Below are 72,089 nucleotides of genomic sequence, written 5' to 3'. Positions count from 1 at the left end.
TTGTTTAAAAAAAAAAAAAAAAAAAAAAAAGAAGGAAAGAAAGAAAACGAAAGCTGTTGCGTAGAGCCATGATAGGTGCGGAGGATGTTGCACTATTGGCGACACCTCTGTTGGATCAACAATTGCGACCCAAACTGGGTTGAATGAGCAGGCGCATTGTTATGGTGAGTTTGGTATACGTTTCCTCGCAGGACATTCCAAAATTTTTGTTCCTGATTTTCAAAGATGACTCAATCGAACTTGCAGTAACAACATATATTCAACGCTGCCCCTCGTCGATTAAATAGTACAGCGAGACATGACTTTGTTCAAGCAAGGAGCAACTAATAAAGACATCACTCGTAGGCTATATTACTGGACATTGTGTTCCCTACCCTAGAAATACAATTGATGTTTATAATTTTTAAGTCAAGTTGCTTTCATTTTAATAAAATTTTAATGAAGATGGGCTACAAAAATCATTATGCAGTCTAAATAATCTGATAATCTGAATATGGTATGGAAATATCAACAGACAAATAAAAGTCATGGTCTTCAAAGACGCTAATCTAATAATAAGCAAAATAGTAATAAACAAATAAATAATAGAGCAAGTAAATACATTCAAATATTTAGGATGCATATGAAATATGTTATATCAGCTTCATTTTCATATGAAGCTGATATAGAACCAAAGATATCAAACTTTTTAAAAGTAATAACAGGCATTATAAATAAACTTTTTAAACCCAATTAAACTGTTATTTGAAATAGAGAAAAATGGAAAGAATACGTACTGAAAATGAATAGAAGTAGAATGCTTAACAAATTCTAAATTATAACCCAAAAGGTACTCGATGTAGTGGAAGACCCTAAAAAGATGGAAGTGAGTCCGGAACAGGCCACTTGGTCTATAAGCCTGGAAAGGAAGAAGAAGAAGATCTATAGTAAATGATTCCAATTGCAGATGGAATATTACTGCCTTAATTGAGCACTGAAGTGACACAAAAGAAGACCAGGGCTGGTTTAATCTATGAAACGCAGTTTCCAACATATTTAACCTTTAGCCAGCCCACAATAGTAATCATATATTTTCACAACCGTTTTTGGGGTATGACGCTATAAAAAACACACATAAAAATGCATAATATAAATAAATTATATCTCCAAGCTACTTTAGTGATAATAAGCTATAAAAAAACGTGTGTGTGTGTGTGTGTGTGTGTGTGTGTGTGTGTGTTACACTGATAATATACCTCTTTATTCGGTATCTGAAAACATTCTATCCTTAAATGCATTACGAACCAAATACACCAAACTTTATGTGAGCCATTTATACACTCTTGGTTGCAAGCTTGATCCCAGGATTTTCTCTAATGTCTATGATCGCTAACGAGATTTTTTTTATCGCAATGCCACTTCTTGAAGCTCACCAATATCCTTCAGATCTGGCAATCACCCAACTGTATCTCCTTTTACCCTTCTGGCAAATACCCAATGGTATTTTAGACCTTTTTTTTAACTTGATTTTTATTTTTTATGTGCCATTTCTTTGCTATAAAACCTCTCAAAATTTCATAATTATTATCACAAAGATATAAAATTCTTCAGTGTACCTAACTGAGCTATAAAATGTAATCAAGTACGAATTAACCCAGCAATTGATGCTATGCCATAAATATGTGAGACATTCAAGATTCAGTCTTTTATGAGGGCACTTTTCTTAATAACTGCTAATAAGAAAATTAAATTAAAGTTTCGGTAACTTAATTACTTTATAAGAGTATTTTAAGGAGTTTATTTTCTTTATTTTTATGCTTTTATCTACCGCCAGTAGCACCGGGTTTTCTAATTAATAATATTTTGTTTTATGCACACTATCTTCCTTTGATTTATATAAATATAACTTCATGAATAGTAAAGTGAAATACGCAGTATTTATCAACATATTTTTTTAAATTTAACTTTTTATAGAATAGTTTAGAGCACATTATTTTCTACAATAAAACTGTAGCACCACCTAACGGTCAATCGATAATGAAAAGTAGCCTCGGCCAAATTTAACGAGCTATCACCACGACCAGTTTTAATGAGTCTAAAATAACTCATTAAAATAGAAGGAACGGAAAGATGATAAAGCGATTGGAGCCATCTGCATATTAAAAGTTCTTACTTTCTCCCGTTAACTACAGCGAACAAATACAAATTCTAATGACAATAATATTGAGAGATATTAATGGCGTTGAACTTCAAAGAGCTATTGAAGTCAAAGCAAGAGTGCTTTGTGAATACATCCACTAATTTATATGAGAAATAAAAATGCTATTTAACTCGAACTCCAATTACAGTAATAAAACATTCCTAATTAGAATAAAATGAAGTTAACAGCGATGCATCTTCAATATTTCAATGCCAGTAGTGTGTCCATTTTCTTGGTCTGCCAACTCATCTATTTTTTAAGCCTAATTTAGCTATTCTTTTGGTGCTATTCTATGAAAAATGTTTATTACATTTTAATAAATCCGTTGTAATTTTCATTTTCATTTTTTATTAATTATTTTTCTCAGCGTTTTCATTTCAAGTACAGTATTTATGTTTGTATTTTTAGGTTGCTGCTATAGGCCTAGGGGTGAAAAACTAGATTTAGATGACATGCGTCAGCAGATCAGTTCAATGAGTAAGGACACAAGTAATCATTTATGGGTGAGTTTATTAATAGGATATGGGAAGGAGGAAGAGCTGTCTCGTGGAACAAGGGAATTGAAATTTATAAAGTTCCCAAGAATGTTTTTTTTTTCAGGCAACACGTTCTTGAGGGAACTCAAGATCTTTATGGATCTTGTTTATGAAAGCTATCTTTGAATTCCTGCGTTTTGTGAAAGTTTATCATCAGGATGAAGGTACAGTAGAAGTAAAGCGTGGATATGATCCTTGAAGTAGACGAACCAAAAGTGCTTGGGATATTAAAAATCTCGATGTGAATTTTTCTATTGGATTAGGTGGGATTTCCTCGCGTGTGTTGCTCGAGTGTGCAAAGGAACTGGCCCAGCCATTGTCTATAGTCTTTTTAAATTAAGTCTCAACTCGGGTGTGGTTCCAAAGAGGTGGAAGGAGGGGATGTAGTTCCATTGCATCAAGGTGAGTCAAAAACAGAAGTTGAAAACCACAGACTTGTTACTATCTCAGGTTGGTTGTTAAGGTTTTGGAAAAGTTGGTTAAAACCAGAATTCAAAATTGGGGGTGGAAAAGAATCTAATACTTTTTTTTAGAGATTAGCATGGCTTTGTTAAGGAGAGGTCATGCTTTAGCAATTTACTTTGTGTATAATAAAGTACTGCTAGAGTTGGATAAAGATGCCTAAAATATTATATTGTTGGGTTTTCTCAAAAGCATTTGACAGAATACCGCATGCATGCGAATCTATTAATTGAGCTGTAACAAATTTGATGGATACAGGTTTGGTGAGATGGATAAGAGGGTGGTTGTCAGACAGGCATCAGAGAGTCGTTTATGGCGGAGGGAGTCAAAGGTCAAAAAAGTGACCAGTGATGTTCCACAAGGCTCTGTTCTTGGTCCATTGTTGTTTGATCTGTATATTAATCATATTGGAGACAATTGACAGAGGGATGTGCAGTTGTTTGCTGATGATGCTAAGAGTTGGGAAGAGCTATAGTACATAAAGCTGATGTAGCGATCTTGCAGATTGATTTGAGTCGGCTATCATTGTGGTCAGAAGATAATGGTTTTTCTTTTAATGTGGCAAAATGTAAAGTTATTCACTTTGGATTGAAAAAGCAGTCTGTGTATTCTATTGATGAGGCCAGGGATCTAGGAGTTATGGTTGATAGGAAACGGAAGTTCAGAGGTCATAATTACAATAAATTGCAAAACAGTTCAAAATATCATTTGGATGCTCAAAAATACGTTGACTGGTAAGGACAGAGAAGTCATTATTCCACTTTATGAGACTCTGATATGTCCTCATCTGGACTATTGTGCTCAGATTTGGTGACCTCGGAGATGTAAGGTGGTTGAGAGGATTCAGAGGCGAATAACTAAGATGGTTGCGAGCTTGTGGAATGTGCCGTACACGATAGACTGAAGATTTGTGGGTTACAAAAACTGGCAGAAGAGAGAGAGAGAGAGAGAGAGAGAGGGGGGGGGGTAACTTGATAGAAACATTCAAGCTGATAAAAGGGTTTTATAGAATGGAAGTAGGAGAACTTTTGCAGTATATGGCAGATGGTGACACAACAACAGGTCATCATTGGAAGTTAGATAAAGCTTCAGTTAGCAAGATTGTGAGTTGAAGATTTTTTCTAAAAGGTTGGTGAATGAGTGGAATGAGCTGCTTGAGGTGGTTATCAGCTTTTCGTTGGTGAATCAGTTTAAGGAGAGGTATGATAGGCATTGTTTTAATAATGGTTAGTTTCTTACTCCGATAGTGACTTATGAGAGGTATAATAGGTGTATTGTGAACGATGCCTCCGCGATGTCTTTGGACTCCATGGAGATACCCGTTAACAACAACAATAATAATGTCTGTTTTTTTTTTTAATTCTACTATTACTTCGCCCATTATTATGTTAAATAAAAATGACTTAAAGAATCAATTGCCTTCTCTGATCCCTTTCTTTACAGGAATTGCTGCTGATATCTTATTACACATTTATTTTTGGTGTATGTTTATTTATTTGTTGCCTCAGTATCAAACGTATTTCAATGAAGATTGAAGTTTTTTTCTTCTTCTGAATGAATGGATGGGGTTTATTGAACTCTAAGCTCTGGTCATGGCAGGGTAATAGCAATAGCCGAGCCTTAGTTAAAACTTCATTGGCTACCCTGTATTATGTGCGGGGTTACCTCTCCGAAAACTCGCGAGATCCCCCAACAGTGAGCGACCGTAAGGATCATATAGAACTCAGCGGTAGTTCCACTCAGTAACAGACTCACCCGGTCTCCGAGAAGAACTCTCAGCGTTGGCGCTACCCCGTGGCAAGCTCATCCTACCACAGAGCAGAGCCGCTCAGATCTCATCTGAGGGTAACAGCAATAGCCGAGCCTCAGTTAACTACATGGGCTACAGCACTGCCATCTGTTACCCTTTGGATTTATTAACCTTTCCTTCTGAAAACTTTTTTTTGGGGGGTGGGGGTAGATGGAATGAGTCCTTGACTCTTTATCCCTTCATCTGATTGAAGAAAATGTGGAGATGGGGGTGTTGTTTAGCTATAAGCTCTGGTCATGGCTGGGTAACGTCAATAGCCAAGCCTCAGTTAAACTTCATTGGCTGCAGCATTGCCATCCGTTACCCTGGAGCCCATTGTGAATTCTTTTGAAAACTTTTTTTTTTAATTAAGTTCTTAAAAGAACTGGGCGATGGACTGAGTCCTTGACTCTTTATCCCGTCATCTGAATGAAGAAAATCTGTGTGGATGGAGTGTTATTGAGCTAAAAAGCTCTAGTCATGGCTGGGTAACGGCAATAGCCGAGCCTCAGTTAAAACTTCATTAGCTACACCATTGCCATTTGTTACCCTGGAAGCCCTAAAAAGGACTTACCACTGTTTTTTTTTTTTTTTTTTTTTTAATTAAAAACTTCATTTTGTTATTTATTAAGATAATAGCTAATTAAAATTTTGGTATGTGAGTATAAACATATTAACTTATGTAAATTGTGTTTTTATGTGTATATTTGATCAATTTTTCAGTTTTTATTACGCTTAAAATTTCTTTATATATTTTATTATTCAACCAGATTAGCTGTGCGATATATTAGGAAAGTCTAGAACTGGCGCTGGGTAGACAACATTTTTTCCAGACAAGAAATTAAAAACCACCAATTCTCAAATTTTCATTATATAAATTTCATCCAATTCGTTTTCCCAAAATACGAAAAATTAAACTTAAATAAAAATATTAATTGATCTTGCTATATTATCAAAAAACGTACAACTTGCGACAGACCTCATTTTAGATCTGAACATATCACAGTACTTAACAACAATATATGAACTAAATTACAGAAATATAAAAATATATTTGTTTATTTCGTTGCAAAAAAAAAATGTAATTAAAACGTAAATCGTAAATCATGAGCTTTATATTAAATACAAACTTTTTTTTTTTTTTTTTTTTTTTTTTTTTACAAGCTAAACATTGTCCTTGACATGATCACCCACAAATACTTCCCTCCAGCACTTTTGGCGAAGGTCATCCGAGTCTCCTTCGACTTCTACTGATGAAGGTCACTGACCCTTCAGTTAGGTCTATTTTTGAGAAGTGCAAGTCAAGGAGATCTTACGTACTTTGTAGGAGAGTATGTGTCGTAAACACCTAACAATAGATAAATATATAACTATTCAGACGTGAAAGATGATACAGGTAACATAATAATGACTCAACGGCCACTTAAATTGCCAATGAGAATGTCCTGGCAACCTCTATAAGAAACATTCAACAGCAAAGTAGTGATGTTCTTTTGTGTCTCAGTATGTCTGAGAATGCATACTAATTAAATTAAAATTTGCATATTTGGCTTTGTTCAGTTACGCTAACGTCATTTGAATTTTGAAGGTTCTGAAATGTGATCAGTTAGCAAACCCACGCACGAACTGAAATCAAAAGAATTTTAGAAGTGAAGCTCTTAGAAAGAGTGAAAGAAAATTAACATTTAACTGGAAGAATTGTGGGTTGCAATTCTAAGTGGGTGAAGGACAAGAAAAGGTTAAATGAATAGAAATACGAACCCATTTAATTTTTAATTGAACCGTAAACAATAACACCTTGAAATTTCTTTTGTAGTCATGAATTTACAGATTTATAAATGGTGTTGGAAAACTCATATCATTAAAAATATATTTATTTTTAATTTTAAAAGTATGATTGATTTTTGGAATTATATTACATATATATTTTAAATTTATTGTTGAATTATATATCGCAGAAATATCTGATCTGAAAATATTAGTGAAATCAATAATAAATCAATATTTGGACAACCTCTATAAGAATTGTCACTTCTAAATTGCTGATGATTTTTTATTGCTTTTAATGAGATGTCTCTAATAACTTTTAAACTTCCGTTATAATTCTCTTTATTTTGATCATATTGCGGGGATTTGTTTGATAACATATTGATATTTTCTAAATATTAATAAAAGTTTTCTGTTGATTTTCGTAGTAATATAAAAAAGCTAAAATAAAGTAAGAAGCAAATAAAAAGCTATCTTTCTCCAGTATATGTCTGTCCGCCTAACATTCTACTTTTCGGGTGGGGGAGGGGGCAAGATTTTTCGCGATACCACAATTTGATTATCGGACCACTGTTTGTCTCCCAGTGTGTGTGGATGGTCGTCCTATCATGTAAACATTTCCAAAAGTTTCCTGGCTTTCTTTAAAACCTTTACACTACTTGAAAATATCTTGATTCTTTTTTTTTTAAATTTTTATTAGATAAAATATATTTGTTACATTTTCAAGCCTTATTATCACTTTTAATGGCGGTTTATCGTAATTATTGTGTTTTACAGGTCTGTAAAGGTTGGTCTCGGCTCCCCAAGCTTTCGAGAACCCTTATTCCGGTTGAAAAAAAAAAAGAATAATAATAATAAAAAAAAAAAACAGTCAGCCAGACTTAAAATCTTACTGCGAGAGATTGCTGCCAAGTCTCCTTAGACTGTTTTCCATTTTGACACATTCTTTGCTACAGTCTCCCGGCTCGTAACTGCTGTCAATTTATTTTATTAATTACTTTTTTTGTAAAGCATGAGCATGACTATCATAGTACATTATATCCATTTACCATATGTGATGTAACCGCTACCTTTTATATGCTTTTATTATTTTACTGTGCCTATCACTTTATTGACAGATTAAAAAAAAAAAATAGATTATTTAGTAAGATCATATGTGCTGATGGCAATCAAATATGCGTAGATAGATGCAAGCCAGTATTGCTAATAAACTATATTAACCAATATTTAATATCCCGTATTTTTCAGTGAGAATAAGAGTATGAAACGCATTTTATAGAATTCCGAAATCTCAGAATGTTTTTACCAAAAAAAAAAAAAAAAGAAAAGAAAAGAAAAGAAAAACTAAAATTACTTTTATTTAAAATGACAAACAGTATACTGTATATAAAATATAATATACTCTTTCGTTACGTTTTAGAATAACTTTTAAATCATTATTCTGAGCGATAATAATATTAAACATTTACTTTTTTAATTAATCTATTATAAATATTTTTGACTTGTGTTTTTATGCAAGCATAAAGTTTGTACCTTTTAGCTCCAATCATTTTCTTAGATATTTTTGTAATCGTTTGCTTTATTTTCTTTCGCGCATGAGCAGAATGAATGCTTCTTTGTCGTTGCCTTGGAAATAGGCAAACGACTTTTCACTTTGTGGTCTGCTTACAAAGAATTGTCAAAATGATAACAAATTAAATTGGCCGCTTATTTTCATGAAATAAACGTGATTAAATTGCAACGATTGAATCTTATTTTTTAATCGTATTAAACCAATAAGAACCCATCTCCTGACGTTTGTTATTTTTAAACATTTCCAATTTTTTCCTTGTTAACACACGCCAACTTTAATAATATCAAATAGTGTTACGAAACCCTAAATACACCTTTAGGGCTACTTCATGCAGAAAAAAAAAATCTTGTTATACATATCGAAACTGGGTTTTCTCTCACACTGTGACAGCTTGCTTATTTTGAAGTTATTAAGAAGCCTTAGGCAGGTGATGCACAACAAACATGCAGACGGTTCACATTTAATACTTTTTTTTTTATTATTGATTAAAGAAAAAAAAACAGTAAACGAAACAAAATTGAAACAAAATCTCGACGGTGTTTTATTCGCATTAGATGCTAGCAAAGGATGAAAGTATCCTTCCTTGGTCTAACCTCAGTGTAAAATTAGCCTCCTCACTGCTGTGGGGTCCTTAATCAGATCCCAGAGCACGTGTATCTGACAGGAATGCGTTTTTGCGATAGTAAAGTGTACCAAAGCGAGTTTTTAGACTTCTTGGAAGCAGGCCACGTTCAGCGGGTAATAATGATTATCGGATCACGTGATCCAAAGACTTAGCTCTTTTCTAGTGCGATTGTAAAACTTGCTTCTGTGTAGTGTTTCGAGCACTTTTAGCAGTTGCAAATTCCATAAATTAGTTCTGTAAATCTGAGTTTGCTGAATCAAATACATAATAAATATAAAATGTAATAAATATAAAATTTAGACGACGTATACCAGCCATATAGTTAAATCATCAAAAAACTGCGATTTTTGAGATAAAAATGCTGTTAGAATTAGTTTTCATTATTTTTTACAAATTATTTATTTCTTGTAGTAGCTTTCTCTACAGTATATCGATATTTTTAACCAGTAACTGCGTAATGAAACGATAAACCTTATTTTCATATAATATTAAAATATAATCATTCGGAATATTATTTTAAAACTGTTGCGAAAATGCTAAGCTGAAAAATAGCATGTTCAGTTTATATTTAATTTCTTATATATTTTTTAAAAAAAATGTATAAAATCAAACAAAAATAAAAATTCTATTTAAAATTAAATATTTAATTTTATGCATTTCAGAAAAAAATGTATAAAATTAAATAAAAATGAAAATTCTATTCAAAATTAAATATTTTATTAAAAAAAGTATAAAATTAAATCTTTATAAGGACTGGCTTAAAGGGGTGAAGCAAGAATGCTTTTCATCTTCCCCGTTATCTGTACAGGACAGTGTAGAGATAAGGTGTTATTGAGCTATTGAAGCTCTGATCATGGCAGGAGGGTAACAGCAATAGCCGAGTCTCAGTTAGAACTTCATTGGCTACAGCATTCCCATCCATTACCCTCCAAGGGTATTAATCACCGCATCTCACGGTCGATTTTCCGTATAAAATTAGTTCTTAAAAGAACTGGGCGATGGACTGAGTCCTTGACTCTTTATCCCGTCATCTGAATGAAGATAAATCTGTGTGGATGGAGTGTTATTGAGCTAAAAGCTCTAGTCATGGCTGGGTAACGGCAATAGCCGAGCCTCAGTTAAAACTTCATTGGCTACAGCATTGCCATTTGTTACCCTGGAAGTCCTAAAAAGACTTTTTCAGTCCGCTCTCATTACCAAACCTCCCATATAAAATATAAAATTAAATAAAAATGAATTCTATTCGAAATTTCATGATCTCGTTTTCTTTATGGTGTTAGAATAACTTCTCAAAAAGAATTTTGTTGATTTGTCTTAAAAAGTAAATCTTTTCATAAAAGACTATTATTATCATTATTATTGTTATTTATATATAATATATATTATTCACAGACTGATTTGGAGGAAAATTGTAGATAGGAAGTTAGTAATGATGTAATTTTTTCCATGTAGTACTATCATATCCTGTACACCCTTTGAGGGTGCATGGAAGGAATTTGATGATGATGATGATGACATATTATTCATACATATTATTCACATATAAATCTCAACATACGTCTAACAAAACGCAATTGTAATCAACGGCACCAAAACACAGATGTTAATAGTACACAACCGAGAATCATGAGCCCCGCACCACTATCGATACACTCACACATACTGCTGCATTAACAACAAAAGACCTGCCAATGTTCCGAAATCAAACCTGTAACACTTTCAAAATACCTTGGTCTTTACATAGATTGCCACCTTAAATGGACAAAACATATAGAATACCTACACACCAAACTCCGCATCATCGCAGCGAAACTCTTCCAAGTAAAATACATTATTTCATCTAACATAAAAAAAAAAACTCCTATAACACGGTATCTGCGAATCTCTACTCAGATATAACAGTCTATGCAAGCACATCAAACAATCACCTAATAAAATTAGAAATATTAGAGAGGAAAATTGTGTCAACAGTGATTTTGACATCTTATACACAACAGCCAATATCCGACCAGCACACGGTGATACACAGAATCCTGAGCATTAAAAATATGAAACACTAAATAATATTACTAAGGAATTACTTCAACATCACCTATCGAAATAACAGACATATATCGTATAACACGACCCACAACAACTCTCTACATCCATACACCCTTCACCAATTCGTACGGTTCCTTTCTGAGATCACATCAGATACCCACGCGACTCAAAAACCTACCAAGAAACTTAAAACACGTAGATAACTACAGAACATTAAATCACGAACTATGGAAAATATACCAACAAAGTTAATATACCATTAACACTAATATACACATCACAAATCACCAGCATCCAATGCCTACATCCCAAGCATAAACAGTAACAACAACATAAATAGTTCAGGCTGAATCCCACTCTCTTCATAAAAGCTAACCCAAGCTTCGAAGTAGGTGGGATTAATCGCCTCATTCATCCACACGTAATCCTCACAATCAAAGACTGCAAATGATGTAACAAAATAGTCAGTACGGTGTATAATAATAATGAAAAAAAAAAGTCTGTAATAAACATATGTATGTATGTAATTTATCTGAGACATTATCATTATTATTATCATCATCCATTATTCAAAAATTCCGTATAATCTTCATTGTTAATATTAGAAGAACACGTGTTGTAAATATAGATGCAAAAAACGTATTATTATCAAAATTTTAATTGAAATTCAATGTAGAAAATGAATCACATATGCAGTATTGAATTTAGTAAAAGTTACAAGCTGGAATGTCACTAAAGACGATTATCGTAATTGTGTGAATATTTTAGAAATCAATCAAAAAATTATTATTATTATTATTATTATTATTATTTAGGTTGATTGCGTGTTTTTGTTTTGAAATGCATTTGAATTCCTGTATGTTTCAAAAGCTATAATAATCAAAAAATACATAACTCTTGGAATAAAATGGATTTATTTTACTTATAAAGGTACATTGCTTTAACACATATAAATGGAACAAATACAACTAGCTTTCTAACTGGAAATTTCAAACTTTATGCTCCAAATCATTCCTCGAAGAATAATTCAGGGATTTTATTAACCAATAAAACAATTTTACTGCCGAAGTATTTATCGAGATCCATCTTGCAATCTATTTTCTTATATTAGAAATATTATAAGAATGTTCAGTATAAATTATACTGAACATGAAATAATGTTCAGTATAAATTACACTGAACTTTCATGTTCAGTATAAATTACACTGAACTTTTATGTTCAGTATAAATTATACTGAACATGAAATAATGTTCAGTATAAATTACACTGAACTTTCATGTTCAGTATAAATTATACTGAACATGAAATTCATGTTCAGTATAATTTATATAAAGACATTTGCGTGTAAGAATAAACGCATTCTTTTTGTCATCATATATACTATTGGTAAATTAAAGCAGGATATTTTCCAAACAACACGGATGTAAATTCCAGTACTGGCCCCAGTTTGTAAGGAAAGGAGATTTAAGTACTCGTAAAAGGCACAACTCGTTTATTCTTTCTCAGTATTATCTATTTACTACGTGCTAAGACAAAAAAGTGAAAAATATTTCTTTAGCACGATCTCATTCCTTTGATTTTGAGCTTTTACTATATCCTAATATTTTCTTGAGATTTATAAATGTCATAAAATACTCTTCAACGATGATTTCATATCTTCAGTTATCAACAATAACACAGATAAAGATTAATTGGATGATCATGGTGGGTCCTCAACCGAACCTACAAAAACATGAAATGCGAGAAAATAGAAACTGTACAAGCGATTAAAATACCATCATACAAATTCGCTCTCTCTGTTTACGCACACACACTCACGCACACACGCGCTCGGATAAGAACTAGTACGTTAATAAGAGTGTTTCAAATACAGGGCTAATGATTAAAGATGACATATTGGCTAAATACAGGTGGAAATGGCTGATATAAGCGATTATGAAATGATAATTATGAACAACTAGATTAAATATTAGAATTTTCTTCCACAAAATACACTTTTAAATAACACACGGGGTTAAATATTCTTACTAACACAATAAACAGATCAATAAAAGACAACTTTCAAGAACATTCTTCAATTTACACACGTCATGTCATATCTCCAACAGTAATCCAATACGAAATTCATTTTAAAAATCAATGCGAGGTCATTTGTCTATTAAGCCTAATTTTCAAATGAACATTTGGATAACATGCTTTTCTTCGATTGTACATTAGCTTAGGAAATCTTTTAAAAAAACCGTTATTACAATTCGTTAAAGTGGTCCTTACGAAGTCCATAACATTCAACAATAACGTTAAAACTTTGATATAGAGAAATAACAGTCAACAATTTTTTTAATTGGTCAGAAATATGTGAGATTCAAAACACAGCATCTCATTTACATCTCTGGGTCAATACATGTAGTTTATTCACACCGGATTTCGGAAAAAAAAAACAAATAAAAAAAAAAACATTTGCTTCAGCTCCTTCTACCTCCAGGCATGGAGCATTTGCAATATCCCCACATTTCTCTGTCAAGTCTGTGTTGGTATGCCGGTCAGCCTTAAATAGATGTGGTTCTGTCAGCCACTACCTCCTTGTCATTCAGCCCATGGAAGCTCTGGAGTCTTGCTCTTTCTATGGCCTCCTTGTTTGGTGGGGGAGCAGTAAACACATGTTCGTACAATAACGCTGCCAGCACTCCTCCAATGATCGGACCAACCCAGTAAACCTGTAAGGAATGAGCATTAGAAACAGATCAACATTTTTGCAATCTAATAAAATCAAGTTGGGATGCCCATAAAAGGTAGGGAGAATTCGGAAGAATTTTTAAAAGAAAATACATGAAGATATGTTAAAATTTAGCATTTATCGTTAAGGAGTGTAAAATTTATTAAACTTTTTATTAAGGTAAGGAATGGGATTTTATAAAGCTCTGAAATTTACTCCCACATTTTCGAGGGGTTGCCTCGGTATTGAAACGGACTATTCAAAAAAATAAAATGCTTAATAAAAGCTCCATATGCTACTATTAATTCACTCGCATGCTAAAGGCAAGCTAAGGATTTTTTATTATATTTATTAATTATTATTAATAAATAAAAACTTATAATTTATATTATTTTTTTCAGTAAGCAGGATGATGGTCATGTCGGCCATGAAATTCATGTTCAGTATAATTTATATAAAGACATTTGCGTGTAAGAATAAACGCAGTATTTTTGTCATCATATATAATATTTAGACAAACAGGTCTAAACGTGTCTTTAGGCAATGTCTAAAGACAACGTGTCTTTAGACACAATGAGTACAGCCCAATGGCCTGTACTCATTGTGTCTCGTATATAATCAAGAGTAGGCTTGTCGGCCATTGTTATCTAATGCCATTCATCATTTTTTTTATAGAACAAAACGAATCTAATCATTGTTTACAATTTACAAAACGTAATTAAAAATATTTTTTATTATTAGTTTTATTTTTTTATTTCTTGAAAATTTACTCTCGTGAAAAAAAAAAGCAGACTTACCCAGTGGTCAGTCCATATTGACGCCATAACAGCTGGACCAAGAGACCTAGCTGGATTCATCCCTGCACCAGTGTAGTTAATCTGCGATAAAATATATACGCAAATATAAATAGATTGCACTAAGGCATTGATAAATCAGTTATTTTACTAATTGTAATCTACATAATAACTGAAGCTGTTGGATGTAGGACATGGAACTGTAAAGAGGCGTGCATTTTACATTTAATATGCTTATTTTACATCCTTAATAACCGTCCTTCTAAATTGTGTTTAGCATCGCTAAATCGACGTCATTGTCCGCATTACCGAAACTATTCTGGACGCATAATTTCATTCCTTTGCTCTCTCTCTCTCTCTCTCTCTTTGTCCGTATATTGGCGCTATGAACATCTCCGTGATTAAAGCGAATAAACACAGAGAGAGAGAGAGAGAGAGAGAGAGAGAGAGAGAGAGAGAGAGAGAGAGAGAGAGAGAGAGAGAGACGACACACAGTATAGATGCTGTTATTCTCGTCTCTCGACTACTCGGGTGCACTCCGTGCGAGCGAGGTCACTTGAACTGAAATTGTCCTTAGTAAAAATATTCCAAATCTCAACGACTCCAGTTTTGTCTTCAGACAATTTTCATGTCAGATGAAAAAGTAGTGTGCGTAACACCATGAGATTCGTTTATATATATATATATATATATATATATATATATATATATATTATTTTTTTACATACTGTAAACATAATAAGAGACAGGACCTTGCGTGATGTTCCTACATCTTTCGGAATCTTCTCAGAGAAAATTTATTTGTTTACCCTAAATTGCTAATATTTTTTATGAATTTTTATAAAATAAAATGTAACGCGTTATATTGACTTTCTTTTACTTCAAAAGTTTTAAAACGAATGACAATTATTTTAAAATTTAAAAGATGTTAGAACATTTGAATATAAAAAAATAAATATAAGTTTTCGTAGACAAATTTCTATCAGTATATGTTGTAGCCAATGAATTCCCTTGGATTCTGAGAAAAAAGTCCTTTTTAGGACTCCCAGGGTTAAAAATGGCAATGCTGTAGCCAATGAAGTTTTAACTAAGGCTCCGCTATTGCCGTTACCCAGCCATGACTAGAGCTTTTAGCTCAATAACATCCCATCCACACAGATTTTCTTCATTCAGATGACGGGATAAAGAGTCAAGGACTCAGTTCATCTCCCAGGTCTTTTAAGAACTTTAAGAATTCTATCAGTATATGGGATGGATGATAGATCGACCGTGAGATGCGGTGATTAATACCCTTGGAGGGTAATGGATGGCAATGCTGTAGCCAATGAAGAAGATTTAACTGAGGTTCGGCTATTGCTGTTACCCTCCTGCCATGATCGGAGCTTTAATAGCTCAATAACACCTTATCCCTACACTATCCTCTACAGATAAGGGGAAGATGAAAGCATTCTTACTTTGCCCCTTTAAGCCAGTTCTTATAAGGATAAGGTCTATCAGTATATAACCTGAACTTCAATCATATTTATAAAATCCACCGCCACTTCAGATACGTGCTAAAACGGTATGATACCTGTACCAGCCAACTCTTACCTACTTCTCCAGCCGAAATCTACGACATCATACAGAATTTAAAGAATAAAAAAGCTCCTAAATGTGACGGCATTCCTAATAAAGCTATTAAACTGCTATCCTGAAAGGCCATCGTACATCTTATAACAATAATAAATGCCATGCTTAGATTTAAATGCTTTCCCTATGCTTGGAAGTTGGCAGATGTGGTCCCTATTTATAAGGTAAGCCTGGTAAGGATCCACAGCTTCCACAAAGTTATCGCCCTATCAGTCTGATTTCCAATTTGGGTAAAATCGCTGAAAAAGTCATCCTCTCGAAAATTCAAGCTTCAGTAACAAGCTAAATATCCTACTTATAGAGCAGTTTGGTTTTCGCAAACTCCACAGCACTACTCAACAGATCCATAGACTAGTTGAATACATTACCACCAGCTTCAACTGGCATCAATACACCGGAGCAGTCTTCCTTGACTTAGAAAAGGCCTTCGACAAATTATGTCATTTTGGACTGGTTTTAGTCAGTCTGATTTTAGCCAGCATTCCATTGGATCTGATCCACCTCATTAAGTCCTTTCTTTCTGGAAGACGCATGCAAGTTAAACTAAATGGGGCGGTGTCTACCCAGCGGCGGATCTTTGAGGCACTCGATACGTTTCTCGATTTACATGGCAGACATCCCGCATAATCCGATGTCATTTATCATTGCCCTCTATGCCGACGATACAGCAATACTGGCCAGATCTCTTAAACGGCATCATGTTACAAAGAAACTACAAGATAACCTTCTGAAACTGGAACTGGTTCTCCACTTGGAGACTGAAAGTAAACCCTCAAAAAAGCAGTGCTCTGCTGTTCACAAAAAATTCAACATCTCCCAAAGAAGACATCTTTCTATTTGACATCAAATTCCCTGGAAAGCAGAAGCCAAATAATTCGGTGTACTGCTAGACAGAAAACTAACCTTCCACCCACATACAAAATCCTTATGTGCAAAGGCATCAAAAGTCATTGCTCAGCTCTATCCTCTTATCAATAGGAACAGCAAACTAGATATTAAAATCAAATTGCTCCTCTATCAGTTGATGATTCGTCCCATTATCACTTATGCGTCCCCTGCCTGGAGCCATACTTCAAGCTCAAATATCCTTAAACTGCAAAGAAATGCTTACGCGTGATCTTAAATGCACCAGGGTAAATTAGAAATGTTCAACTTCATCGAGACACAAATATTCCTTATATCTGCTCTTTCTTGCAATCTGTTGCAGTAAAGTACTTCTCAAAATTGTCCTCACATCCAAATGAATTAGTCCACTAAGCAGCAAATTATGATGAATCGGAATTATAAAAATATGGACGACCAAAGGCCATTCTAGTTTCCTTTCACGATTTATAACTTGCCCAACTCGGGCTGAGCATGTAGCTCAAAAATTTCTCCCTACACAGTAACCTATCAGATAGCAGGGATTAAAAGCATTATGCTTCACCCTTATAGACAGTAACGTTCTGCTATCAGTATAAAGACAGATTCATGCAAGTAAAAATAAATGAAACCGTTTCAACCAGACGCAAGATCCTGGCAGTGTGCCGCAGGGTTCTCGTCTGGCTCCCCTGCTGTTTTCTATCTACATAGCTGATATTCCTCAAAATCCAAGTTCAACAATCACATCATTATATGCGGATGATATCTTTTTATTAGCAAGATCTCTCAGTCCCAGACTAGCTAGCAAAAAAGACTCCAAAACAGTATTCATACATTGGAGAAATGGCTGATGGACTGGAGGATCCAAACAAGAGTTCAGTCATCCTGTTCACCAAAAAGAAGTTTCAGATCAAGGAAGATATACACCTGCTAGGTGTCAAGATCCCATGGCAGAGCGAAGTCAAATACCTCGGTGTTATGCTTGACAAAAAAACCCCAATTCACCAATCATATAAAATACATAAGCTCGAGGACATCCAAAGCAATCGCTCAGCTCCATCCCATGATCAACAGAAGTAAACTGGATACCCGGAAGAAACTACTCATATACAAGATGGTAATACGCCCAGTCATCACTTACGCATCTCCTGCATGGAGCCCCACTTCGAACAAAAATATTCAAAAACTGCAGAGAATACAGAACAAATGCTGGAGAATGATTCTGGATGCCCCATGGTTCATTAGAAACTCCCAGATTCACAAAGAAGTCAACATTCCCTACATCAGATCTCTCCTTCATGACCTAGCGGAAAAGTTCTTCATCAAGACAATTAATCATCCAACCCCGCTGATCAAGCAAGCTTCAAACTACAGTGAAGCAGAATTCTACAAACACAAAAGACCCAAGTCAATTCTATGCTCAGCTGGACACAGCTAATCTCACTGCCCTTCCAGGGCGAGCTTAACGTTCAATAACTCTCCACTCAAAGAACTCCGCCTCAGACAAAGGGGAATATGAAAAGCATTTATGATTCACCTAACAAATCAGCAATGTTCTGGGTTCTGTTCTATCAGTATACTTTTAATGTGTGCTGTGTTAAAAGGAATCTTAGTAAACTGATTTTAAGAGTATGTTGCTAGTGTTTGTTAGATATTCGATTCAGAAGAGCGTTTTCAAATGCATTTAAATATATTCAGAGTAATAGAAGGGAATTGTACACAGGTTATTTGAGAAGAATCGTAGATGAAAATGGACCTATAATTTCTCATTGTTTTGATTTCTCTATTACAATGCTAACTAATAGTACCAGTCAACCCAAACATTCCCAGACAGTAATTAGTTCAACATTTCTTATGAATCTGAACGATGAGACGTTACTAAGTAATTACTATGATATGTGTGTGTTACCCACAACTTTTGGCACATGGTTCAAGGCTATATTAAAGATTTATCATTATCATTATTAGGCATAAGTGACTACCAAAATAATAGATTTGATGTTGGCTTATAACTTTTCGATCATTTCAAGAAAGTCAGGGTAGAATTGGTCTTTCGATTTACCTACAGATAAGCATCAGGTGACGATGATCAAAAGAAAATTAAGGGTACAGGAGAGATCCATTTTCATGACAAAAAAAAACAGTTTCTTTCTTAATATAAGACGACATCTGGTTGTTAAATTTCCAAGTGATACCGATGATGATGATGATGATACCATTATAAATGGCAGCAAAGGCACCAGTTTATTTTTTTTTTTATAATAAAATATTCCTAATCCGAATATTCAAAGTATTTTAATGTCACACTAAGAATACTATGGTTGGACGTTTCTTTCGGAATTTTTAACAGTTACAAGATATCACCGTGAAGCTTATAATTGAAAGTTTGCTATGATACATTTCATCGGTTTGTATAATTTTTAAATCATCATCATGCGTATCAAAGATTTAGACCTAGCATGGCCTGTTCCGGCCTTAGAAGTCATCGTTGAATCGTTTAAGAGGACGTCCTGGTTTTCTTTTTTCCTAATGGCTTGTACTTTAAGGCTTGTTTTGGTAATCTTTCTGTTTTCGTTCTTTGAACGTGTTCTATCCATTTATGTTTATATTTTTTAATTTTTTCTATTACTGGTTCTTGGTTTAATTCTTTCATAATTTCTTCGTTTCTTTTGTGATCAAATAGGGTATACTTTGCAGTTTTTCTCATAAACTTTATTTCTGCTGTTGTTAGTCTTTGTTTGTCCAGATTTCGCTTCCATACATTAAGACTGGTAGGGCTAATGTATTGTATACTTTTAGTCTGGTTTGTTTTTGAACTAGGTTTGGTTCCTACAGTAAACGTAAACACTCTCCTCTTTGCCGACGACCAAATAATAATTACAAATTCTGAAGATAACTTACAGAAAGCAATTTTAGATCTACATGAAATAGCCAAAGATTATGGTATGATAATATCAACAGAAAAATAAAAAACGATGGCCTTTAAAGGACAAGATCCAGCATGAACTAAAATAGTAATAGATAACAAGATCTTAGAACAGGTGAATTCGTTTAACTACCTAGGATGTATGATCACTTATGAAAATGAAAAAGATATAAACGTAAAAATTGCAAAATATTTAAAACTAACAGGTGTAATTAACTCTATATTTATAATTTTTAAATCATTCGTCGATGGTCATTTTTAATGCAGTTTTTAGCCTGCAAAAATATTGTAACGTTGCCGGTTGCAAAACGGAAAATATCCTGAGTGTCGGTATACTCTTCACTTGAAAACTAATACAGCATCTTTTCGTTTATATACGAACACTATTTATACTTCGAAATCGCATGCAAGAATCAGACTACATAGCTTGACCACGATGGCTACAGTAGGGAGCACTGTAGTTACTTAACAGCCAAATCGTGACATATTTCTCGATCCATCAAGAATAGGACTCACATGTTTTGGAGAAGACCACTTAAGTAATTACAACTGAAATTTAACAGATTCATTCGAAAACGTCCTGTAAGTAAAATTAAGCTAATCTACAAAAACATGACACTCCAAAGCATATAAGCTAATTGTATTAAATATTATGGTACTGAATTTATTGAGAAAAGAGAAAAGGTTGTTTGTTCTCATAAATCTGAGCAAGGAACAAAGAAAGGCCCCTATCCTGTTGTATCAATCTGATTGTAAGTTTATTTCGCGTTCATATGCACATCCCATCTTCAGAAAATGTAAAGACTTGATAGAGGGCTGAATGTTCCAGAATTTTCGCTACTCTTCAAGAGGATTTTTCCATCCGTTTAAAAAGTTTTGGAGCTGGATGACTTTCTGGAGATTTGGTCCCTTGGAATCAGTGATCTGAGTCTTCTGTTTTGAATATCAAATTTCCTTTCATATTCTCATAGAAATCACGAGATTTTGCGTGATCTGAACTTTTCCAAGATTTCTTTGTTGGTTTGAAAACTCTGTTTAAAGAAAAATAGCAAATTCATTACATGCAAATCGTCCTCGCTTGATTTGTATATTATAAAAATCGTATTTTAAAAATGGTGTATTTTTAAATCTACCAATTAATTAATAAATCCCTCAATTTATTAAAATTATTGTATAGATTATATTTAAAAATATAACTTACTTTAAAATTCTTTTTAAAGTAAGTTATATTCGGGCTACCCTAGCTTCTAAGATGGCTCAACGGTTCTAAGAAGCAGATCATCTGTATTAACCTCAAATAGATGTGAGATAACTGATTTTTCAGAAATTTCTATTATTTTAACTAGACCAGTATAATTAACCGTGAAGTCCTGGCAAACATTTTCAAAAAAGCCTTAATAAGGACTTATTTTGAATATACGCAAAATTATGCAGGCATTGGCCACAGTATCGAGAACATCATACGATGTGTCATTCCATGAAGATGGATACTGTGGGCTTATCATACCGGTCTAATTAGAGTATCAATAAAGACTTGAGTAGATAATTAATGAGGGACCCTGTGATTGCATGTGTTGCCCGTAGCAATTAGAGCTATTGACTCTTTCAAATAAGAATCCTTGAAAGAAGTTCGAAATCTCTATTTTTTTTTTTTTTTTCAAGAATAAATATGCAGTCAGCTGTTGGCGACAACTTTAAACTTATAAGCTTATTTTATTATTATTATTATTATTATTATTATTTTAATATTATTTCTATAGTATATTATTTTATATTATTTATTTTATGTTATATTATTTTAAGCTTATTATATAAGCAGAAAATACGATCTCTATAAATAAAATAAAAGTAACTATATGTCCAATAAAAATAAATATTATATAAAGAATTTTAAAGTAAGTTATATTTTTAAATATAATATATGCAATAATTTTAATAAATTGAGGGGTTTATTAATTAATTAATAGATTTAGAAATACACCATTTTTAAAATACAATTTTTATAATATACAAATCAAGCGAAGGCGATTTGCATGTAATGAGTTTGCTATTTATTTAAGCGAATGGTAGCGTGTATTGTTACAAACAAAATGACTATTTTTGGTGTGCTAAAAATAAAAATATATGGAATTAAGTAAATATTAAGCCACGCCACTTGATACATTTTATTTTATGGAATTTTAATTTCTAAACAAAAATGACACGAAACAAAGTTTTTCTTTCTTATTATTCCTGACGCTTTTGTCACACATCTCTCACTTGCCGACGGGTACCGTCAGTGCACATGATCGCTTGAAATAGGCAGCTGTAGACGGGGAAATAACGAGGAACTGCACTGTTAAGAATGACAGGTTGCATGCAGGAGGTGCCAGGTCTCGAGACTCCTGCCGGGTGAATAACAAGACGTGTTCATGGGATATGGCTGAAAGGTAAAAATTCGCGGCTCGTGTTTGCTTAAGATGATTTTGGGTTATTAGTGACACTCCACGGCACAAGAATGTTTTATCTTTGGTTGCCAGGGTTACAATGAGCATGCGTCAGATGAGCACGTTTTTCTACTCCACTCTCTTCAATGTCACAGCTGGCTGAAAGTCGTCCTTGTTGCCCCGAACGATAAAATATTTGAACTTCTTGCGTTGTTCTTATTCTGGGAAAAGAAAACTAAAAAGTAATTGAGGGAATGAATTTATTTGTAACTTTACGAGCGTTATACTTTGAAAGAATATTTCGAAAAAAAAATGGCTGTAAAAACGTTTTAAAATAGAAACAAAGCCTATTTATTTAAGTTTACGCATGGTATGGCTATATATGGACAGCAGTGTATGCCCAAAAAAACACTTTTACAGGGAGGAATAACAGTAATTCAACTTCTCTCGTTCTATGTATGCATGTGTATCTTTACCATATTTACACCTCTTAGACAAAAAAAAAGTGCGGGTTATTTTTCCACTGATTAAACACCCGGGATATCGCACCTACAATAAACCGTTTGTCGAACACCGAATGATCCTTTGCTTTTCCCATTGTGATCAACACTATTGACGATTACTGACTAGCAGCCTTCTTAAATAATTGCGTAGAACACGTGGTGATGCACGTGACCTAGTATTTTGCAAATACACTGCGTAAGTAACGTTTACGTACATCTGCATAAAGGTTTTTAATTCAGTGACAGGTGTGTGTGTGTGTATGTATTTAAGCATATAATAAAGCTGGTAGCTGTTTTGGACAGACTGGCTGTTCTGCATTGATTAGAATTAAAGAACATCAAGACTATATTAGATTTTTTCTATCAGCTTTCATATTTTCAGAGAAGATTGCAAATTAGGTCATGCTGATGATTAACCTATTTTAAAATAGCAGTTTAGAATTCTGCGTGAGCATGGTCTATGGTTACCAAGAGACTTTATTGAACTGCTTCGAAGCAGTACCTTTCAAGACAGACCAAGCGGACTGTCTCTTTTGTAATTGACTTTTTGTTAGTCTAAAATAGCATTTCAAAATAGCCATTTTGAACTTCATGGTTCTCTTCAGAGGCCAGGTAGAAATCCATAAGTCTCACAAATTATTCAAACCAATTTTTCAATACTTAGTGAGTCATTGATATTTATCTTGATTATAATTTACGTTTTAAATCGATATTTCTGTTTTTTCCCTTTTTATTTTGCTCCCTATTTTGATAAAAATATGGTATACGTTTTAAAATTATTTGTAAAAGTAAAAGAGAGGCGTGCAAGACGAAATAGAAAAATCCACTTGGTGCAACCTCCTAGTTTGGGAAATATCCGAAAATCAATCCAAAGCAAATGTCTTTTTTTTTTTTTTTTTTTAATACTGATGTTACCGTGGCCTTCTAGTAGCATAATTTAACCACATTATTTATAAATAGATCTCCTCTATTTTCATACATCTGTCCTGCGATGGGTTTGCCCAAAATAGCAAACTAAATGCAATATATGCATCATTAAAACAAGGTCGATCCTCAGTGGTGGGTGATTGTTGGAGAGACTTGGGGGGGGGGGCGAATTCTGTCAAAAACATTACGACCACAGAAGAAAAAAATGGCCTGGGTTCAGAATGGTTTCGGCAATGAACATTTATAAAAATATTTAATTCATAGGATCCCTCCCACTTTATATTTTGACCTACAAGAAAGAAACAAACAAACATGATTGATGAGAAGCCTGCTTTTTTGTTTTTTGAAAAGGAGTTCAAAAACAAACGAGAATCATTATTGATTTCTTCTTTATGAAATGAAATCGTGTGAAGGATGCATATTATCGAAATACTGCTCTTGGTATCTTGATAATTAACGTGAAAGATGTGCTTTAGGGTATTTATATTTATTTACGATTTGTTCTAGTATTTGTTATCAATATAATAGATATTTATTTATTTATAATTATTAGACATGGATTCCGCTATGCTATCAATATACAACCATATTATCTTCACAGAGCATAATACCCCCCCTTGCATTTTGCCCCTTTTTTGTCAACTTAAAAGAAATTGAAGGAGATGAAAAAAAAAAAAAAGATTTGATCGAGAGAGCAAAGTAACTGTGACTTCAGCGATACTACTTTAGCTGGCTTCCTATAAACTTGCCTAACAATGGTCGCATGCTCACAACCAATCAGAATTATAGGAGTTTGACATAATACCACAACAGTGCCTTGAGTGGCTAAGTGGGTTAAAGATAAAGAATCGACCTGTTGACGTTTTTCGTGAACAGCTGCAGGTCTAGTGTTTGGGGAAGACAGAATAAATATTATATAAAGAATTTTAAAGTAAGTTATATTTTAAATATGATATTAACAATAATTTTTATAAACTAAAAGGTTTATTAATTATTTAATAGATTTAAAACCACACCATTTTCATAATATGATTTTTATAATATACAAATGAAGCGAAGGAGGTGTTTTATATAAGTGAATGACAATATATTTGGGTACGAAATACTTGTCGAAATATGCTAAAAATATATGGAATTAAGTAAATATAAATATTCAGTTACCTAAAGACAATCACTTGCGACATTTTATGGAATTGTTCCAAAGAATAGAAACAGAATGAAAGAAGAAGAAAAGTTAATTCCATAAATTTGAAGCTGACCAGTAGTTGGTCGTGTGTTTCCATGCTTAGAGGAATGGTCTGTGGGGGGAAGTATATTGGAGGACTGAAGTGGCTTTTTTCCCAGCCACTCCAATAAACAGAGCGGTGGTCTCACTGAGCCATGAAATCATCCTCCACCTAAAGACAATCACAAATACGTATAGCGGAGAGCGGATATCCTAACCACTCGGCCAACCAGGCTGACAAACAGTTAACAAGGTGGTCGAGTACACTCAAATAGGAAATGAGAGAGATTATTTTTAGGACAATATCTGGATAGGGAAAGCTAGTAACATAAAAGAATAGATGTGTCCAGCCCTAACAAGGGACCAGAAAGGAGAGCCAGATTTTTTGCATTTGGCCCTTTCGAAGATTGTCCGAAAGATTGTTCCATTTGGTCCGTTGTAGGTTCAATGGACGTAAGATTGAGATTAGTTAAGAACAAAAGAAAAAGTAATGTCGACAAGGTTTGGATCAGAATTACCAGTAGGATAGTCGGAATCTACAGCATATTTGAAGATAATTTTTCTAGTTAAGAAGAGTGTTGAGAGAATAACGAGGATCTTCCGCTGTTCTGGTTGGTAGATGGACAGTTGATTTGATTCGTTACTAACAGCAAAATATTTCGACATCTCTTTTTTTTTTTTAATTTTAATCAGAGAGGTTCGAGAAGGAAAGCAAGCTTGGATTATGAACGTTGACATCTCCAAGGATTCGGATAATAAAACTATAGAAAATCAACTTTCAGAGATAAATATTGGAATTAGGAGACGTAAAGGTATAAAACGAACTCAACAAAGTGTGGCAACCAAATTTTGAATTCGACTAGCTCATAAGGAAAGTGGTGATTAATGGTTTGTTTGTCTTTGGAAACCAATTTCCTGCCATACCCTCAAAAAGAACAAGTAATGGCTTCTCACTTAATTATAAGAATATTATTATTATTACATGACACCTCCAGAGAGTCCAAAGACTCATCAAGGGAGGGTACCTTCTCTACAACTCTCTGTCTCCACCAACTACAAATAACCGCAACTACACCAACGCCATCTACCGCCCACTATCACTGGTATTTCTACAAATAATCACAAACATCCATACCCACAGAGGGATTCGAACCCGCAGCCTTTTGGATGGAGAGTGGATACACTAACCACTTGGCCAACCAAGCCGGCTTAAGCATATCCATGAATCATTTGCACTGCATGGGGAAGAGAGCGGTCCGTGCTTTTGGAGTTCAAACAAACATTGCAAAGCAGCTTTTAGATCTTCAATAAACAGGGCGATGTAAGTCATCTACTAGCTAGGGAGTCCCCATGTTATTTCGTCTAACTTTGTTAATTTGCGTCTGATTTTCGTTTCTATCTAATCATAATAATAATGAACAGTTTATTCAAAAGCTTTCATGTGGCATTGTGCGTGTGTGTTGTGTAATTAACAAAATAATGAATGTAATATATTAAATTATATAAAATAAAAATAAACATACAAATATTATTATATACGGTATGGTGCCATTCATAATTCGCACAAAATACTGAAAAAGGAAAAAAAAAAAAAAAAAAAAAACCAATCCCAATCTCGTCAGCATTTTAATTCTAGTCTAATACGATATTGCAAAGAGTGGGAGTTAAAAACGTTTTTATTGGGAGTCTTAGGGGCTCTTTGCAAAAGATAAACATGTCATCTCTTTCACCGAGGAAGTGTGGGTAAAAACCAGTAGGGATTTCGCCTACTTGGTAAATAAATATCCGAAAAATGAAAGACGAGATATCTAAAACAAACATGTTAATCCGTAACTGTGTCATTCAATCAATTCGACTCTTCTGGGAAACCGTATTTAACACTCGCGAGACAGCTCTTGGCCGCGTCTTGCTGACATCGACTGTTTCGTCTAGTTGGCAAACTGCCTAACAGCAGTACGGAGATCTTAATTTGGAGATAACAAACTGTTGCTAACTGTGAGGGGCATATTACTCTTAAGGCAGAAAACTCCGATTCGAATATTCATTTGTATTGAGATTAATTTAAGCATTTAAAGCTAATCCTTCTTTGGATTATAAGGTATTTAATGCTATCGGACATATCCTCCACTCAAGGAACACATATCCCCCTCTCCACAAATGCATTGGCATAAAAAATCTGCGTGCAAGCAGAAGCCGTGCTTGTTCCAACCGCCAGTTGATAAATTCCCTTAGGTGAGACGGGTCTGAAGCTAGTGGCACCACGCCTGTGCCCTTTTAGCCGATGCCTACGACTAAGTTCAGTTATATTTGAGGTGGGCAATGATCAGCTAGGTCACGATTACTTCCTTAGCTATGAGTAGCCAGGTCAAGACGTGTTACCTGTTCAAGAACGCCAATACTAGTTGCCTTCCTCTGAGAACGCTCAGACGATGGTGCCAGAAAGGTCATTGACTTCACAAACGTTCGCCTACCTTATAGTTAAGTAAAGGTTCTTAGGTCACTTTTGTTCTGTCTTAATTTGGAGGTTACCTCTATTAGGTTCTTTCAGGAGGTCTGTATAAAGGCTGATCGCACCGTCAACATGCCCGCAACAGTTATTTTTTTTTATGGCAAAGTAGAAGCCGGTTTGGGACCGAAAAAAATGCGTTTAAATATATAATTACGTTTAATGTAAAGCCGCAACTTGGTCTAAGCAGTTTAAATGGGGTTGGGTATCGTTCCAAGAACCATCATGCGGCTCAACAGATAAAGTCAACTGATGGGTCATAAAGATATCGGCGGGTTGCGTTTCCCTAGGGAGAAGATGCTGGCGAAAGTAAATAAAATGATACCCCGCAGTGAGAAACAATAAACTGTTCCACAAGGCCATGCGGGTAATAAAATGTAGAGTTATGCAAGCACGTTGATGAGAAAAGAGGTGCGAGGAGGAAGGACAGCCCGTATGAGCACCCTGAACGAAGGGGAAAGCACATTCCCCATCGTCTCAATATAAACATATGTACAGCCTACGTTTATATATTACAAATGATAAACATTTATGTTTTTCACTTATTAAATCGATCAAGGTTTATAATATAAAAGTTTCACTTACTGCCCACAGATGGCACATGCCGATGGACAACCCGATAGCGACCGGTGCAGACCCCTTAACATCTAGCCTGTTCGAATCGCAGACGGCGAACACGGTGAACACAAGGATGAACGTGATGAAAAACTCCACTGCGAGACCCTGGACGACGGTGAGATTGAAGTGTAGAAAGGTGGCTCCCAGTGTTGAATGATGCTCGTCAGGGGTCACTGCTTTCAGTACGGCAGCCCCAGCGATGCCTCCGACACTCTGAATCGCGATGTACAGCAATCCTCGGATAACGGAGCACTTTCCCGTTACTAGCATCCCGCAAGTGACGGCCGGGTTGACGTGACCTCCGCTGACGTGGCCGATGCCTTGCACGATGGTCGCTACGGTGAAGGCAAATGTCAAGCTGATCTGGACGATGGTGGGCACGAAGTTTTCGGTCCAGCCGTTCGTGCACGAGCCACAGGTGACGAGCACCAGCAAAGCTGTACCCAGAAACTCTGCGATGAGCGCTTTCCATAGGGCGCTGCCTGCGGACAACTCATCGATGCCAAACGCGGCACGGAAACGACGAACGCGACCCATTTTTACGAGCACTTGTTGTTGTTGTTGTTGTGTGCACGTCGGAGCTGCGAATGTCTGGAAGTGTTGAGGGACTGTCGGCACAATGCATATATAAAGGTCTCTAGGCCGACACAGGTAGGCGGTAGTGACGAAGGCATCTGCAACCAATCGGAGAGACTGTCGGTTATCGTAACTGGCAAAGGAAGTGCCGTCATCGGTGTTCGAAGAGGAAGTGACGTCACGTACTGGCTCATTCCCGAGAATGTGATGATCAACAAACGCTGGACGCCACGAGGGAAAGGAATCTCAGAAAGCAGCGGTCATCATCATCATCATCATCATCATCATCACATGCTTCGCATGTCATCTTTTTCTCCTAAGGATACTCCTCCCACACACGCACACATACACAGAAGCGCGCACGCCAAGAGAAAGAACTCTCACACAGGAAACGATTAGCGAGCTGTCAGTACTGAGTGCTCAGAACTTTATGCCTTTCTTTGATGAGAATTTCTTTTGGGTATCATCGGAAAATTGTATTTTCTCTTCACATTCTTCACGAACTCTTTTATGTGTGTGTGGGGGTGGGTGGATGGGTGTGGGTGGGTGCTGCTTTTCTCTATCCCTAAAAAAGCGCAATTGATTCATAGAATAAATGGATCAAACACTTGAAATAATTTATTAGAATTTCTCGTAGATCTTCAAAGAATTCTAAATAAAGTTATTATAGAGCTAAAGTCCAACAGTAACGCATAAAACAATTATTAGCGCATCAAATAAAGTAATGGGACATATTTCTATAGATTTTTTTTATAAAGAAAACAGCACCATAATCTTTGGAAATATTCGAATACTTCCAAATCGATTGAATTAGCGAACCTAATATATTCGAAGACATCTAGTGTAGAGCATGAATTTCAAGTAATAAAACAATATTAAATATATCTTAATTAAATAAGGATGCTGATTGGAATAAATTGTCAACACAAAGAGAGATTACCAGTGTTAGAAAAATGACTACCAGTTTTGCCAATTTTAACTGCAGGAAAATAAAAATTACAAGCAGTTTATTTTCGTACCATTTCCCAGTTTCAAACGCGAGCTTCTGCATTAAGTTACTTGTTATGTAAACAGTACTTTTTACGTAAATATTTATATAACGTTTATGTAAATATTTATTTAACATATCACACAATCGTGTTTTTATTAATACAATGTAATCGACGCTTTTCCCGTCCCCCCCCCCCAAAAAAAAGTCACCTTGGGAAACCACATTTAAGTTAATAATGTTACCATTTATTCAAAACTTTGTTGAATTGTTTTGTAAATGTCCTCTAAAAGGTCAACGCTTTCTTGTGAATATCTTCCACACTATTCAATATTTTACTTGATACCTCTTTCAGTTTTAGAAAGATGTATAATGTAAACACTGAAATATCGATACTTTTTTTTTTGCATCACAAACTGTCTCACTGACAACGTGTTGTTAGCAATGTGCTCACAAAAAAAAAAAAAAAAAAAAAACCTCATATACCACAAGGTCATGTTTATTAACTTCCTTAATGGCAGTTACTTCCATAAAATGTCCTATTGGAATATGAATTTAAAATATGAATAGTTAAATAAATGGTATATATATATATATATATATATATATATAAAGCCCAACTAACTTCATTTATATAAATTCAAAGCTTTGACTAGCATATACTTTTAAATACATATTAAAATATAAAATATACAATAAAATTTTATATATAATATTTAAAAATAAAAAATACTATCATATAAAAATTATTTTATAGCTGCAGCTTATGTAGAATAATATTAAAATAGTATGTTTGATATTTATTGATATTGATATTTATTTTCATGACCAGAGCTTATTGCTCAATAACACCCTATCCATACATTTTCTTCTACAGATAACGGGGAATATGAAAAGTATTCTTGCTTCGCCCATCTAGCCAAAAAAAAAAAAAAAAAAAGCGCTAAAAATGCTATTCAGTATTAGATGAGGCTAAGTATACCTAGTCAAACAAATATTTGATCCAAACAGTGAGTCATATAATTTAATGAACGTATAATACTACAAAATCAATCCTTTCAAATATAATATCAGTATTAGGTGACATAAATGGTATTTCTTCTTACTTAGTTAAATATTTGACCAACACAGCCAGTCACACAAATCAATAAATTCAATAAACGTTGACTGTATAAAACACTGTAAGACCTACAACGTAGTGTGCATAATTTTTCTGTACACTAAATTCTAGAATATGAACGTAACTGCATTCAATAAAAATATTCCAGGAAAAGATAACAACACGGAATTTACTTTTCAAAATCTCGTTTACGATTTTTGTTTTGCAGTCGACAAGAACAGACCAAACGATTTCTGGAAGCTAATAAAACTCGGAGATTTAATGGCTTTGATATCAAAATAATTTCCGTTGTTTTCGCTATGGAAGGTCTAATTTTGACAACTGTAAGTGAATAAAGAGTATACTTATTCGAAATCAAGAGAGAAAGAGATCGTTCTTACTTGTAAAATAAGTAAGAAATTCCGTGGAACTACGAGGCTTTTAATTTTAATAATAACATAATTGCTTTTATGTTTTTCACTCTGACGTCATTCGTACTACCCGACTATTTCACAAACATATCCGAACTCTGTATTCTGGAAATTTTCATTGTAAAAGCTGAAGTAATTCGATTTTGCTTACGAAAATAACATGAAATCATGAATTTATTTTAGAATTCGTGTTTTTATTGTACTGTACTCGTTAATAAATTATTTACACGGAATTTACTTTTCAAAATCTCGTTTACGTTTTTTGTTTTGCAGTCGACAAGAACAGACCAAACGATTTCCGGAAGCTAATAAAACTCGGAGATTTAATGGCTTTGATATCAAAATAATTTCCGTTGTTTTCGCTATGGAAGGTCTAATTTTGACAACTGTAAGTGAATAAAGAGTATACTTATTCGAAATCAAGAGAGAAAGAGATCGTTCTTACTTGTAAAATAAGTAAGAAATTCCGTGGAACTACGAGGCTTTTAATTTTAATAATAACATAATCGTTTTTATGTTTTTCACTCTGACGTCATTCGTACTACCCGACTATTTCACGAACATATCCGAACTCTGTATTCTGGAAATTTTCATTGTAAAAGCTGAAGTAATTCGATTTTGCTTACGAAAATAACATGAAATCATGAATTTATTTTAGAATTCGTGTTTTTATTGTACTGTACTCGTTAATAAATTATTTATAAAATGCAAATTCTCATTGCTTATTGCAGTTATTTAAATATCAAGCAAAACCTATATGTTCAATGCAATAAATAATATTTCTTATTATTTATTTAATTATTTATTTATATTATTTATTTATTTCAGTTATTACACACTGCATTATTTATTTTAGGAACTTATCGATAAATTCCTGACTCTCTGGAAGTCTCTTATAATAATAATAATAATAATAATAATAATAATAATAATAATAATTATTATTATTATTATTATTACGGGATAGTTCCCATACGCCTAAAAACACTAATATACAAAGCACTATGTCAAAATATACTAAGATACGCTATAACAACGTATGCTTTCTGTGCACCCTACAAATTAAATAGATTAATGTCGCTACAGTACAAAATGACAAAACTGATCTTTTGGGAACAAAGAGAAAATCACGACCTTATAAACATTGCAATGTCAAAACACAAAATACTGACAGCAAAACATTTATGTCACTATGCAGCCTTGCTAAAACATTATTTCGATGCCAACTACAGGACAGTTAGAAATACATACCGTATAACAAGACCTCAGACTACTAATTATATCACATATAAATACAATAATCACTACGGAAAGGCCACGCGAAACTTCTACATCCTAGACATGATAAACAAATTACCTTTTGAATACAGAAACCTTACAAACTACAATAGCCTGAAAAGAGCTCTAAGGACATACTATGAACAAGAAACACGCACCCAAAATACCATACAAACTTAATGAAACACAATATATTCGCTCAGGCTTACAGCTCAGCGACGCATCAGTACATTCCAATTTATTGTGTGTGTGGGGGGGGGTGCGCGTGCGCGCGTGTGTGTGTGCGTGCGTGAGTGTGCGTGTGAATGCGCGCGCGCGAATTTCTCAATCATAGATTCCGTAGCATCCTAACACAGCAAAAAAAAAAAAAAAGAAAACAATACATAATAACCAACTGTTGTCATCCTCAGATAAGCTTACATTTAAGCTTCGAGGATGAAAGGAAAAAAATTAGTTCTCATCCAAGATGTATCACATGTAACCAAATGCATGTAATGTACGTATCACAAGAAACCAATGTATGTATTATATGTAAACCAATGTACGTAATGTAAATATCACATGTAAACAAATATAAGTAATGTATCATATGTAAACAAATGAATGTAATGTATATAATAATTGTAACAAATGTATGTAATGTATATAATAACTGTAACAAATGTATGCAATGTAAAAAAAAATATTTTAAAAGTAAATCATGAGTTTACACCGTATGTTTGCGAAAATAAGGACACATAATATTCAGATTGCATATGTGTAAATACTGTTGTGGGAATCAATCGACCGTGAGATGCGGTGATTGATTGATTCATTCAATCCAATACTCTTGGAGGGTAATGGATGGCAATGCTGTAGCCAATGAAGTTCTAACTGAGGCTTGGCTATTGCTGTTACCCTCCTGCCATGATCAGAGCTTTAATTGCTCAATAACACCTTATCCCTACACTATCCTCTACAGATAACGGGGAATATGAAAAGCATTCTTGCTTCGCCCCTTTAAGCCAGTCCTTATAAGGACTATTAAAAAAATTAAATACTGTTGTGGTTTACTATTTTTTTTTTTTTCAAGTTTGAAAAGATGTGATTATACAACAGTATTTAAGTTCTTAAGATTTAAGAACTTAAATACTGTTGTATAATCACACCTTTTCAAACTTGAAAAAAAAAAAATAGTAAACCACAACATGTAATATTATACAACTTATGTAACTCTGAACAATATAATTGTAAATTATTATTATGATTGTTATATAAAAAAACTGTTATCATCATTACTATTTAAATCTCATTATATGTAGCACAAAGTGCTGAACCTTGTAAAATAATATACTGAATAGATGATCATTGTACATATGTAAATATTTGAAAGAACAATAAAAATATTATTATTATTATTATTATTATTATTATTAAGTATATTCAATATTCAAATATTCTGTATAATCTTTATTGCAAATATTAGAAGAACATGTGTTGTAAATACATAATACAGAGGCAAAAAAGTACTTTTAAAAATTTTAATTGAAATCCAATGTAGAAAATGTAGCACTTTGTGCTGAATTCTGTAAAACTATAATTTGCAATGTCACTCAAGATGTTTATTGTATCTGTAAATATTTTAACAGATCAATAAAAAATAATAATAAAAAAATAATAAAAAAATTATAAATATATATATAATAAATACAGAATAAATTTACAGAAAGTCATGCGTTGGTTCTTTTGCATTACACTGACTAAATACTCATTACTCATGTAAGTTATTAATTTTGTCCATCAATAAAATTGTACCTTTTTTGACCAATACAATTTATTCTTGTCTATTGTACAGTTTGCATTCGAAATATTATCATTAGCAGTGGCAATAATATCAGCATCAGGTAAGTTTTTATTCTTTCCACGATAACCATGTTGTCGCTCTCGATGGCCATCCCCAGTAATGACGTCATTTTTGGCCAATGTTAATTCATCATTTAAATACTTGCTATCGCTCATATTGAGTCGGGTGGCGCTCTAAATATAGCTATTACGAGCTGTCACATTTCAAAGTTGAAGCGTTAGCTGGACAGTTGCATCAACTCTTCCAAAGATTACACATTACCAACGACCATTTCAAGGTCAAACGCATTTTCTGCCTGTCAGTTGGTTCACAAATTGTTCACCAACTCTCTAGACAGAGGTGATTGAAATATGATATTACAATTCTCGTAAACATTTATTGAGTTCTTTCAATTTTTATTTGAAGATTTTTTTTTTGCAGTGATGCAAAACGAACTCGAACTGGATAGGTAGAATTTATTGACATTTGGTATTTAGGATCTTTAATAAAATGGTGTAATTGGAGCATTTTAATGATAAAATTACGTAAAATAAAAATTAGATGTTTATAGAACATAAATCAAAAACAGCTTCTGGCTCAGTTATAATAATAAAAATGGTTTAATTATATAAAAAGTTTTTTTTTTCTGAGACGTTTTCTTTTATGATTGTCCTCAATCATTCCGTTATTAATCAGGGCCCTTTGTGCAGGTTCCTAATTCATAAACGTCACTTACGCAGCGTACATGCAAAATACTTGGGTCACCACGCGTTCCAGGCTGGGATCTTTCGGAGTTCGATAAAGGACTTATTGTGGGTGTCCGTCTGACTGGAGCCGCGATTTTGAAAACAGCAGAGCTGACTAGTTTCTCAAAAGGTGAGATATCCGGAGTGTTTAATCAGTGGAAAAATAACCCACATTGCTTGTCTAACAGGCGTAACTATGGCCTAAGACAGTCTGTCATGAACGAGATCGCCGTCGTCTGAGAAGGCTTGAAGGACAGAGCATTGAAGAGGATAGATATTGGCAGTCGCATGTCTATACGGAAACCATTGTTTTAAATAAAAGTTTATAATTCGATGGTATGTGTGTTTGGTAAGCCTAACGAAGTTAAAGGGCATTTTTAAGCCTAAATGCATAATGTGCATCATATACTGGAATTCATGAATTATGTCAGAATCACAGAACAGTCTCCAAAGTACGATATTTAAATTTTTAATTGTGTTTTTTATCCTTTATGGCCAGCTGGTCTGATATCCATATCGGCTCTAAAGAAATCATAATCGTATACATTTTAAAATATTTACTCTACGTACAAACAGTAGAATAGTACAATTGGGATTTATAACATAATCAATCCTTAGGGAGTTCACAGACTCATCACTGAAGAGAACTGAACTTAAATATGTCATATATATCAAGCCTAATACGTTCAGATCGTCAGTATTGGCTTCTTATTTTAATAATTATCATCTGGGAAGTTCTTTGTAAAGGTAACAGTGTTTGTCATACGTCATCGTAAACCCATTTGCAATCTTTGCACCGAACACATCTTCTGGAGCACATTCCACTTAATAATGCTTATTTTTTAAAATATTGCATAATTCTTGTGCAATGATAATTACCAAGGCTTCTAACTAAGCAAAGTAAGCTGATAATTGCTAATAAGAACTGTTTTTCTTAGTAAAAGTATGAATTATGATACAATATACTGCGAATGCATTGCTGCTGCTGTAATGATTCCGCTATCTTTTCCTGCATAAGCAAGGGACATTCAACCATAACGCAGACCTTCAAAATCTGTGGACTTTATCTGCCCAGAGAGGCTTATGAGTCACTTAGTAATTCGAGTGCGCTAAGCCTGAAAATGAAAACTACACTTGATGCTAATTATTCGCAAATTACACCTATCATAGACTATATTGTATTGCAATAATTTGTTTAACAGATATATTTGTCGCAGTGTTTCAACATTCGAAACAAGGAGAACATTTAGAATGTTTAAATTTAGACTATTGTTCTTATAGAAGAGCCTTCTACGAAACAATTGAGAAAAAGGACTCACAGTATTAAGACGTATCTTCTTTATGTTTTGTCTGGTGGTCGTGGTGGATTTTTCCTTTTCAGTCGTTTCTGACCGTAGGTGACTTTTGTAGGTCCTACAAAGTATTCCTGGTGAAACGTTTTACAGGGTAGTTCACCACTGTCCCCCCCCCCCGAACAATTTTATCCCGGCTCGGGAGCGGCATATGGCTGGGACGTATTCATGATCATGTGTATTCACGCGACCAGTTTTCTTGTTCTAGGGGGACGAAAAAACCGAGTTTCCGGGTGAAAAACCTCCTACCTTCGTATGAGACCGATTAACTCACCTTTAGTCGAAAGAGACCAGAATAAAGGTTCCTCGCATCATGGACGGGAATCGAACCCAGGTCTTTCCGACTGAAGGGTTTCATCTATACTGACTGAGCTACGGAGGATCATGTTTTATCTACCAACGTACAAAGCTGTAACACTAGAAACAGCAAAGACAATTCCCATCCATTCAGTCTGTCATAAGGTCCTTGGCTCATGAACTTAATTATGTCTTTACTAAAATTGTTTCATTCTGATTCGAAATATGGTTTGTGTATAAAAGATGCTCTCACACAAAGCCAAATCTGGTAATTATGCAGAGAGCTTGGAGCGAGATACAAAGGCAACACCCTGGGTCTTCCTTTTTCTGGTACAGAAGTAATGAGAAGGTTATACCTACTTTTCGTAGAATGGTTCACTAGTATATTGAAACTATACTCCTTGGAAAGAAGCCAACGGAGAAAACTATACTCCTTGGAAAGAAGCCTAATAAGAGGTAAGACCTCCTTTCGCTGCAATGACTACAGAAATCCTATGGAGCCTACTTTCCACAAGCGTGGGATAGCAATCAATAGGAAGTTTGGGCCATTCTTCCTGTAGGCATAATAAGGTCCTGGACTGTTGTGGGGCGGACCACACAGTTACAGCAGCAACCTTATGACACGGTACATTGTCTTGCTGAAAGGGCCAATGGTCATTTCTGTAGAAACACCACAAAGTAGGAAGCATTGCATTGTCCGGAATATTCAGATACCTCACTAGAACATTGAACTCAGATATGGAGTTCAATGTTCGTGGCAATCCAAACACAGGTCCGAGGTCAAACCAGAAAAAAACAGGACCAAACCATCCCATCGCTACCTCTAAATTTGATAGTAAGGGTTAATGCACCCTGGTGAATCGTCGCTCCATATTTAATATATTTGCACTACTAAAGACGGCGCTGTATGGTTTGAGTCATGTGGGGTTTGCATGTTGCAGTCCTACCGTGGAAATCCATGTCGTGTTCCTCAGTTCTGATTGTTTTTGTGCAGATTCGTGTTTCAGTCGATGACTGGAATTCTGCAACGTGTCGGCCAACGAATGGCGGTTTTTACATATTATCCTTCGTTGTATCCTGAGGTCACGTTCGGTGAGTGTGGTGGGTCGTCCACTGCGAGTGGCACTTGCAACTGACTTCCATCTCATTATAGTATTGCGATACGGTATCACTGATTATTGACCTGGGATGGCCCAATTTGTCAACAATTTGCCGAACAGATAGACGTACATGGGAGGGTTCGCTGACTTCTTTCCAAGCAGTGTATTTCTTGACTTGTAGTTAGTTTAGATGCGTGCTTATATTTTGTACCCAGTCCAATACAGATTATTCATTATTATCTAAAACAGGCTTGTTAACTGTTTTAGTGCAAAAATATAAACACTTTAACGTTAGCTCCAGTTGCTTATTTTTCGTTTTGAAAACAGGTGGAAATCTCCAATGCATCTTCATGATATGAATTATAAGACGAGTTTTTTTTTTTTTTTTTTTTTTTTTTTTTTTTTTTTTTAACTCTGTCTCTTTCAGTGAAGCAGTCCGGTTATATGGAAATGCTATGTTTACTTCCTGAACAGGAGTCTTGAATTAACTAAATAAATAACAATGGCTAATTAGTGAAATCTTCATTTATTATCTTTAGACGTATTCCTACAAACGTTTCGGAGAACTAAACAAAGTCGTCTTGTCGCATCTTCTTACGAAATTAGAATTAAAGTAAGAGTAGTGAATGTTTTTAAATATTCTTGTTATAAATTTTTTAGCAACAGTGATATTTTAGTAATTATAATTTACGAAATAAAATAATACATTTTACTTATACAGAAGAAGAAAAAAATTCTTCACAGCGCCACCACTGAAATTAACAAAATAAATAAATAAATAACTTCAAAATAAAAAATAAATAAATCAGCACTAAATACTACATTGTAATTGTTTAGGTTCATTATATTAGAAATAATAAATAAAAAATGTAAACTAAGAAGCTCATTTTTTTTTTTAAAATGTGTCATAGAATTTTACCATTTTCTGTTGGTTATCATCAGATCTTCATTTGACTTAAAGAAAACACGACGTGTAATTAGCAAAACAATCAGAAGTGGGGTTAATAACCCAAATGGCCAATGCTCTCAGTTATTTGGACATACTGATTGGTAAGGTGGACTAATCGTAACGAACGCTCTGATTTGTAATGTATTCTCAGTCCACTTCTGGTGCTGCATACGCTTTATATGTCTAATCCTTGTAGTATGATAACTTATTCAAAGTTAACAGTTGTTAATAATATAACTGCGCATTTCCCAATGTTATCTGAACTTCATGTCATTATTATCATTATACACTATCTACCAATCCTAAAAATCCACCCCCAACTGAGCATCAACAAAGTTCAAGATCGGTACTATCAACATAAGAAGCCTAAATGGCCAAGGGAGGCTAGCTGAGGAATTGGATAATACCAGATCGACATAATAGGGGTGACGGAAAACAAAAAAAAGGCAAAAACTGGTGTGAGATCTTTCTGAGCAATAACTACAAAATGTTATATTCAGACAATGACAATCAAGAAAAAGAAGGAGTAGCCATAGTATTCAACACTAAATACGAGGTTAATCTTCTTGAATGGTCCCAGTACCAAATAGAGTGATGTGGACAAATATCAGAATGGGGAACTGGACAATGAGACTTATTTGTGCCTATGGTCCCACAGAAGGTGGGACCATAGGCACAAAGGTAGAAGTGGAGGAATTTTTTGAGGTTTTAGAGAATGCAACTGACACAATGAAAAAGGAAAAATTGGTCCTTGTTAAGGATCAAAATAGCAGAGTAGGAAATGATTGTGAGACATGCAAAAATGTTTTGGGAAAATTTGGAGAAAAGAGCAAAGATAATAATAATGGCAAATACCTCTTGGATTTCTGCTAAGGACATGGACTGGATATTACTAACAGAATGTTGCAACATAAAAATGTGCACAAATTCACATGGAGAGAAGAGGCAAGGAATAAGAAAAGTCTCATTGACTATGTTATCGTTGATAGTGATGTTTTCTCCCTGGTGCAGGACACCAGAGTGTACAGAGGATTTGAAATTGGAAGTGATCACTATTTAGTCTTGAGCAGGATAAAATTGAATTTCATATTGAAAAGAATAACATGTAAGAAAGTTTTAAAGCGAATTAAAGTTGAGCAGCTCTCAGATGTGAACTGTAGACTAAAAATACACAAACATTATTCAAGAAAAAATTAAAGAGTTTGAGAACAGCAACCAAACCTTGGAGATTCAGTGGCAGTCCCTGAAGAAAATACTGATTGATTGAGCCAGAGAGGCATGTGGTGAGGTTGTCTGTAAGGATAGAAAAATCAGAACTCCATGGTGGACACAGAAAGTTAAAGAGGCAGCGACAGAAAAGAAGAAAGCATATCAAAAGTTCCTGGCAAATAAGTCAGCTTTTGCTCTTAGAGAATCCAAAGACAAATGTAAGAAAGCTAAACACTGTGTAAAACTAGCTAAACAAAAGTCATGGGAAGACTTTGGCAATAACATAGAAAATAAATATCAAGAAGGTGGTAAGATATTTTGGAGGTTGTTGAACAAGCTAAGAAATGGAGGAAAGTGTGCTGTAAAAGAAATTAGGGATGAAAAAGGTGACATGAAAACAGGAGAAAAAGATATCCTTGAAGTATGGAGTAATTACTTCGAAAAATTGCTAAATGAAACAAGCACTGATGACATCACAGTGGTAAAAAACACTGACCAGGCACGCAGTCAGGAATACATATCCATGCTTGAAGTAGAAAAAGCCATCAAAGGCTTGAAATATGGAAAGGCAGCAGCAGTAGATGATATTCGACCAGAAATACTGAAGTATGGTGGGATAAGAGTCTTACAGTGGCTGCACTGCATAGTTGAGAAGGCCTGGACAGAGGGACGAATTCCCGATGATTGGAGTAGAGCTCTCATAGTACCCATCTATAAAAAGGGAAATAAAACTGAATGTGAGAATTACAGATTTATTTCCCTACTGAGTGTTCTTGGCAAGATCTATGCAAGCATACTGGAGAAACGGTTGAGAAGAATTGTAGAAAAAAATCTTCACTTTACGACAAATAGTTGAGAAAGTATGGGAATATAACAAAGATCTGTATTTAAGTTTTGTGGATCTGGTAAAAGCATATGACAAGATGCCAAGAGAGAAGCTATTCAAAATGCTACAGTTATATGGTGTCAATGGGGCATTATATCAAGCAATACTTAGTCTTTATTTGAGTTGTAAGTCAGCAGTTAGAATTGAAGGAAGTACAGGAAGATGGTTTAATGTTAAATCTGGTGTGAGACAAGGATGTACATTATTCCATCTGTTATTCATTATCTATATGGATCACATTATGAAGGAAAGTGGTATTAAATATGATATCAAAATTGGCAATGTTAATCTTAACTCTTTACTCTATGCAGATGATGTTATACCTCTAAATAAATCTGCAACAAGTCTGCAAGATTCCCTTGCTAGTTGAATAACTGTTCTAATAGATTTGGTAAAAAGGTCGGCAATAACACGACAAATACAATGAAAATAGGCAGAATCATTGAAAATATCAACTGCATTGTGAATGGAGAACCTATAGAACATTTCAGCTACTTAGGCACGATTTTTAGTGATATGGAAATATACAACAGAATCAAGAAAACTGGTATAGTAGGAAGTCAACTGAATGAATTTATATGGAAAAAGAGAGAAATTAGCCAAAACGCCAAATTAGCTGTCTACAAGACAATTTTAACTTATGGATATGAGGAAAGAACTTGGCATTGTCAGAATCCAGAAATGCGTCAGCAGAGCTAATCTCAGGTGGTATGGTCACTTAAACAGAATGGGAGAGGAAAGATTGGCAAAAGACGTGTTCTCTGCCAGGGTGGCAGGAAAACAACCCAGAGGAAGACCAAAATATAGGTGGATTGATACAGTACAATGTGCCTTAGAAGATAGAAGTGTAAGATCTGATAATGTCCGAGTCTTGACAAGTAACAGACTGATTTGGAGGAAAATTGTAGATAGGAAGTTAGTAATGATGTAAATTTTTCATGTAGTACTATCATATCCAGTACACCCTCCTTGAGGATATATACCAGGAATATGATGATGACGATGATGACTATCTACCAATGATTGTGGAGCTACCCCTGTTATTTGAAGTTATGGAACATTCCAGGTTTGTTAATAATAAAAAAAAAACGGTGCACTGATAGCAGGTAGTAGTAGTATTCCATCGTAGCAGTTGAATTCAGGTGGTATGGCAACACGACGTGAACTCAGTGACTTCGAGAGTGGCGTCATCGTGGGCTGTCCCTTTGGTGGCATGTCCATACGTGCCATTGCCGCTCAACTGGAGTATCAAAAATCAAGAGTTGGCGATGCGATCAACAAATCGAAACGTTCTTGCATCACTAGTGCAGAAAAATACCCAGCGAGGACTCCAAAAATGACTGAAGGGGACAGGAGGGTGTTAAAATGAGCGGCATGCAAAAACCAGCTACGATCAGCACAGACATTCCGTGATGAGTTCCAGAGCGCCAGTAGCACCATGATGAGCACTAATACGGTTCGAAAAGAACTCCATTTACTGGGTTTCCACGGAAGAACAGCTGCACCCAAGCCGAACATTACAGCAGCGAACAAACTGGCTTGCCTGGCCTGGTGCAAAGAGCGTGTGAACTGGACAGTTGACCAGTGGAAAACGGTATTTTGGAGTAATGAATCACGGTTCTCCTGTTTCTAGTCTGATGACTGCTGGGTGTGGGTGCGGAGGCAGCCTGGTGAATGATTGTTACCACAGTATGTTGTATTCACAGTAAGGTTTGGTGGTGAAGGAGTATTGGTGTGGGGTGCATTAAGCTGCTTTGGAGTGGGACCACTGGTCATTGTTCATGGTTCCATGAAGACAGCTCAGTAGCTTGATATTCTGGTTAGGTGCTTCCTACACTGTGGAGATTTTAATGAACGGACTTGTGTTTCTATCAAGACAACAATGCCCCATGCCACAAAGTTGTAACCGTTATGAGGATATGGGTGTTAAACAACTGCCGTAGCCTGTGCAGAGTCCTTAATTCAACCCCATCGAACACCTTTGGGACGAATTGGAGCTACAATTGAGGTCCAGAGCATCACGTCCTCGATCTGTCGCTGAACTCAGTGCCGCTTTGATGAAGGAATGGAGACAATTTCCACCTGATGTCTGTCGCACATTGGTGGAAAGCCTCCCTTAAAGGGTGCAGGAGATGATCGAAGCGAAAGGTGGACATATCCGATATTAGGGTTCGCCTTCTGGTATCAATTGTAAGATGGTGGATGTTCTTAATATATATCGGTAAATATTTTAAAAGTTCATTGAAAAGATGTTATATTTCTGAAAAATTTTCGTGTTTCTCCTTTAAAATATAATTATTATAATATAGCAAATGTTTATGCTCTTAAGGGACAACCCCCCCCCCCCACCATAGCTGTACTGGTTTTTCCTGAGATTTTTATGAATAAAAATTAAAACATAAATTATGTATTTTCAGACGTATCTTGGGGAAGATCGCGTTCTTGTCTTGTTAACTTTGAAAATTTTTCGCACGTAAATTTTTATGGGACATCGTTGGCAAATATGAAAATCATTAACCTAACTCATACAAGGATAATAATACAAGAGGAATTTAAAACCGAACTGTAGCATGCATTAGATTAAAAATGGATGGAGATTTTTTATAATCCATTTTTTAATTTAATTTTATTTCAATTAATTTAATTTTTTACCACAAGGGAATACAGTGAAGATAAATAAATAATAACAATAATGAGATTTTTATTATTTTTAATTTTATTTTAATTTTATTCGTTTATTTTTCATGGAAATCCTATTATCTCACCACAGTATGTATTCCTCTGTTGTTGTTTTTAAAAGTCCTTATATTTTTAATCTTTACTTTAATCCCTTCTGTTGAAAAATTTTCCATACATTTTTAGTCTAATTTATGCTACAGTTCGGTTTTAAATTCCTCTTGTAATTTACTATTCTTTTAGGGATGTCTGAATACATATTCATTCATATTTTAATTTGTATTCATATAAATTTAAATTACCGGAGAGGCCAGTGTTTCTATATCAGGTGCCCCTTAAGAACATAAGCATTTGCTATATTAAAATATTGTTATTGTTATTCGAGAAAATACGAATTCTAGTCGAAATCAATAAATTGACAATTGACAATTGACATTTATGTCTTTAAGGGTGAAGCAAGATGCTTTTCATATTCCCCGCTATCTGTCGTGGTTACAGTGAGGGTAAAATTTACGAGCAGTTTGCTCGCCCTGAATGGGCATGGAGATTATGCATCGTTATAGGAGGCTAATATAGTTTTTGGTCTTCTATATTTGAATATGTCCGTTGGCTCATATGCTGCAGCTTGTTGAATCAAATCATTGGGGTGTGTGGACGTCTTTAGAAAAAACTTGGAAGCTAAGGATTGTAGATAAGAGAGAATATATGGAATATTTGTGTCTCTATGGAGCTGGCGAAATCAATAAATTGGACCCTGTTTTATTATTTATAATATTATTCAATTAAATAATTATTGGTGTGAATTTGATATCTTAAATAATTTTAATTCTTAATCGTTTTATTCAAAATAAAAACCTTATTTGACAAATAATTTCAATTTAAACTAAATTTTATTAATATATTCTAAATAATTTTTATTAATTACTAATACTAATTATTATTATCATTTATCATGAGTCATTTTGTACTCATTACTTTGAGTAGTGCATGTCGAGGCAACTCGTAGTAAAGGTGAATAAAGCTTTATATGCAGGAATTCTATTTTAAAGATTAAAATCAACGTAGTTTATGACTAATTACGAAAAAAAAAATATCGGAACAGGCAGCCAAACGCTTTTAATATCTTACTGGAAGAGTTGGTCTGTGGCTTCAGGTTTTTGTTACCGATGTCATTTTTATTCACTTTAAAGGTAGCTTAGAAACTGTAAAATAGCTTAGTGAACATTTCATGAAATGTTTTTAAACGAAATGAACACTTCCATTGCCAAGCTGAAAATTGGAATTTCGTGTGGTGGCCAAATTTTTTTTTTTATTTAGTTAGCGATGGTCACGCGATAACGCGTAATCGACCGTTTGGTGAGATCTCGCATCGCGCGATATCGCGTGATTGGCAATGAACATGTTAAAAAGACTTTTGTTACATAAAATATAAAAATCAATAAAAAATTATATAAAATATAAAAGTAAAAAAATATTATAATTTATTTATTGTAATGTATATATAATAATAAATAAAACCAACTTAACTGGAATTTGAATTTTATCATGTAGTACTACTTATTTTTAAAGTTGCTTATCCGCTTTTTTGTGTAACTCTTTTTATAGTGCAGTCAGGAAGAATGACTCACTGGGATTGAGAAAAAATTGGGTTAATTTGTTGTCGTGACGAGAGAGAGAATTTTATATGGAATTTTTCAACTCAAGTTGAGTTGAAAAACGTGAGTTGAGTCAATCTCATATGGTAATAGCAAAGTCTTGCAAAATACACAAACCAAAAAAACACACTGTGGTTCGTAGTAGATAGTGCAGTGTAGACGTGAGTCCTGTAATGTGGCCTCTCGTGTTTAGTCCATAACTACACGAAGGTATCATGTTATGATGATAAATAAATAATAATCCAGTTGATTTGAAAAATTCCTAGTCTACCAGAGAGCAAGGATTGAAAGTTTGATGTGTCGTGTTTAGTTTGATATGAAACTGCGGAGAACGTGGATTTGAAACACCAATATGTTATATTTATCGTTGAGTTGTTTGTTTAGAATTCCAATTTACAATCCTCCTTCCTTGTACTTAGTTTTCTATAAGTAATTAACACAGCCATGGCAAAAACGAAAGTAGAACAGAGTGACTTAAAATTTACTGTCTAAAAATAACTCCTAAAAACTAAAAAATACTTTAAATAATTCAGTTAATTTTTAAACTTTTACATTTGTTTTTTAAAAATAATAAAAATAAAATAAATAAATAGCTCTTTGATTGTGTTTGCATTGCATTTGTGGATGGTTTAAGCTAATACAGAATCATTTTGGTCAGTTAAGTCTCGAAATTCTGCCATCATCATCATTCATTAAGTATTCAGGTGGATACTTAATAATAATGTGAATCATGTAGTACTACTTAATCATGTAGTATTATCACAATTAGTCTTAATAACACATAATCGAAATTGATGATGATAAAAAAGTCTATTTTTAAAAAAGATATTTTTTCAACAATACAAAAAGGGTCGAAAAAATGCACAGTATACTAATAAAACTATTTGGATAGCTTATGTGACATGCACATTTCGGATCCTACTGCGTGCAAAGTATTAAGGGAGTGTCTGCGTAAGTCTGGTAATAAAAGGTGGGATGTACTGCATGCTTTGCACTGTGCTCGATGTCAAAATGCCACGCTCAGCAGAACTGACAGATTTCCAACGTGGGATGGTAGTTGGGTGTCACATCAATTATCATTCTGTCCATGACATTGCTATCCTTCGCACTATACCGAAATTCGGAGATTCACATTTTAAAGAACAATTTTAATTTCGCATGAAAATAAGTACAAAAATTAAACTCCAACTTTACTTAATAATTTGTGTGTGCTCCTCTGGTCCTAATAAGTTCATTAATTCGCTTAGGCATGGACTCTACCAACAGAGAACATATTTTTCTTATTTAAAATAAAGAGCCAAATAGGCTTCATTTCGGCCATGTAAGCATTATTTAAATTAAGGGGATTCCCACATTGTTTTAAAACCGAATAAGAAACTCAAAGATCAGAATCAAAGAGTTTCATGCCGAATATAGTAACTACAGGATGTCCCAAAATTCACGCAAGATTTAAATTTAGCGCCATTTGTGCGGTAAAGTGTTGCCAACGAGAAAAAAAAGACAGCGTGACAGCTGACCGTTCAGGGTTATTAAAAATGACCACACCCAGCGAAGAGAATTCGTTTGAATGGATTATGGAACAACAACAAGTGGATGCTTATTTTTCGAACAAAATCATCTTCAGCGATGAGGCTCATTTTCATCTTGATGGCTTCGTTAATCGACAAAATTGTCGCATTTGGGTTCAGAAAATCCACGAGTGATTGTTGAGAAACAAATGCATCCACAACGTGTCACTGTTTGGTGCGGATTTTGGGCTGGAGGCATCATCGGTCCATTCTTTTTCGAAAATGCGGCTGGTAAGGCAATAACAGTTAATGGTGCTCGCTATCGCGACATGATCATCCAGTTTTTTGTGCCTAAATTGCAAGATATGGATGTGGACGACATGTGGTTTCAACAAGACGGTGCCACATGCCATACAGCCCGAGAAACAATTCAATTACTGCATGAGTCATTTCCTGGTCGTGTAATTTCCCGTTTTGGTGATCAGAATTGGCCGCCCAGATCATGTGACTTAACGCAGTTGGACTCTTTTCTTTGGGGTTTTTTGAAGTCTAAGGTTTATGCCAACAAGCCCACGACCACCCACGCTTTGAAGGAGGACATTGAGCACTGTATCAATGAAATTCAGCCACATTTATGCAAAACGGTCATGGAAAATTTCGCCAAAAGAGAGTGCGTATGTGCCAGCAAAGCCGTGAAGGCCATTTACCCGATATGTTGTTCCATGCATAACCCTATACTGTGTACTTTATGAATCAATAAGAAATTACAATTTTAAATTAAAAACCTGCGTTTTCTATCAAAATTACTTCTTGTGTGAATTTTGGGACACCCTGTATAAAAGTATCGGCGACTACTAGCGTAAGGTAAAGCACGTAGTCCAAGTACGTAGTACAAACTAGGGCAACTCGTTTTTGCCCTAGTTTTGCCCTAAAGGACTACGTGCTTTACCTTACGCTAGTAGTCGCCGATACTTTTACAGTTTATTATAATATATTCGGCATGAAACTCTTTGATTCTGATCTTCGAGTTGCTAGGTTTTAAAACAATGTGGGATTTAATATCCCCTTAATTTAAATAACATTTTTCTTATTTCTGCATCTTGAAACCACACTTTTATAATGGATTATATTAAGTCATCCTTTGTATTTCAAATTCATTTTCCAAGTCTCTTTTTCACTTGGAAAAAGCGACATTTTTCTATTGGGTTAATGTCAGGAGAGTTACCTGGCCACTGAAGCAATTGGATGTTGTGATTTTTGTGGAACTCTTTCACTTTTTTTTTTTTTTTGAAGTATGACTTGCAAATCCTATCTGAAGGTGAGTTCTTTGTCTTTCTGGATATGTGGGGCCACTCGTTTCTCCAATATTTTTATGTATTTATCACTTTTCATTACACCATCAACAAGCACTAGTGATCCTGGACCGTCATCTGTAGAACAACACCAGAACATCTTTTTAGCTGAGTGTTTAGGAGCTTATTGAAGGTCGGCGGGAGAAGTCTTCTCATACGCTTATTAGCAAACATAGGGTATTCGCTCTTTTAATACAAAGAAATGGCTCTGATCTGAGAATATAACCTTCTTCCACTTTTTAACATTCCAATATTTGTACATTTTTGACCAGTGGAGCCTCTTTTTCTGCATAGCCTTCGTCAACAGTTGTTTATTTTTTGGTCTGTGGGACGTCCTACCTGCTACCAAGATTCCTCGATGGACTGTCATGTAAGAAACATTAATCCCACTAGTTGCCAAATCTCTAATTTAAGTCTACAGCAGACAATCTTGGATTCATTTTGCTCTTCCTAACTAGTAAACGATCTTGAGTAAGTGTGGTTTTCCTTTTTCGCTCACATTTTTCTTTACTATTGGGAGAAAAGATATCTGTCTCCTTAAACCTCTTTAAAATCGTATTAATAGTACCCAAAACAATGCCGCACTCATTGGTAATTTGTCTTTGAGTCACGGATGAGTACTGAGAAAGAGTACATATTTTTGAACGCTTTCATGGAAATGTATTCATCTTATAGCCACAAAATGAATAAAACACTACGAATATCAACTTGTTTACAATATTAAGAAAACAGTCAACTGAGACCAAAACCAAAATTTGGCTTGTTCGGATTAATTTGTTCGCTACTGTATATCATTCGTAGATGGAAAGTTGACGGTACTACCACAGCAGGAAAATGCTCCACCGACACTCACCGATCGAGATCAACGAGCTCTGTCTCCGAATATTCAAGCATCCCGCACATCATCACGGTGGACCTCGCAGTCAATCGGGGGAAATGCCACAGGGACATCTCTCAGCAGTGGAACTGTTCGTAGAGAGTTGCATGCCTTAGGTTACCACGGCAGAACTGCTGCGAAGAAGTCGCACATCATCCCCACTTAACGCAAAACGACGTTTGGAGTGGTGTTTCATACCGTTCTTGGTCCGTACATGATTGGAAAAGGGTTCTGTGGAGCGACCAATCGCGCTTCGAAATCTTTCGTTATGATGGTCGTGTTTGGATCTGGAAATTACCGGGCAAACATCCAGACAGGACTACACCATTCCAACTGTCAAGTTTGGTGGAGGCTTGGTAATGTACGGGGGTGTTTCAGATGGATGGGTCTTGGTCCATTGGTGGGCATACCCAAAACCGTCAAGTCTGATGGTAACCTGGACATCCTGGACAATGTCATGCTTCCAACGCTGTGGAAACACTTCGGCAGTGACTCTTGCATGTTTCAGCACGACAGTGATCCATGCGACACTGCACTGCGTGTCCGAAACTGTTTTCCACAAAACAATGTCCAAGTGTTGGACTTGCCGGTTCAAAATCCTGACCTCAACATCTCTGGGACGAATTAGAACGCCGAATTCGCTCCAGATCACAGCGTCTGTCAGCAGCATCAGCAATGGAGGGTAGCTTTGAGTGAAGAATAGAAGAATATTCTTCTTGTGACGTATCAGAAATTGGTTGAAAGCATGCCCTGAAGGATAGTTGCTGTCACTCAGGTCAAAGATGGTCCCACTCGGTATTAGAAATGCAATTAAAACGCATTTTTCTACCACAACTAGGTGTCCAAATACTTTTGTCAACATAGTGTATATACAGTATGCATTTCTTAAAGCCAGAACTCATTCGCAGCAATTAGATTTTGGGAATAGGTGGAAAGTTGATCTAAATCCTTAATCATCAGCGATGATTTTCAAGAGTACAAAATGCAACTATCGCCATATCATGTTCCTAAACCTAACTGGTATCATTGTCTGAAATAGCGTCAGTTTTATGGTCGCTTTTTTCAATTGTCTGTTCAAAACCCAGAGTTTCCGGAAGGAAAAAGAATAGAAACATAAATAAAATGTAACTATAGGGTGTCCCAAAATTCATGCTGGAGGTTTTTTTTTGGGCTGGAGGCAATTTGGGCTGGAGGCATCATCGGACCATTCTTCTTTGAAAATGCGGCTGGTAAGGCAATAACAGTTAATGGTGCTCGCTATCGCGACATGATAATCCAGTTTTGTGCCTAAATTGCAAGATATGGATGTGGACGACATGTGGTTTCAACAGGACGGTGCCACATGCCATACAGCCCGAGAAACAATTCAATTGCTGCACGAGTCATTTCCTGGTCGTGTAATTTCCCGTTTTGGTGATCAGAATTGGCCGCCCAGATCATGTGACTTAACGCCGTTGGACTTTTTTCTTTGGGGTTTTTTGAAGTCTAAGGTTTATACCAACAAGCCCACGACCACTCACTCACCCCTTGAAGGAGGAAATTGAGCGCTTTATCAACGAAATTCAGCCACATTTATGCTAAACGGTCATGGAAAATTTCGACAAAAGAGTGCGTATGTGCCAGCAAAGCCGTGGAGGCCATTTACCCGATATGCTATTCCATGCATAACCCTATACTGTATACTTTATGAATCAATAAGAAATTACAATTTTTAATTAAAAACCTGTGTTTTCTATCAGAATTACTTCTTGCGTGAATTTTAGGACACCCTGTAAATAATAGAAAACCAACAATCGTAGTTTGAGATTCAAAAACATTACATCATTTCACCAGACATTGAACATTCGATCTGCTACTGCCTGCAGATAAGAAGAGCTATCAAGTCTAGATACTCTTTGCCTTTTGAGATAAATATACAGATTAGTATTTTAAAGAAGAAGATTAGATACACAGAGTAAATACTGCCAGAGCGTAGTTTTGAATAGGGTCCACTGTTTGGGGAACGCCGCGTTAATTGAGTGTTAGTGTACCGTAATGATCGCCTGTTTTAGCCAATTGCTAGAGGACCAAATACGGTGTAAAATATCTTTGGTCACCTCACTTAATTACATCCTAGAGTGGGCTTGTTAACTAACGACTTCATGCTACATTAACGTTTAATTACATTCGCTTTCCTTCAACCAGAAAGTTACGGAAGATAATTTATGAGACCTTCGCCCGATAGAAAGTCTTACACGTGTCCCTAGAGTTTTCTAAGGATTTTCAGGCATCGATGTAAAGCAGCAAACGGACTATGTTTGGAACCGGTGAGCAGTTTTGCATAATCCTCTCATTGGTCTAATATTCAACGTGTAACTTAAAATTTCACTCAGTGTTTATGAATATTAATATGATTGCATATTTCTCAAATTATTATTAAGAGATTAAAGGGAAATAAAATACAAAATTATCAAAGTGCGTTGTGCCGAACCAAAATATCTTTAGGGTTAAGAAGACACGGTTTCAATCCCAGGCTATCGAGAAAGGATGGAAAAGAAGTTATTGGATTGGTAACTCACTACCAGAAATAGATATCTAATAAGATTTTTTTGTTGACAACCTCTCAAGTAGCAGAGATCAACCGTGCGTGTCCATTCACTCGCTGACATCAAGACTATACAGGGTCATCAAAATTAAAATAACCCTGTTTTGTGGAGCGCCATCCAGTGATCCAAATGCTGCGAAACTTTGCAGGAATACATCGTGCGACATGCGGAAGCGATATCTGAGAGAAACAGAAAGAAAGGTAGTTCAAAACCTCTCCAACAGGGGGCGCTGTTATGATGTACTGACTGTAGACGTAGCGATTTTTTGTGGTCGCAGCTAGTCGGGATTGATATTGCGCACAGGCTGCGTTATGTTGCCCTTCATGGCTTTTGTGAAAGGTTCTCAAAGAACCTCCTGTACGGATCGATGTGTGCAGGAGCACCATCCTTCATGAAAATGACTGAATCCATGCACAAGCGATGCTGTAGCTGTGTCACAACAGAATTAGTCATCATATCGCGATACCTCTCGCCAGTAACTGTGCAGGTCACTGGACTCGACTGGCGAATATCCTCAAAAGAATGGACCAATGAAAAACGAAGCTGTAAACCCGCAACAGACAGTAACTTTGGGTGAATGCAAAGGAATTTGTTGAAGTGCATGAGGGTTTTCGTTAGCCCATACTCGGCAATTGTGTATTCGCAGTTTACTTAGGTGAAAGTGAGCCTCATCTCCCCACGAAATCATCCACGGCAACATCCAACTCCACTCGAACAAAGAATGTTAAAGCAAATGACAGTCGATTTTCAATATTATCTTGAATGTGTCAGGGTTATCTCGAATGAGTAGAAATGCAGAATCTTCCCAAGAATTTTCCAGACAGTTGTCTAAGGCACATCCATGTGTCTTTGTACAGCATTGCAGATAAGGCTACGAACTGAGTTATAACTGATTACGTAAGATTACGAACTGATTACGTAAGAGAGTTTGAAAACTTCTGCACATTGTATTCCTCTGATTAATCCAAGCATTTATGTAAAAAAAATTATAGGCCTTCAAATATAATCTCCATTTTGCTTATGATTGCTACCCACGTTTGCCTATCGTGAAATCTGTTTTATTCACGTGATATCATAAGATTTATTTGATGTCATAAGACATCAAAATGTAGGACTTCAAAATTGTTCTTACTTTGAGTCAAGTTTATCGTTGACGTGAAGATAAAAACCATAACACACTCCCACTGACTACGCATGCGTAGTGTGAAGAATTTTTGAAATTATCTTCATCATATGAAGACTCTTTTTTTTTTTTATTTAAGTTTAAAGCATAAACTTGCATTCTCCTTTCCTCTGGTTGGCTGAACAAAAATGCAATGTAATCCTCTACTTAATCCACAACAACAGAACTGGAGAAAATCTTAGCTAAGCTCGAACACTGTGTATAGTTCATAAATCATTTTAAATGAAATATGTAACTAATATAAAACCAATATTAGTAAGAAAGGCATTTAATAATAAATCCCGCCAATGTTATAACTTCTAATATGGATAAAGTTAGACCAAGATCGGCCTTCATTGATTTTCTTCATCTCAAAAGAGCACAAACCAGTTTTTCCATTAACCACATGCTGCTTCAAGAGAAATAAGCAAGCGAATTTAATATTATTTTAATAAAATTATCCTGCATGCTTGATTAGATCAGCTCAATGTATGCTTAGTAGAATTTCCACATGGGCGCTCCAGGCAGGCGCGCTACAGAAAAAAAGGGCAAGAAATATTCTTTTATAAGTAAGTCAGTTTCGTTGTAATTATTTTCTTGTCGTTTATACATGACCCTCCCCCCTTCCCTAAAGTGAAAGCATCATAACAAACTCCACTTAAAAATCCTAATAGAGATGGAATGGATTGTCACTATTTCTTTGACAACAAATCTATGACATTACAGTAATCGCTTTCCAACATTTTTTCCTATATAAGTGTCGCAGTTATCCAAAGAAGTTAAGTTTTATCTCTCCTTGCTTCAATAACCATCACGTCTTCTTGACGATAACAATGTCAACACTACGTTTAGGGAGCTATAAAACCCAAAAGCTAATCCAAACTTTGATCTTCCTACAGACTGTAAATGTTTTCGCCTCATCAATACAAGCATTTTTTTTTTGAAGAATATATTTTATTTTTCTTTCTTTGAAAGAATTTTATTTTTATCCATCAAATAGTTTTCTTTTTGCATATGGAAATAGAAATTTATGACTGTAACCGTACTTTGTCTGCATACTATATCTATTTCTTGACATTTTCGGCTAAGAACGCACACAAAAGATGCTGTTATTAGAGCCAGTGTGGCGCAAATGATTGATGACTTTCGATGCGAAGTGTTGAAGAATATTCGCTGCTGATAGCGAAGATGCGTTTCGTACCAAGGATAGGGTTGCAGCATTATCTACTAACGACAGCTTTTTTTTTTTTTTCACGCCCAGATTATCCGATGTTTTAGTTGATTAATCCCTTAAAATAGAAGTCCGAGAAATGAAACAACTAAATATCTCTATTTTAGTTTGCTCCTTTTTTATTTTGGTACTTTTATTGATGATTAAACAATTCAATAAAAATAAACCTGGATTTCATAAAAATTTGCTTTTATTATTTTTGTTCATACGAACTAGACCTTCGTCGCGCGTAGCGAGCTAAGATATTGCCTATTTCACTCGTGACAATGACTGATGATATTGTGCAACTCATAGTATTTGAAGAGTGATGATATTGTGTGTGTACTCACAAGGAAAATATACACTGATTACTCTGCCATCTGGTACAGGAAAGCAGAACCTACTTTTTCGGTTTGCTTAGTTTGCCCGTCTTGGGGATGAAAAAGCAAGTTTCGGAAGGAAAAAATTCTGCTACCTCAGTATGTCACGGAAACACTGCCATAATATCCTATAAAAGTTCTTCCAATTACGGGATTCGAACCCAGATCATTCTGTGACTGAACTACGGACGTTTCTCAAACATGCAAATCTATTTCACTATATACAGAAATGTATCATTAATAGTATTAAATAAATTTAATAAGTTTTTAGTTAGTTTAATAGTATTAAACAAATAAATCCGCTAACGCGTTTTTTTTTTTCGGAAGGGGCGAGACCGTTCAGCCCCAACCTTTTATAAAACTGCTTGGCAGCCAATCTCACCTTTAGTCATCACTAACAGCTGGTCCAAGGTTATCAGTGATTTTTCACCTGTATTAGGGAGGAAGAGTACGGCAGACAACTACCGCCACCTGGTGGTATATATATTATTTTGGATTTTGGATTTTAAAAAACCAAGCTTCCTGGAGGGGAAACTCTACTTACTTGCTCCAGATATGAAGCTCTAGCGTTATACAGTGCAATATTTCGATTTTGACATCATCATCATCATCATCATACCATACAAAGTATTTCATAATTTAATCAAACTATCTTCCTGTGAATCCTTAGGACGCAAGATGGTCTCAATGAAGGTAGTAGAAATTCATTTCTGGAAACGAGTTTTTTTATCCTGTGAGACTGGCAAACCGACGCCATACTTTAACAGATAAAACTCTCTGTTTCATAGCCTTGGCTGCCTCTTGTAATTTCTATCAAAAATTAATCCTGTGCATACAATCAATCGCAACTACTGATTTCAAACTTAAGGTTCTATGTGCAATATATAGTTTAATGTTTTGAACAGTTTTTAATTCAGTTATTGTATGCCAACTTCTACAAATGTGATAATAAATTTGATTTTAAAAAAATAATTAATTATTTTAGTGGAGGACATGGCCTCCACGAGTCCCGAAGACTACGCCTGTCGAAACGGTTCACACCCCGTTACTCCCACCCCTGACTTTTCCCCATAAATCCCTCCTCTTCCCCCCCCCAAAAAAAAATAATTTCTATCTTCAGATCCTTCTCTCACCCCCCCCCATTTCCCTAAACGCTCTCTACCCACTCTTAATAATAATATTATTATACATATAAAAAACCCGTTTTTTTTTCAAATAATTTCCCCACATTATTTTACCCCCACTTTCCCAAACCACCCTTTAACAGCTTAGCAGCAGAGGAATGCACATTGCCTGGATAAGGAGACAGAAAACAATCCAAAAAAGGTATGTCCAAATTTTCCTCCTATATTATTCTTCATATGTTAGTTTCATAGCACTTCAGAAATGCCCTAAGATTTGGGTAAAGAGCTAATGGCATTGTGAAAAAAAAACAAAAAAAAAAAAACGGGACGCTCCTAAACGAAAGTAGGCTATTAGCCATTAAAAGAATAGTTTATTTTAGAGGAGCAACATGGGGATTTTCCCAGAAATAATACTTTTATTATTTTATCTGATCAAAATTTAGCTTTTACCGATTTTCATGTAATAGATCTATTTGTTGAGTATTTCTGATTTAATATTCGTAATTTACTAATATTGTAAAGACATAAAACAAGAACAAAAAAGCATACACAATAATTTAACTGTTTCTATGGGTATTCGTGGTCAAATGTTTATTTCACATTCGCGTTACTTTAATAAAACACGAACAAGTTTAAAATTAGACCACATGTATGCGATTTAATTGTGTTTAAGTATAGAAGAGGGGCTCGTGCAAACGTCAAGTTAGAATACAAATGACCCAATTAAAATACAACCCATTTAGGGAAACACTATAAGTGTATTAATTATATAACGCTCCGTATGTTTAAATCATCAGATTCGTATATACAACACATACCGTTATAAAAAAAGGCATCTCACCAAATGTATTGAAAAGGTTGGTTTTATCTTGATTATAATTTTATCAATTGCATTAACCCAGTTACTGGTGTTTTACCTTTGCTAATACCAGCAGTATCTTTATTCACTTTCTCAAACACGGAGATCAACTGCTGATATTCTACTCGTAATATTTTCTCATTAACGAAAATATGTTTTATTCTCGATGTTCATAAACGCATCATCCCTCCCTCCTACCACCTACTTGCTTTTCTTAAATGTGTACATTGTGCAAAAAATTTCACGCGACTAATCCGTTCCCACAAGAAATTGCATAAACTTGAATCATCAATACAGAAAACGAAATAAATTAATCATCAGTGCAAGAAACTTAACCCAGATGTCACTTTACACAAATGAACCCACAATAAAGCATAGTAAGTCCAATTAAATAGAGCATTTTAGTTTCGCATCGTACAATACATCAAATATTTGACATCCCCTTTCATTTTAAAATACTTATTAAAACCAAGAAATGAAAAATTAAAACCAATAAAGAATCCAGAACTCTGTTGCATCATCGTAAATAGAAATACAGATGAATAAAGAATCTGCTGTGTACTTTCCAGAGAAAACCCATCTGAATTCTCTCCAATAAATCACGCTTCAGTTGTGCAGAAAGGGGAGAAAAATGTGCCTTCTGGGTAAAAAAAAAAAAAAAAAGAATAAAAATCCCCCCCCCCAAAAATAATAAATAAATAGAAATATCAAATTTATTCGACAAACCTAAAATACCGAGATCTAGGGGGAGCGTTTCAATATGGACGATGCTGGTTGGAAAGATCTTAGTTTGAAACCCATCCAGGATACGAAGGACTTTTTAAATGAGAAGTTCTTAGCATTCTAAATGTTTAGGTAGTCAGGGATACGGTGGTTGAAGGTTTTTTTTTTCTTCCCTTCCTGAAAGTGTGATTCCCCTTTATATGCTAGCACTTCTGAGAATGAAGAATCGTTGTAAGAAGTTTCCAGTACAAATTCAAGGGATTTTTACCCATGAGGGTAAAAATTCAAGGTCGTTTTATCTTTAGGTTTTGATTTATGTAAACGTACATAACAGTGATGTAACAGGTCTCCCTCTAGTGTCAAACACACCTTTGTTAAAGGAACTGTTTATTCTGCAAGCTAAAAAAGAATTGTAGTAAGGAATACACAGCAGGTAATACTTAATCAAAACAGGCGTTTATTCTTCATGAATTTCATTTTCTTTTTTTTTTACTGAATGCTTTTTTTTTATTGTTAAGGACGGAAATAATGATCGATACTATGCTAATAATATTTCAGTAAAATTATTTATTTAACAAATGGATATGCCATAAACATTTAATTTCAACCAATAGAAATATCTGAGGTTTGTTCATGCGCAGTGTAACTTGGCTCATCCTTGCACAAGAATAATTCCGAATTCAGTTGTCTATGCATCTCTAAAAAATTGGATTTAATTGTCTGCAATCATTATTTTACATGATTTTTTTAGAAATAATAATTTAACTTATATGTTATTTTAAACTTTTAAATAAAATTTACAATAATTTAAAATATTTTCCAAAATTTTAAAAATAGATAACACACTTTTAAATTTTACACATCATAATTATATTATAATAAACTAGCAAGAACTAGTTGTAGTTCCAGAACCGCTAAGGAAAAGAACCTCATCAAAACGGTACCAGAGGTGCCAAAAATATGCTCATGCTCAGAGATTGTGTAAAGCGGAATACAAATGTTTAAAATGCGGAGAGAGCCACCCCACATATACCTGCACTAAGCCAAAATCCACCCCGGCTAAATGTGCAAACTGTGGGGGCCCGCATCCAGCAAACTACAAAGGATGTATACAACACCCAAAAAACAGACGGTCTGCTTCCTCCACTTATCTACAAAAACCAGCAGCAGTAGCTCCAACTCCTCAAGAGGTCGACAAAACACGGTACAAAACCAAATGCCGCAACCAGAAGCCCGGATCGAAGCAAACCTCAATCGGCAGACAAAGTCCTATGCAGAAGTAGTCCGCTCAACAAAGACCACTCAGGAGCAATACAACCCAAATTTAGCAGCAGTCATCACAAACTCCCTTGCAAATATGCTGCAAGATTTCAGCAAATGCTAACCCCACACCGGACTCCAGAAAAAGATTTCTGCAAGAAACCCAATCCATCCTAGTAGCTCTCATAAATGCATAAAAATAAAAGCACTCCAGTTTCCCTACAGATCATCGTTTGGAACGCAAACGGACTTAGAAACAAGATTCTGGAACTCCAAGAGTTTGCACAAAGATACAACCCAGACATCATCTTAATAAACGAATCCCACTTAAGACCAGCCGACAACCCCAAAATTAGAGGATACCTTCTCCACAGAAATGACAGAATAAACTACAGAGGAGGAGGCACCGCCATTTTCATAAAAAACCACATCGATCACCACTCTGTATCTAGCCCCTTAACCAAAAATCTAGAGCTCACAGGAATAGTAGTACCCACTACCTCAACTGGGAAACTAACACTTTATGCAGCATACAACCCTCCATCAAAGAATCTATTATATTCAGATCTAGATGCCGTCCTAGGCAATAATGATCAAGTCATCATTGCCGGTGATCTAAACGCGAAACACCCGTCATGGAACAGTAAAACCACAAAGAGAAATGGCTACACACTCTTTAGCTACTCCAGTTCAAATTATGCAGTGGTGGCAGGCCATGCAGAACCAACCCATCACAGTACGTATGGCACAGCTGACATACTTGATATTGCTATATTACAAAATATTAAGCTACAGTATAGACTAGTCTCTTTAAACGAGCTGACATCTGATCATAATCCAATCCTGCTCCAGCTGGGTAAGCAAGAACAACTGCTGCCTCCTCCCCACTCCTTTATCTTATGGAAAAAACTTCCAGAAGTACTATCAGAACACATTGGACCTGTCCCTCACATCAGCTCCATAAAAGAAATTGAAAATGCTGTCAAACGTCTGACTCAGCAAATCACCTCAGCCATAAAGATTGTCACCTCTACCAAAACCACTTTTAAGCCAAACCGACTTCCAGAAGACATCATGGATCTAATTAGGAACAAAAACAAAGCAAGGAAAAGGTATCACAACACCTGTGCACCTCAGGATAAGGAGATTCTCAACAAACTGAACAATGAAGTTAGAGAAGCACTTAAAGCTTATAGGAACATAACTTGGGAAGCCAAACTAGCCTCTGTATCACCCGGCGATCACTCCATCTGGAACATATTAAGAAGTCTCAGAAACAAAAGCAAATCTCTTCCCCCACTCAAGTCAGACACGGGACTAGTACACACGGACGCAGAAAAAGCTGAAGAAATAGCAAAGCACCTAGAAAAACAACGTAGCCCTACATATGACAACTTGGACTTCAAACATGTCTATAAAATCCACCTCCATGTCAGACATGCACTGAAAGTCACCGATACCTGCAACAACAAACCTCCAAACACCTCACCAGCGGAAATCTATGAAATTCTAAAGAAGCTAAAGAATAAAAAAGCCCCTGGCCCAGATGGCATAACAAATAGAGTAATAAAACTGCTTCACCGAAGAGCTGTCGTACATCTCACCACCATAATCAACGCCATGTTCCGATTTAACTATTTCCCCAGCTATTGGAAAGTCGCAGATGTAGTCCCAGTGCATAAATCAGGTAAAGATCCACACCTGCCTGAAAGCTATCGACCCATCAGCCTAATCTCAAAATTAGGCAAAATTGCTGAAAAAATCATTCTCTCTAAACTCCACGCCTCAGTAAATGAGTTAAATATCATTCCTAAGGAACAATTTGGATTCAGACAACATCACAGTACTACTCAACAAATTTATAGGATAATTGAGTATATCACCACCGGATACAATTGGCACCAGCACACCGGAGCAGTCTTCCTTGACATAGCGAAAGCTTTTGACAAAATATGGCACTTGGGATTACTACACAAACTCATTTCAGCAGGTATACCATCAAGTATCGTCCACCTAATTAAATCTTACCTCCAGGACAGAAGACACATACAAGTCAAAATAAATGGTACAGTTTCAAGTCAGCGACGGATCTCTGCGGGAGTTCCTCAAGGTTCCCTATTGGCTCCGATCTTATTCTCAATACATATGGCAGACATCCCGCACAACCCAATGTCATCCATCTTAGCACTTTATGCGGACGACACAGCAGTTCTTGCCAGATCTCTACGACCTCATCTTGTCACTAAAAAGTTGCAAGAAAACCTGCTACAACTAGAACATTGGTTCTCCAAATGGAGATTACAAGTGAACCCCCAGAAGAGTGTAGCAATACTTTTCACCAGAAGAATGGCAACTCCCATGGGGGACCTTTATCTTTTCAACACCAAAATCCCCTGTCAAACAGAAACAAAATATCTTGGAGTAATTCTGGACAAAAGATTAACGTTCAACCCACACACCAAAGCCTTATGTACGAAAGCATCTAAAACTATTGCACAACTTTACCCTCTAATAAATAGAAAAAGTAGACTGAATACCAGAATCAAAGTGCTCCTCTACCTGTTGACGATCCGTCCAGTGTTGACATATGCCTCTCCAGCCTGGAGCCACACATCCAACTCCAACATCCTCAGACTGCAGAGAGTGCAAAATAGGTGTTTACGCATAATATTGGACGCACCGTGGTTTGTAAGGAACGTGCAACTGCATAGAAATACAAACATCCCTTACATCTACTCCTTCCTATTAACTACAGCAGAAAATTTTTTCTCAAAGATCTCTATACACCCCAACGATCTAGTTAAACAAGCAGCAAACTATGAAGAGACTGACCTCTTCAAATGCAAGAGGCCAAAAGCCATCCTAAATACTTGCAACAATGAATAATCCCCTTCCCCCCCAGGGCGAGCTCTCAGCTCATAATTCTTTCCTTCAATTCATCCTCCTTATCAGACAACGGGGAATAAAAGCATCTTGCTTCACCCTTCTGGCCAATGATGTTATGTTATGTTATGTAGTTGTTGTGAGGATAAGATGGCGGCTCGCATAGTAGTCTTGCATGATGGTTGTTGTTGTGAAGCATGTTTTTTTTATTTCAGTGGTGATTAGTGAGTTTTAGATATTGTGAATCTGCTTTGTTAGCGGAATAGAAGGTAAGAATTTAACTTTTGATACAATTTTCTGGCCCTAGCCCATTCTATTCGCCATCATACCTATCCGAAATATATCTTAACATTTCGTACACAAGAATGGAGAATGTAAACGATATCAAGGACGCCATTCAACAGCTAAACAAAGATATGTCACTTGACATTCTCAAATTCCTCCTTAAGAAATTTGATACAGATTATCCTGGTTGCTTGAATCTCTTCACTCAAGTAAATGTCACTGAAGATGATGATTTGGACATAGAAGAGGACATTACAACTGTTCTACCTACAAAGATTCCCCGACAGTTAGATTGTTCTCATGAGGAACAATCTAATAAAAGACGAAGAACATCGAGAGGTGAATTGGAAGATAATGTAACAACTCAACAAAATCAGATCTCCCAAGACAGAAAAGAAAAGGTCCCTCCAGTTATCCTTCGAGATAAAGACAAATGGACCTCAGTCTCAAGATCCCTAGGAGAACATAATATCAATTTTTCCTGGGCAAAAAATACTGAAGAGTGTGTAAAGATCCACCCTACCACTGTCACTGATTATCGCTTGATGACGAAAATGTTTGACAACTCAAAACTGCCCTTCTACACCTTTGCGCTAGCAAGCGAGAAGAACTTAAAGGTAGTTCTAAGAGGAGTGGCTGAAGGCATCACAACTGATGAGATCACAGCTGACCTCATCAATCAAGGACTGACTCCAACCAAAGTCAGTTGAATGTTGAGGTCAGATAAAACACCAATGCCACTGGTGTTGGTGGAAATCTCCAACACACAAAAAAGCATCTATGAAGTAACAGACATCTGTAAGCTCAAAATCACAACCGAACCTCTAAGGAAGAAGGCATCGGCAGGGCAGTGCCACAGATGCCAGAGGTTCGGACATGCCCAAAAACTGTGCAGAGCTGCATATAGATGCCTAAAATGCGGTGAGGGTCATCAAACTAACTCCTGCACCAAACCCAGGTCGACACCTGCCAGTTGTGCCAACTGTAGAGGACCACATCCCTCTAATTACAAGGGTTGCCTTTTCCATCCAAAAAACCGTGGATCATTAAGAGGTAACCACGCTTCTCCAAGAAATGACACAATGCACATGCAAGCAGTTCGCCCCCCAGATCATATTACCTCACATTCGACAACACAGGAAGGCACCCGACCCTCAACCATGTCCAAATCATATGCGGAAGCGGTAAGAACCCAGACTTCACCATCGCAAGAGCGAACCAGCTCTAATCTCACATCAGTTTTAACCTCGTCACTTGCAACAATGCTTCATGAATTCAGCAAAGCAAGCACCTCACCATCCTCCAGAAAAAGATTCTACCTAGAAACCCAATCCATATCAACAGCTCTCTAGAATGTTTAAAAAATGTAAACCAAATTCTCTCATGATAACAGCATGGAATGCCAATGGCTTAACAAATAAAATACTCGAGCTGCAAGAATTTGCAAAAAAGATACAATCCAGAAATAATCTTGATCAGTGAATCCCACCTCAGACCACCAAACAACCCAAAACTAAGAGGTTATATTTTATACAGGACAGACAGTCTTAACTCTAGTGGAGGCGGAACAGCTATTTTTATCAAAAATTATTTAAGCCACAACTCGCTGACCAACCCCCAAACTCTAAACCTTGAGGTGACGGGTGTGGAAGTGCACACTAATAACGCTGGCAAACTCAAAATCTATGCAGCTTACAATCCTCCCAGTATTCCACTATTGACAGCAGACTTAGACTCCATCCTCGGCTCCACGGACTCCATAATTATAGCTGGAGACCTTAACTCCAAACATACGGCCTGGTTCAGTTCGTCAATCAACACCAAAGGCCGTACCTTACACAACTACACATTACTCAACTCATCAATAGTAGCTGGACCCACTGAGCCCACCCACTACAGCATATCAGGAAGTTCTCATGTATTAGACATAGTTATCCTCAGAAACATCAAATATCAATACCAGCTGGAGACAGTAGAAGAGCTTAACTCAGATCACAATCCCATACTAATCAGGTTAGGACTTCAAGACCAGCTCTCTCCCCATCATTCTTTCATACCATGGGACAAGCTCTCGAAGGTTCTTCCAATCCACATCGGTCCTCCCTCTGTCATTCGTAAAAAAGAAGAAATAGATCATGCTGTAAACAATTTAACTAGGCAAATCAACACAGCAATAGCATCAGTCACTCAAACCACTGTCTTTCACGCTCCTAACTGGATCCCAGAAGAGATAATGGACCAGATTAGAGAAAACAAGGCCAGAAAGCGATATCACAACACCAGAGCCCCGCAGGACAAAGCAACCTTAAACACTTTCAACAGACAGGTTCGAGAAGGTAATAAACCTAAAACCTGGTAATAACCTACAACTTCCCCAAAGCTACAGGCCCATCAGTCTTCTTTCCTGTCTTGGCAAAGTAATAGAAAAGGTCATCCTATCAAGACTACAATCAGCAGTGGACCAACAGAAAATAATCCCAAATGAGCAATTTGGGTTTCGCAAAGCTCACAACACGGTGCAACAGATTCACCGACTAACAGAGCATATCACTCATGGTTTTAACTGGCACCTTCACACTGCTGCTGTGTTTTTGGATGTTGCCAAGGCCTTTGATAAGGTCTGGCATCAAGGCCTTATCTTCAAACTAATTGAAAACAATATCCCAATTAAACTTGTGAAACTCATATATTCATATATCAATGAAAGATACATGCAAGTAAAACTCAACGGAATTGTTTCTTCAAGGCGCAAAATTCTAGCGGGAGTACCTCAAGGTTCTCTTCTGGGCCCCAATACTTTTCACAACTTACATGGCAGATATTCCTCTCAATCCAAGAACAACTACTACAGCCCTTTATGCCGACGACACCGCTATTCTGGCTAGATCACTCAGCCCTCGCTTAGCAATCACTAGACTCCAAGGAAGTATCAATGAGCTGGCAAACTGGTTCACCAACTGGAGGATTCAAGTGAACCCCCTCAAAAGCTCAGCCATGATGTTTTCATGAAGAAAGATCTGCAACAAAGAAGATATCCTGCTCTCTGGTCAAAAGATCCCATGGCATTCAGAGACCAAATATCTTGGGGTATTGACGGGCAAGAAGCTCCTTTTCAACAAACACATCAATCTCATTTGCTCCAAATCTTCTAAAGTCATAGCTCAGCTCTACCCATTGATCAACCGCAAGAGCAAATTGAACCTACATAATAAATTGCTTCTTTACCGGATGGTAATACGTCCAGTCATCACCTACGCCTCACCAGCATGGAGTCACACTTCAAGATCAAACATTTCAAAATTACAGAGAATCCAAAACAAATGCCTTAGGATGATCCTGGATGCACCGTGGTTCATCATAAATTCACAAATTCACCGAGAAACCAGCACTCCGTACATCTCCTCCCTTCTTCGTGATCTTGCAGAAAAATTCTTCGTGAAGTCAAGTTCGCATTCAAACCCACTAATCGTGCAAGCTGTCAATTACAATGAGACTGATTACTACAAACACAAAAGATCGAAGGCTATTCTTCTCTCAACTGATCATAGCTAACACTACTGCCCTCAGAGGGCGAGCTTAATTGCTCGCAAATCTCCCTTTACCAAATAACTCTCATTACAGATAAAGGGGAATAAGAAAAGCACTTGTGCTTCACCCATCCTGTCAGTAACGTAAATTGTCAATGGTAGTTGTTGTTGTACCCAGAAGATCACACAATATGGAAATTTCTGAAGATTCTGCGCACTAAACACAATCCCCTACCGCCCATGCAAACTGCTCATGGAACGGCGCACACTGATAAAGAAAAAGCAGAAGCAATAGCAGAAAACCTAGAAAAACAATGCAGCCCGTCATATGATAATATAAGCATCACCCACATATATAAAGTCCACCAGCAGGTCAAGCGTACCTTAAATCAGTCCGAAGACAAACCAACCAGCATCACCCCCACTACTCCAGTTGAAATAACCAACATCATAAAGCATCTAAACAACAAAAAAGCTCCAGGGCCAGATGGAATTACTAACAGAATCATCAAATTACTTCCTAGAAAGGCTATTATGCACCTGGTTAACATAACCAATGCAATATCTCTACATGGAAAACAGCAGACATCATACCAATAAAAAAGCCAGGAAACAATCCGCAACTCCCGCAAAGCTACCGTCCAATAAGCCTGCTCTCCAACCTGGGAAAGATTGCTGAAAAAATTATCCTTTCAAGACTACAAGAAAAATCAGACCAATTAGGAATAATTCCAAACGAACAATTCGGCTCCCGCCGTATGCACAGCATAGTGCAACAAATACACCCACTTGTGGAGCATATCACTCAAGGATACAATTGGAACCATCACACAGCTGCAGTTTTTCTGGATATTGCCAAGGTCTTTGATAAGGTATGGCATCAAGGATTACTCTATAAACTCATTCAGGCCAACATACCAACAAACCTTACCCGTCTAATAAAATCATACCTCACTGACAGATCCATGCAGATAAAAATAAATGGCACCATCTCAACTAGGCGCAAAATCCTGGCAGGAGTACCTCAGGGATCTCTTTTGGCTCCTTTACTTTTCACAATCTACGTGGCTGACATTCCACAGAACCTGAGGACTACCATCACAGCCCTATATGCTGACGACACAGCCATAATGACAAGATCTCTCCGCCCACACCTGGCGATCAGTCGTCTCCAGGATACTATCACAAAACTAGAGAAATGGTTCTCCGACTGGAGGATACAAGTAAACCCCGTCAAAAGCTCAGCTATACTGTTCACCAGACGCAAAGCCTTCATCCAAGATGATATTGAACTTCTCGGAAAAAAAGATACCATGGCAGACAGAAGCCAAATACCTTGGAGTACAGCTAGACAAAAAGCTAAATTTCAACAGCCACATCAAGCTCATAGGCACAAAGACATCCAGAACCATAGCCCAACTCTATCCCCTGATCAATCGCAACAGCAAATTGGATAAACGCAACAAGCTGTTATTATATAAGATGGTAATTCGACCAGTAATCACATACGCATCCCCGGCATGGAGTCACACATCCAAATCTAACATCCAGAAACTACAGAGGATACAAAACAAATGCCTGCGGATGATCTTAGACGCCCCATGGTTCGTCAAAAACACGCAGATCCACAGAGAAACCGGAACCCCTGACATCCGTTCTCTCCTTCATGACCATGCGGAAAAGTTCTTCAGCAAGGCACATTCTCATCCCAATCCACTAATCAGACAAGCTTCCAGTTATAGTGAACATGACTATCAAAAACACAAAAGACCCAAGGCAATCCTGCTTTCAGCAGAACAGAGCTAACTCCATAATTCACAAAGTGCGAGCATAAGTCTCACAACCTCCCCCATCAAGCTTCTCCACACAGATAAAGGGGAAAATAAAAAGCATTTTATGCTTCACCCAGCAAGCCAGTAACGTTGTTGTTGTTGTTGTTGTTGTTGTAGTTGTTGTTGTATTTAAATTTTTAAATTTCAATGAGTCGTGTCTCGCATTGTTGATTCCCTTGCCAATTTCGAATTGCAAAATTTCGAATTGCAATAATTTAAAATAAAAGAAAACTTTTATTATTAAAATGATTAAAGAAAATGAAATTGTCATCAATTCTTCGTTATTATATTATATAAAAGAAAACTTTTATTATTAAAATGATTAAAGAAAATGAAACTGTCATCAACCCTTCGTTATAAGTGAACATGGGTTACTAAGAGAAGCCGTTGCTTCTAAACTACTAACGTTTGCAGAAGTTACTTCAGACAATTTTAGTAGACAGCGAAAGAAAATACAGAAACTGCTGTGCGTAAGCAAAATTCAATCTTCCACTTCCTTTAACTAAAACTATAGCTTAATTCTGGCTCAACAACTCATAGAAATACATTTAATTTACTCTAAACAGGACGACAAATCTACTAGCAAACACTTGAAAAGAGATATGTTGGGTAGACTATTAGTGGACGTTTAATGTGAAAGGTATTAGAAGAGTAAAAAAAAAAAAAAAAAAAAAAAAAAAAAAAAAAAAAAACGGGTTAAAATGGGTATTTTTTTTCTAATCTGGATTAATAACTGCATTAAAATACTTCCGATTTCTCAAAACGTTTGAGAACAAAAAAAAAAAAAAAAAAAAAAAACATCTAATCTTTCCTTCATTTGCCGAAAGCTTCGCCAGAATAAAGATTTTTTCTTTATTTCGAAGCTATGCTTAAAACAACATATATTTATGAAATGTTTATAAAAACATTTAAAACAAACTTAAAATATTTAAAATATTTTCTAAAAGTATATATAACACCTCTAAATTTTATGCATTATTGTTATATATATTTATTTATTTATATATATTTATTATATGTTATATATATTTATTGTATATTCATATTGTATTACAATATGAATATATATATATATATATATATTCAATGAGATGGTAGGACCGTGAGATGCGGTGATTAATACGCTTAGAGGTAAAGTGTTTTCCGGCCCGGCCCGGTGAGGGGCTTTGTCGGTGAATGCTTTTCTTCGGAATAAGAGCGGTTCGGCTCGGTGGTGGGGGAGGGAACCAACGCTGAGATAGGGACGGTCTTTCGCCCACTATGGAGTGGCCTAGAGATCGTCCGAATTTTTTTTGAGTTCACCTTTACTTAAACAGTCGGTGATTAATACCCTTGGAGGATAATGGATGGCAATGCTGTACCAATGAAGTTTAACTGAGGTTTGGCTGTTGCTGTTACCCCCCTGGGGCGCGGAGATTCGAGAGTTTGAGTTCGCTCTCTTAAGGTTTTTGCCTTAAGGGAGCAATTTGAGTCTCCAGGGAAAGTGTTTTCCGTCACGGCCAGGTGAGGGGCTTTGTCGGTGAATGCTTTTCTTCGGAATTTGAGCGGTTCGGCTCGGTGGTGGTGGGTGGGAAGCCATCACTGAGTGGAGCCAACACTGAGATGGACGGTCTTTCGCCCACAATTGAGTGGCCCAGGGATCGTCCGAATTTTTAGAGACGGCTTTACTTAAACATCGCCGGTGATTAATACCCTTGGAGAGTAATCGATGGCAATGCTGTAGCCAATGAAGTTCTAACTGAGGCTCGGCTGTTGCTGTTACCCTCCTGCCATGATCAGAGCTTTAATAGCTCAATAACGCCTTATCCCTCACTGACCTCTACAGATAACGGGGAAGATGAAAAGCATTCTTGCTTCGCCCCTTTAAGCAAGTCCTTATAAGGACTTCAAATTGAAGGAAAATGACGTGAGATGCGGTGATTAATATCCTTGGAGTGTAATGGATGCCAGTGCCGTAGCCAATAAAGTTCCCTCCGGCCATGATCAGAGCTTTAATAATATAATATATAATATAATAGCTCAATAACACCTTATCCCTACACTGTACTCTACAGATAACGGGGAAGATGAAAAGCATTCTTGCTTCGCCCCTTTAAGCCAGTCCTTTTAAGGACTTCAAATTGAAATTGAAACGGTATTCGACTCCATCTCCTGCAATTGCACAATTTTGTCTATTCCACTAATTTATTGAAAATACGTGATTTATTAAGAATTCTGGTATTTCTTAACTAATAGAAATACTGTATTATATTACGAAGCCTTTTCTGTTTAATAAAGCTATTAGAATGTATAATAAATCCATTGTTGTTTTATAACTGAACAGAAAAATAATTAAAATAACAGAGTATTTAAAAGAATACAATCTACATTATAAGAGTTGCTCGATATCGTGTTTGAATAGTGCAAGACTAAGCATCTCTCTTGTCGAAATTTGTCACATTCTTTTAAGTCTTCAATGACCACCATTATTTTAATCTTTAACTATAAAACAATAAAAAAACATTAATAATGTTTATATTTTTTTATTTAAAATAATAAACAGCATAACCATGGCTTCTGAAATATTTGTACATCCTAACTATCTGTGTTGTAGAATCTGTTAATTAGAAATCACAACTGAGGAAATACCTCATTTCTTTTTTCGAAAGATAATTGGTATACAGAAATCATTATTTAACGTACACATAGGGCGTCACATGACAGGAAATTAGGACACAGGCGACTAGTTCTCAAAAATTAGCTTGTGACATCATTAGTACAGTGACAGTTGTAGACCAACCCTGTGTAAATGTGTCACCTTTATTCTCCTTCTACCAATGGATACTTCAAGGCCACCCCCCTTCCCCCCCCAACAACTGGAAAACCAGACATCTACTACGCATGCTCATTACATATGAGCACATTCAAAATATAACCGTTGCAATACCTGCGGCGATTTTTACGCCTCGTAAACCAAGGGGAAATTTGACATTGCGACATACCTTGCAGTTGGAATTAACTCAACAAATTGTTAAGAAATTGCCAATTAAAAGGTTATTGCAACCTCACAAAACTGATTTCGTCAATAATAACAATCGAAATATCTGATAATGATATTTTAGTTATGAATCACAATAATGTGCATAATTACGTCATATCGCTTCTCTAAAATAATAGTAATAATAATTATAACGGACAGGATGACATACCGACCGACGCAGTCAGAGCTGTATACTGGAGTTGATGGGGACGATTCAAGTCATTCCAGTGGTCTTCGAGCTGTGCTGTGTGTGTTTGTTCCAAAATTCCATTTAGTCACAGAATATAGGAACTTTTTCCAGGTTTACTTTCATCGGATTTGGTAATTAAATTTAGCCGAGGCCCTCCGGGGCCCTATCAACTCTAGAATTAATCCATTTTTAGCAAGTATTCGACCATGGAACACGAATGAACATATACAAATAAATACCTGTTAAAAATTAGAAATATTGCCACTTATCTAACACCTTGTAAAAATGCCTTCAACTTAGATGATAGTTGCCTACAGATTTGCGCAGCTTAAGAGTGTCATCTATCCCTTTAGAGTAGTGGTTCCCAACATTTTCCACTTGTGTACCCCTTTTAAACCCATTTCTATAAATTGTACTCACTGTTTTTGAAATAGCTTAAAAACAAGGGGTACATTTATTGTTCCGTAAACAAGTGAAGTAAACGTATTTTGTTTACTTCACTTGTTTACGGAACAATAAATGTACCCCTTGTTTTTAAGCTATTTCAAAAACAGTGTACGCGTACCACCGGTTGGGAATCTATGATTTAGAGTAGGGTTTCCCAAATTGTGTCCCACGGAAAGTGAATAAGTGTTCCGTGAAAAATTATCAAAATTAATATTAATAAGAGCCTGGAATGGTTTTAAATGTTAAAATTTCAGGATTTGTGAAGTGTTCCGTCGTAGGAAAAATTTGGGAAACGCTGCTTTAGAGGGATGAAAAGCCAATAGAAGATTTACACCCACCCACCCAACATACAGTGGAAAAAACCTAGGTTCGAAATCCGTCTAGGATGCGAGAATCCACATAAGGAATTTCGCTAAAGGTTAGTCAACCGTTCTCAGGTGTAGTATGAATATGAAATGTGAATTTTCATTTTGAAGAAAAAAAGGCAAACCGCCTAGAAAACACGCAGTTATATCTATAGTTAGAACTGTTGTTAAGTTATATGCAACCCCTAGACAAGCACTGAATTGAAAAATATACAAAATTTAAATATATATATATATATATATATATATATATATATATAGATGCAGTTTCAACGTCTTTCAAACTTGTCGCTTAATCTAGGCATAGTTGCTTAGGGGATAACGACGACCCTGGCTATATTTGCTTCGTCTATAATTCAAAACAATCTCCTCCCCCTCAACACACAAACACAAACTTCTGTATCATTTACAATAAGAGAACTATTCATGAACAACTCCTATTATTCTGCATGGTTTGTGTAACATGCAGGCATTTGAGAATAGGTGAATGCATCTATTGTTATCCTACATGCTAACAATGTTGTTTATCTCCGTGTTATTCTATTGAGCAATTACGTCATCGGATTTTTTTTTTTTATTTGTATGTTTATTTGTTTGTTCCAAGAACCATCCATACACTGGGACAATATAATATTACCCGCATTTGCTATACCATCCCTCACTCCTTCCTTCTCTATTTTAGAGTCAACGATATTACATTATATGCTCCTGTTAATTTGTGTACGCTTAATTTGAATAGGAAAGCAAATTCCCTCCAGCTATAAATTCTCGAATGCGATGCAGATTTGTTCGCGTTTCCGAAGCAATTAAACTATGAAAGCGAGCTGTCTCTCTAGTTTGCATTTAATTGTCATTCAAAGAGTGCTACCGTCTCTTACCAGAATAAACAGCCCACACAACGACATCATTAGCATCTTTCATTGATCAAGTTCTCACCGTCCTTTGGCAGCTCTCGAAAACTTTAGTTTAACTAAAGCATACTTTTGAATTTTTCTGTTCATATACTCTTGATTAGATTAAGAGTTGCACTATTAATTTTTAAATAGAAGTTGAAACCGATATATATAATTCGTCTTCCAATCTCTATGAAACTTTTTTGTGTTACTTTCTTTCTATCTGACGCTAGTATCTTAACAACACCTAAATGACATCTAATTAGATGATGGGATATTTAGATGCAGTCACGTGATTAATGTCCACTTCGCCAGCCCAAAATCTACAGTAAACTAATTAATAATATATGAAGATAAGGGATTTCGATCGAGGATTTAAGTGTTACAATTCATCATTGTTTACTGTCATGAATATATCTTATTACAGTTTTTTTTTTCTCT

At 35.8% G+C, this 72,089-nt stretch overlaps 1 protein-coding gene across 2 annotated transcripts; it reads right to left on the bottom strand.

Annotated features, from left to right (window-relative positions):
* Positions 1-11,869: 11,869 nt before the first annotated feature.
* Positions 11,870-70,339, bottom strand: LOC150103515 (aquaporin AQPAe.a-like). Of its 2 annotated transcripts, XM_090398258.1 has the most exons (4): positions 69,923-70,339; positions 28,071-29,244; positions 14,486-14,566; positions 11,870-13,689 (listed from the first exon to the last, which is right to left on the bottom strand). In XM_090398258.1, the coding sequence occupies exons 2-4, from the start codon at positions 28,638-28,640 to the stop codon at positions 13,522-13,524; spliced, it is 819 nt and encodes a 272-aa protein (XP_090254384.1). In that variant the 5' UTR covers positions 28,641-29,244; positions 69,923-70,339; the 3' UTR covers positions 11,870-13,521. The 2 variants fall into 2 exon arrangements, with proteins under 2 accessions (XP_090254384.1, XP_090254385.1); XM_090398259.1 differs by lacking the exon at positions 69,923-70,339 and having other exon boundaries at positions 28,071-29,749.
* Between the last annotated feature and the right edge of the window lie 1,750 nt (positions 70,340-72,089).

This window comes from Typopeltis vanoorti, chromosome 9 (genome assembly GCF_054136105.1).
Source record: "Typopeltis vanoorti isolate ZY-2024b chromosome 9, IOZ_Tvanoo_1.0, whole genome shotgun sequence".
NCBI classification, from domain to species: Eukaryota; Metazoa; Arthropoda; class Arachnida; order Uropygi; family Thelyphonidae; genus Typopeltis; species Typopeltis vanoorti.
The sequence above is the reverse complement of the archived record's forward strand: the minus strand, read 5'-3'. Positions and strand labels throughout refer to the sequence as shown.

What these genes read in the sequence shown, in the direction of transcription:
- LOC150103515 (XM_090398258.1), bottom strand. Translation starts at nt 28,640, where the DNA reads ATGGGTCGCGTTCGTCGTTTCCGTGCCGCGTTTGGCATCGATGAGTTG. An exon ending in GCATGTGCCATCTGTGGGCA is followed by an intron (nt 14,567 to 28,070) that starts GTAAGTGAAACT and finishes ATTTTATCGCAG; the next exon opens with ATTAACTACACTGGTGCAGG. An exon ending in CAATATGGACTGACCACTGG is followed by an intron (nt 13,690 to 14,485) that starts GTAAGTCTGCTT and finishes CATTCCTTACAG; the next exon opens with GTTTACTGGGTTGGTCCGAT.